Source organism: Miniopterus natalensis, chromosome 3 (assembly GCF_054644295.1).
Source record: "Miniopterus natalensis isolate mMinNat1 chromosome 3, mMinNat1.hap1, whole genome shotgun sequence".
Classification (NCBI taxonomy): domain Eukaryota; kingdom Metazoa; phylum Chordata; class Mammalia; order Chiroptera; family Miniopteridae; genus Miniopterus; species Miniopterus natalensis.
Window position 1 is genome coordinate 63,031,250 of NC_142083.1, and position 72,089 is coordinate 63,103,338.

Sequence of the window (72,089 nt, forward strand, 5' to 3'; positions counted from 1 at the left end):
GCATCAGGTTAAGTCCATTAGTCCACTGTGTGTGGGGTCCACATGGCTGTGTGCAATGTGGGCAAGGGCAGGGGAGTGGGCCCCTTGCAACGAGAGAGCCCAAGAGCGCCAAGAGAGCCAAGAGAAAAGGGCAGAAACTCCCCTTGTTCAGGGCTTATGTTTCTCAGATTTCGCACCCTTGCAGTGGCCACTCCTATTCTGGCCAATGCCCTGTTCCCAGGCATGACTGACAATCACCTTTTCTACATCAGCTAGACTTTACTGGGCATGCCTATAATATTGGTCCTTCCCTTTGTTCCTTTCCTGTTAATAACCAGGTTATTAAATGGTATCAATGCTAGCCACATGCAGCTCTGTGCTGCAGAGCTGTTTCTCACATGGGGATTAATTTATTAATTCCATTATTCAACAAATAGTATTTGTTGTGAAAAGTTCTGCGCAGTACACTTACTGGTAGAGCCAGAGTGTAACTACGGAAGGACAGAGGTTACAGTTAACTTGCAATCTCCACCTCCTCTCTAAAGCCAGAGCTCTCTCTAAAGTAAAAGCACAGTAAAGAGTCAAATCACCTTCAAGGCAAGTCCGCTAGGCCTCTCCTTCCCACTCTCTAAGCTCCTCCTACATAGAAATTCTGGATTTGCCACTGAATGTAAACTTCCTTCCATAGAACAGCTCGTTATGTATTTGAATATAAATATGGCCCATTTCTCTATGACCCCTCAGAAAGCCTGATCTTACTTCTGCCCTTACACCCACTGTGGTCCCTGACAGTACAAAGAACTATGGTGTCATCACCTCCTTCATTTTAGCTGCTCTACCTCTACTAAACAAACTTTGAAAAATTCTGATGTGCATTTTGCTTTTGCATTTCCTCTTCCACCAGAGGCACTTATTTACCTTCAGAGGTTTAGCAAGGAGAGAGGGAAACACAGCTTTAGAGTCTGCAGCAAAAAGAATCATAAAGCCAGGCTTTGTCACTCGACAAAGGCATTTTCTAAGTTTCTTAAACTCCAATTAACATGTCAAGGCAGTGGTAGAGAGAACTCAGGAAATGAAGACAGGAAAGTTCCTGCCACAAACAAAGGCTGGACATCTTATTACTCCCAGCCCTGGGAGAGTGTGGAGGATGAGAGTTGGGAATAGGAAAGGTGTATGGGTGGCCTAGTAGTGAAGTCCAGACAGGCATGAAGAAACCTAAGAGCACAGGGGCTGGTGGCCTGCCAACACTACCCTTAGATCTGGGCAAGAGGGGCCCTTGTACTCTAGAGGACGCCACTCTGGTGCTCCCCATAAGATGAGGAATTGGTGGGGGCCCTCTAGAGCATGCCCACGTACCAATGATCCTGCCATTCTCACCTGAGCCCACTTCCAGGGCCTGCATCGGGTTCTCTTCTGGCTCCTTTTTGGGCTGTGCTGCCAGGGTGTGAACCCCTAGGTCCAAGGTGTGATGATCAGCTGTTTGCGGGACTTGGAGGTGCCATGGAGCTTGTCACAAGCATGAGGGAGTTCCTTAAACGGTGGGAGAGTGCCTAGGGTGGGAAAAAGAGGACTGGCCTTGGGCTGGGAACCCTAAGAGGCCGAGATTTCTAAATTTGAAACTGGCCTTTAAACCTCAGGTTCTTTTGAGGTGCTTGAGTGATGCTGGTGGGACAGGAGGCTGGGCATGTGTTGAGAGCAAAGATCACCTGACCCAGATTGACTGTGTGGAATAAAGAGAAACCTTGTGATCAGATGGAGGGGGTGCAGATGGGCAAAGAGAGATCAAATGGGGATGAAAGAACCACCCCCTTCCCTCCCTCCAGGAAGAGAAAGGGGATGTTTATTCTGTGGATATTCCCAATGATTGCAGGGAGCCAAGGCTGGCAAGCCAGCAAGAAATCCTTTCCCTTTGTCCACTTTGCTCCTGCCCAGCAGCTGTCACTGCCAAATCATGGTCCGGGATGAAAAATTAACTTAATTATGGGTTGGTGCTATTCACAATTATTTGGTATGACCTGCTATTTTTCAAATCTGTCATTATATTTGCCAACTATGATGATAAAACTAATTTTCTAGTTTGATTTGTAACTCCCAAATATGTAGAGTTGTGATGAGGCGGCCCTGTGACCTGCTTAGTCCTGGGAGAGTGCTAGCTTGTCTACTACATTCAGGGTGGCTCGATAGCATCAAAGTGGAGGGGAGGTACCTAGATATATGAAATGGGGGACAGTGCTACAGGCATCACTATCTAGGAGTTTCTGCATATGCCAAAGGGGGGTGTGTGTGTGTAGGGCGTTGAAGGGTATAGATATGGAGTCCCTAAGATCAGGTAGATTGGTGGAGGCCTGACATCAGGGCAAAGAGGCCATAGTGCTGGGACTGTGCAATCAAGAGGCCAACGGCAGACAACTCACCTGGAAAGGCCCCCTAGACCAGCGGCAGACACCTCCGCAGGCACCAATCCGGGAAACAAACTAGAGCAGCAACCTGCAACAGAGGCCTCCACCAGAACCCAGAAAGCAAGGAGCAGGAGGAAAAAACAAAACAAAACGCTGATACTAAGAGAATGAAGTTGTTAGGTGACCAATGTAAACAGCCCCACTCCCAGCTTTCCCTACACCTTGATAGCCAAACAACTGGCAAATGAGGACTGGGTTCATCTGAGAAAATAAATGTAATATTCTCTTTGCATATGTATTTATTACATTTTCAACCCTACCACCACAGACTAACATAATATTTGCTATTTTGGGTAGGAGTCAAGATCACGTTGTTGAATCATACTGAGCTTAATGTTAACTAAAATCTCCCTTTTAAATTTATGGGGTTCTCTCATTTCTCCTGCCCAGGCTGCTTTTTCTAAATCAGTGATTGGACCTCAAATTTGACTGTGCTCCAGAGCCACTTGGAGGGCCTGTTAAAGCAGATAGCTGGTTCCACCTCCAGAGTTTCTGATTCAGTAGGTCTAAGGTGAGACCTGAGAACTTGCATTTCTAAGTTACCAGGTGATGCCACTCCTCCTGTCTGCAGATCACACTTTGAAAACTATTGTTGTAAGTCGTACGATAATAAAAGGACATTATTTTGATTTCACTATCACAGACATAAACCGACCAGCATTCATTCATACAACACATATAAAGAATAAACTTCCCCTAAAGCTTAGGCTTGTTTTCTACATGTGTTATCAACAAGGGAATACTATTCTTCTTTTTATGCAGAATGGAACAATTTTAAGATTGGTAATATCCAGTGTTGCAAAGGATATGAGGAAGCAGGTGCTCTAACACCCCGCTGATGAGTTTATGAAAGGCTATACTGGTTTTGGATGGCAATTTAACAGTTATTTCCAATATTTTTAAAGTATACAGTATTTAATGCAGAAATTTCCTTCGAGGAAAGCCACAGAAAAATACCTGATGTTCACAGCAAATTTGTGAGTTGGAAATAACCTTAAGATGAGAAATAAGTATCAGTTATAAAAGAAAAAAGGTATTGCCTGAACAATTATTCTTACGTGCATCTCTCTATAATTTCAACCACTAATTTTCTACTGCACACCCTACAGCAGAAAAGACATTCTGAAGCACAGTATTCCAGCATTGTACTCAATCGCTGAAATTCAAATGGCAAGGTGAAAATCCATTATAATTCTAGAGCAAGCTACTTATGCACTTCGTCAAATTGATTCTTTTCCTTCACTCCTTAGAGACTTCATAAAGCTCTGCCAAGCTCCCTGACTTGCTCCTCTAGAATTAAATGAGGGAAACTGGCTTTCAGCCTAAGCTCATAGTTCATCCAGTGAATTATGGGACTACCTTCTGATCACATTTGAAATTTGTGTCAAGGTAGTATGCACCAGCACCACCTTAGAAAGCAGAATTTATAATGTGTGTATTGTTTGCCTCAGCAACTCCACATCTATAAATTTAGCTTAAAGAATTACGTAAGTAGGCAACAATACATTTTCAAAGATCTTATAGCAGTATTTTTGTAATTGTGTAAAATAAGGCACCGATTGGTACTTTTATGCAATGCGATACTATGCAACTGTTTAAAGCAAAGTATGGATAAAGGCATTCATAATATATTGTTGAATGGAAAAAAGTTATAGTAAAGAATAGTGTATCTCATATTCATATGTATATTTGTGTGTATTTGTGTTATGTATGTATGTAGTATTGGGAGGATTTAGGAGTATGTTTTAATGTCAGGTAGGGCTAGTTGCCTTTCACTATTCCTTTTTTTTTTCAGTTTTCATAGTTATTCTTTTATGTTCTCTCAAATAAAAACAAACATAATTTTTATTGGGATAGCATTAAATTTATAAATTAACCTAAGGAAAAAAAATGTTTTGATGTTGAGTCTCATCTAAGGATATGGTATAATCTCTTCATTTATTCAAGACTTTGTCTTTCAAGAGTTTTCTTTTTTAAGCTTTCACCCAGCTGGGTGTGGCTCAGTGGATGAGCATTGACCTAGGATCCAGGAGATCGCGGTTCGACTCCCGGTCAGGGCACATGCCCAGGTTGTGGGCTTGATCCCCAGTCGGGGGCATGCAGGAGGGAGCCGATCAATGACGACTCTCTCACCATTGATGTTTCCATCTCTCTCGCCTTTCCTCTCTCTGAAATCAATAAAAAAAGATATATTTTAAGCTTTCCTTAGAGATTCTGGACAAGTTTACATGTTCCTTTTTTTTAAATCATAAAAGGGATATTCTCTTCAAGTATATCAAGTATATTTTCTAACTAGTTTAGGTCTGTGTATCTATCAAGTCTTTTATTTTTATTAGTAAATATTTTTATTGAACTTGATGATACATACAGAAAAGTGCATAAATCATAAGTGTATACAGCTTCATATTAAGTGATTGCACCTAGGAACCAGCACCTGGATCATAAAACAGAACATTACCAGCACCACAGATACTGCCTTGTACTCTTCCAATCCTTGTTGAACTTAAAAGGACAGTTGAAAAGAAAAAGTATACGTTATGACTCCATTTATATAAAGTCCAAGACCAGACAAAACTAACTGATGGTGGTTACGTCACAATAGTACTTACCTTTGGGGAGGGAGGTAGTGACTAAAAGGGGGACTGACTTCTGACAGCACAGATAGGTTTTTCCTATTTTGAACTTCATTTAAATGGAATCAGACTATGCACTCTCTGGTGAAGGCTATTGATATTTCTATGTTAATAAATTGCTACTTTACTAAGTTCTCAGACTTTTTCAACAAATTCCTTGGGTTTCCCAGATATAAAATCATATCTGCAAATAGTTTTACCTTTTCCTTCCCAAACTTCATTAGCTAAAACCCCAACACAATGTTAAGTAGTAGAAGAGACAGTGGGCTTTGTTCCTGACTTTAGTTGGAAAGCCTCTTTTGTTTTGACATTAAGATGCTGGTTTTTCAGCAGAGGTACAATGCCAATGAATTACCATCAATTTCTACTTAAGTATATTTAACATGAATGAGTGCTCGATTCTGTCAAAAATCTTTCCTGCAAAGATGGAGATAATCATATGATTACTCTCCTTAACTTTTGATATGATGAATATTAATAGATTGTCTAATATTGAATTTTCCTTGCATTCCTATAATAAGCTCAACTTAGTCATGATTTATTACTTTTTGAAAGTGTTATTGGATTTTTTGCTAATATGCTGCTAAAATTTTTGCAATGATATTTCTAAGTGAGAGTAGTATATAATTTTCTCTTTGGTACAATCTGTCAGGTTTTGGAGACAATGTTATATTCATTTTATAAAATGAATTTGGAAGTTTTTCTCATTTTGTTTTTTGGCACTTTGCGGTTCAAGATTATTTTTCTAGTGTCTGGAATTCTTTAAACATTGAGATTATTTAATCTTACAGGTTTGGTAGAACTCTCCTTTAAACAATCTGGACCTGATGTTTTTTGGTAAGGAGTCCTTTATTTGCTTCTTCTATGGTAATGGTTTGTTTTGAATTTTTATATCTAGTAGGGTAAATTTTGGCAATTTGCATTTTTCTAAAAAAGTTATTTTTCTAATTATATAAAATTACTTAGTCTTTTATAATTTTGAAAATTTTCCTGTTTTATGGTTATTTCTCCCATGTCATTTAAATTTTTGTTTCCTTCATTTTTGAGGTTAGCTGGTGGTCTGTCTATCCTATCCTCTCTCCTTTCTTCCCCACTTTTTACTAATTCCTTCCTTCTGCTTTCTTTTGGTTTGCTCTTTCCTCCAGTTTTTAAGACTTGGTAGTTTAATTTTCAGCTTTTCCCATTTTTATTGATATAGTTCTAAATACTATAGATTTCCTATCATACTGCTTAAAAAAATTCGTTTGCCCCAGCTGGTGTGGCTCAGTTGGAGCGGCATCCCGTACACCAAAAGGCTGCAGGTTTGATTCCGGGTCAGGGCACACACCTAGGTTTGGGGTTTGATCCCCGGTTGGGGCCCGTACAGGAAGAAAACAATCGTTTTTCTTTTACATCGATGTTTCTCTCTCCTTTCCGGTCTCTCTAAAAAAATTTTAAAAATCAATAAAAACATATCTTTGGGTGAGGATTAAAAAACTTAAAAGCTTAAAAAAAAACCACTAAATAAAAGAAATATTAGGTTTTTATCAGTCCTGTGATGTCTTTCTAGTGTGCTTTCATTGCCTATGGCGATATTGGTCTGCTCAGTCTTATTTCTTATAACTTTGAATGGAAGCTGACAGTAATCCTTTTCAGTTGTTTCTTTTTAAAAACTGAGTTTTCCTGTACTTTTAGGAGGGAGGGTGCTGACTTTTGTTAGGTCCATGGCTTTAACACTCCCTTTTCATTTTTACAAAGTATTCAAAAGATTATCTATGTCTATATTGGCCTTCCTTCCCAATATTTACCCGGACTTCCTCTTCCCTTTGTCCTAAGGTCCTTGTTCTGTCCAGTTTGGATTCTAAGTCTAGCAGTTTTTGCTCAGTGCGCGGCTTCGTCTCATTCCTTTTCAGAGGGGCACAGGCCAGGGCCGGGCTGCTCTGACACATCGTCCCACCTTATTGCACTGCTGTGACGCCACCCGAGAATGGGACTGCAGAACCCCTCCCACTGTCAGCTTCGGTTCTGACTGAGAAGGCGGGCGTCGGTACCGTCCTGCTCTCAAGGCGTCAGGAACCAGCTGCCTGCCTCCCACTCCCCTCCACACAGATGCTGAAACGATGTCGGGCAGTGACCTGTCCTCACTTACTTGGACATTCACATTTATGGGGAAACCCCGTCATTTAGTTTCTATGTAGAATAGGGCCTGTGGCTATCCTACTTACAGTGTATTCTTATGGGGAGATTCAAAAACTATATCGCTGCCATCATTTTCCCTGAGTTTAAACTCTGTGAGATCTCTACTGTAGAAAAGAGGTTTTAATAACAATAATTCTATGACAGAATTATAATTGGGAATTTATTGTATTTCAGGTACTATGCTAAGTGCTTTCTATGTATTATCTCATTTAATTGTCAAACAACCATGCGAGTTGGGACCTCCCCTACCCCCCGCCTTTTTTAATCAGTAGGAAAGTTAGGGTCCAAGATCACACTGCTGCACTGGCAGATCTGGGATTTAAGTCCACCTGACTCCAGAGGACCACTTTACTAAACTGACTCTTAAATATTATCAGCTCCAACAGTTTTCAAACTATGTACCACTGTCAGCAGAACTTTTATTTGAATTTAAATGTTTATAAATAACTAAACATCTAATAAAAATGTACGCATATTACAGGTCAAATCTAAAAACACTGTAGATGATAAATAGGTTGAACTGTGTTATAGAATCTGATTAACCTTGTTTTTATGAAGATGCTCAAAACAAAGCTTCTACTATCTTCTAAAAAATACCATATTAGGGGTGGAGGTACAGCATAGGGAATAGAGTTGAGATTTTAGAGTTCATATTTCCCTTCTCATTACATCACCACTGCTAAAAAAACAAAGTATATATGTAAAATATTACTTACAATTTACCTTATTAATAAACACCTTTTTTATAAATAACTATTTAGAAAAATTTAGAAATAGTTTCTCCACAATTCACACTAGCGTGGTATTTTTTTGGTCAATATGCTGCTGTGGAATGTGACAATCACTGGTTCATAAAGTTTTGTGTTAATAGATAACTGTTTTTCAAAAATGTTTGATTGATTTTAGAAAGAAAAGGAAGGGGGAGAGGGGGAGAGAGGGAGGGAGGGAGAGAGAGAGAGAGAGAGAGAGAGGGAGAGGGAAACATCCATGTATCAACATCAACTGGCTTCCTCCTCCATGCCCCCTGCTGGGGACCGAGCCTGCAACGGGAGCATGTGCCCTGACTGGGAATCAAATCAGTGACCTCTTGGTGCATTGGTGGACGCTTAACCACTGAGCCACATTGGTCGGGCCATAACGTCTTACAAGAAGGCCTCTCACGAGTATATCAATTAGAATTATATTATAATTTTTAATCTTATGCTATTAAATTATACAAGGAATCAAAAAATACTTAATAGTTTTATGAAATACTTTTTACCTTGGAATTCTTTTTCTTTTATGAATACAGTTACTGTTACTAACTTTCCCACCTTCCAACCACTAATGGTGATTCAGGAAAAACAGTCTGGGTTTTGCATATAGTTCAAAAGCCATACATATATGATATTTTAACTCCCGATGGCTAAAAGATGACATAGTTTGAGATGTGGATGTTTTAATTTGCCTGAATTTAAACAGAAGCAACTCATGGTAGGATGACATATGTTGTTAAACTTATTCCTATCATTAGAAAATTGATTTTACTTCTAATTAAAAAAAATTTACTCTGGCAAACTGAAGTTTAAAACTATCCATATCAATAATACATAATCATTTCTCTAAGTATATACTAGCTTTCCCTTTGTTTGGGAAGAAGCATCATTTGAGGTTATTTTTTTTCCAATTTAGGAAAGAAATTAAAGTAAAATATTAAATATGACTATACCTAAACAGTGATGCTAATAATTTAGTTTTTGTACTGATACGTGGAGAACAAATACTTCAACATTTATTATCACCATGATTGTAACTTAAATCCAGCTCCTTTGGTGAAATGTTTTCCATTTCCATTTCAGTACTAGTTTCATATCTTTGAACGTCACTGACCGATAGTCACTGATGTGATTTACCAATAAACTGATTAGTGACCGGATGAGTTTTTACATTACCTCCTTTACAATTAGCAAGTTCATAGAATAAATAAAAGAACAAAAGCAAAACCCCAGTCTTTAACACTTAAATAGTACATTTCCCTCTGACTTACCTGAAAATATAAAAATATAAATGCCCATGTACGGAGCTAAACCATTAAATTTACTTGAGTGGTCCTGCTTTTTCATTAAATTTATACTTATTAAATTTGAAAAAATTAGAAAATTATCAGTTTGAAATTAGAAGAGCTAAAACATGGGACAACAAACTAAAAAAAAAAAAATCCAAGTGGCTAAAAATAACTCAGTTATAAAAGTACAAGTATAATTTATAATATCACATATCTCAGAAAAATAAACGAAACCACTAACTATCTTTTCCTCCAGATAATACTGTTTTCTCCCCATAAAGGAAAAAAAAGGAACTAGTAATTTGAGATTAAAATCAAACATAACTGTTATTCATCCGAGCAACATCTAAATAAATGATCTGCATAGCACAAAACTTTTCCATTCACTATCACATACAGTTAAATTACTTTTCCCTCAGGTACATAATAGTTTTCTTAAAACAATCTCCCTTTAAAAAAGTACTGTATTAGTTAAACCCATTCATTCTTGCTATGAGGTTAATTTCATTTATATAGGCCACACAAGTTTAATTGGCACACACTTATGAATGAGACAAAATAAGTCATTTTTCTTTTTAAAAATTATGGGATCAATTGTTTTCAAGAATAATCCCAGATACTTAATTCAATTTTCTACCATCAGCAATCAAGCTTTTTAAATGATCACTAAGTGTTCACCCAAAGATTATCAATGCTATGTGAACTGTAAACTTGTTTTGAAGATTTCTGTCTATTTTATAATATGATACATTTGTACTAAGGGGTTTTAAAAAAGATAACCTACATACACACAGTTAATTTTCCTCAAAGAACTTCTTAGAAATACAGTATAAACATTTAAGAACCACAACAGAGTCCACTGTGGTTCAAACTTCAAAGATTTTCTTGAAACCCACTACAAATACTGGCTCAAGACCATATCCCAAAGTGACACCAGCACAAGATTTGATTGTAAGACTATACCTCTTAAAAAAAGAGCACACTTGGTTATACATGGCTTTTAACCTTGAGCTACAGTTATGCTACAAATCCCCCCACCCTCCCAATCTAAAGTCGGTCATGTGGAGATGTGTACATTCTCTGAGCACTGGTTAGAGTCCTTGGTTTTCCAGCTCTGATGGAGATCTCGAAGACGTTCAGAAGTCCGTGTGCTTACATTCAGGGCGGGATGAACTTTACAAATTCCACTTTCCTCCATTAGTGACAGGCCACAAATCCCAAAGTATGCATGCAAAGCATCTGAAAATGAGGCATTTTGTCACAATAGGCACTCTGATTTGTACATTACAAAATACTTTAGCTACATATCTACGAGCCCATCACTACATTAAAAATAAGTTTAGAAAAATTCTAAATATAGTTTTAAAAATATTGGCTTTCATAAAGTCTCAAAGATCAATTTTTTTAAAAACCAGATGATCAAAATCAGATATTTTATTCAAGATAATAATATTCACAAAGGAAAACAGTTCCTGTTGAAGAAGTGACATTTCCAACATCCTCAGTGATTAAAGAACAAAAAGGAAGAGTAGCAGTAATATAAAAAAAGACTTTTCACTATAGTGGATTTCTCCTTTCACTTACTACAAAAATATGGAAACAAGGGGCTTTAACTTATCATAACAGGAAAATATTTTCTTAAAAAGTACAATGAACAAACCTCTGAATCTAGGGAGCAGTACCCTTCCCCTCCAAGTTTTACTTCCGACAGTACCTAAACCATAGATTATCCTAACACTGTGTTGAAAGAAAAGGCACTTAAGCAAAATAATGCATTCTGGAATGCTGTACCATATTTAATTTTCCAATTTAGGGTACTGTCAGTCATTCTAAAAATATCTGACCTGAAAATAAAAACAAGCTTACATTCTACTTGGCTATAATCATGTGAGTGTTCATACCATAACAATTCTTCTACACTGTCCTCACTAGTTTCCCATCTTTCAGGGGTCAGCAACCCTCTTCCACTAAAGTGGCCACTGAAATCACAAGGCTGCTGCCTGCCCGAGAGCCTTATATGGACTTCCAAAAAGCTCAGACTTCTGCAGTTACGGGAACACTACAAAAAAGATTTTGTAGCAGTAAAAATTTTTTTCTATTTTTGATTTGGCCATCATTTATGACCTCAAGAGTTATTAAAGTCCAAAACATCTTACCAAGTAAAACTTTGTCAAAAGAATTAAAGAAAAAGTTTTACTTACACGAGTATCATTTACTTTTCATAACAGAATGACAAATAGTTGTGCGTACTCAATGTTACTTGTGAAAAAGTTACTTCACTAATGGAGGCCCATGTTAATCCCCTTTTGTCTTTTCAGAGAATGCTTGGGTTTCTTCTGGCTCATTTTCCTCTAATTTTCAAACCACAAAAATTTTTGATTTTCCCTGTACTATTATATGTTCCTTGCAGTTACTCTAAAATTATAAAAGACACAGAGCAACATTAAATTTTATTATCTAAAAACAAGAAAACTTTTCCAGAAAAATATGGAATAGAAAGAGAAATAAAATACACCCAGAATAACATAAAATAGGGCCTTACACTTTCCAGTTAATGTAAAAATAAACTTATTTTTTTCTCAAAAGGATTTTTGTAAAATCCAGTGAACCAGTTAATTGTTTCAAACCTCAAATAGTTAAAAAAACAACAACACTTCTTATCTGTAAGTGGTAATGTATTCAAGCACTTTAGATGCTGAATACATATAAAACCATTCTTTTCTCAAGTACCCCCTACTAATGTATATAAAATCTCTTTGTGCCAAATCTGCTACTAGATTTATTCGAACCAAGAATAAGATAATTTTAAAGACTTGTTTAAATGACTTTTATAAAGGCTCTAGGAACAGGTTTCAGGTCTATCCACATAAGTTCAACTTATCATACAAAGACTTTCTATGATCTGTAGTGTACAGGCTCTGAAGACATTGTAACATATCTGTAAAAAGTATTACATCCAAGTATTCACACAAATGTTGAAGTTAGAAACTGATCTCGCAAGAAAAAAGCTTCAAGAATTTTCGTTTTAAAAAGCTATTGTAAATACTCAAAATGTATTTCAAGTATACAAGAAATGCTTTCTAAGAGACTGTCATTATTTGTTAAAATAGCACCATGCACTGACTGAAAAAAATGACATCAAGACCAAAATAATTTTCTTGAGTCCCTTTTCTAACATATCTCTGGCTATGTGTTATAGAAACCAAAACTTTTAAAATATTATTTTGCTTTAGAATTAAGAACATTGTACATTTTTTTTCTAAAGAAGAATATTTTGCATGAAAATACAAGTATGGATGTGAAGAAATATTCCTGTTCATTTCAGGTACAAAATATGATTTCATGAGACCCTTATTTATTTAATTCAAGTACATATTCTGACCATAGCAGTTCAATGATAGGATATGAACTGAAGAGGTTCTAGGCTAATAATAAAAACTATGATTCTATAGTAATGCTGCAAAAACAATCATTCTTTGAATCTAGTTTCATATTATTTATAGCTAATAATTTGTCAACTTGCTTATCAAAAGTGTCAGTGTTCTGAGTTCTTTTTAAAGAACTATCAAAGTGAGTTTTTGGAAGTTATAAATAGATTCATTTTGCTGGAGTTAAAAACATAATGCGGAGGGGCCAGTAGCATGAAGAATGATGCTAGAGGTGGGAGAGGAGCCAAATCCCAGGAGGGCCTTGTGTGCCATGCCAAAGAAATGACTATGAGTGCTGAGAAAGTCTTTGAATTTTTAAAATAGATTTAATAGAAGAGTTTAGATTCGAGGTTCTCAACCTTTTTTTACATCAGAGATCCCTTTGAGAGTCTGAAAAAAGCTTTGGTCCCCTCTCCATGTGTGTACATACACACATGCAAAGTGTCAATGAGGGGGACTAGGCTAGAGGCAGGATGACTAATGATAAGATTTCTGCAGAATCCTAGGCATGAACTTGGGTCTAGCGCCACTAAAGTTTTGGGGTCAGATGGAGCATAGAGATAATGAGTTCAGCTGGCAGAAGTCTGAAGGGCCTGTAGATGGCATCCGTGTAGTTACTGAGCAAACAGTTTTATATTAAAAGTATAAAGCTTGTAATAAGGTTTGGAAAATATCAGAAATATACACATATTTTGAAGAAATGCCATTATTAGCATAGATTTTTCAATATTTTGGAAAAAAACATTTAAAAGTGCTTATGAAACACAAGAATCCTTTGCCCTTCACATCTATACCCATTCCTGAGTTTGGAAAGCATGGAATATCATATTGTTTGAATTTATTTGGTTCCTAGTTTTAGATAGTGAATGGTGCGAGTTCACATAGTAATGTATTCAGCTAAAAGAATAACCAGAATCTGCCAAAATTCAGAGAACAAAAGTCTAAACAGTGAGGGACACACCTGTATTCAAGACTTGAGATTTCTGATATAATAATTTCTGAAAAGAGCAAAAACGGGTTCCTCCTTTTGGATTAAGAGCAATTTTTTCTATGTAGCTCAAGTGATAGCTAACAATCCTGAAGATTTTGGATGGATCAAATGATTCTCTAATTTGGACAGGGCTTATTTAGACTATCTGATGCCTTATTGCCTCAAATGAAATAAAACATTGCTAAGTAAAATATTTAGAAAATGCAAACAATACCAATACATCTTAATAATCAAACCCTTCCTTTATAACCCCAGCACCCTAAGTCTACCCTAAACTTAAACAATTTACCTTTTAAAAAACATTATTTTTAAGTTTACAACTACAGTTAAATTTTCTATATGCCCTTTCTGACAAAGATGCTTGAAGGTTTAGTCAAGAAATAAAAAGAAGAGTTTTGGATTCATACAAAAAATAAATTACCTGGATGACTATCTGGCCACTTGGCAAATCCCCCTACAAGGCGATCTTGCGTTGACAAGATGTAATTTCTATTTTTCTCAAAGTTAGTGTACTGGAAAATTTTCAAAAGCTGAAATGACATGACAAATATAAATTTACTGACATAAAACTTTCATATCAACCATGGGCTCAATTTTCAGATATATATCATTTAAATATGCTTTTCTCTAGCTAAGACTCTCAGAGCAAACCTCTGGGGAGTTGAGCACTTAAAAGCAGTCAACCACATGATCTTGTTTATTATTGTATCAAATCTACTCTCCTGATTTCTTGGCCCACTCACTGTATCCTTCTTTTGAACCATGCCCACAACCCCTTTTCATCACAACTTCCCCAATCTGTTCAACTTCTTCAGTCACTGAAAAAACTACAATTTTGTCTACCTATATTTTAACTCTTATGATAAGCTTTCGAGCTATTTAAGTTACAAACTGGTAGTAGCTAGAACTAAAAATATTTCATAAAAGAGCAACAAAAATTATTAACCAGATGCTAGAGACAGCTTTGTTTGAGAATAGTAAAAAAAATTATAGCTCTTTAATTAGGAAAGATAAAAGATGAGACAAATATGATTTTAGCATAAAAGTTATATAGCTTAAAGACTGAGGACATGTACTATTTGTTCTCTCTTAAGATCCCATTAAATAGAAAAAAATAAAGAATAAATCAAAGTGTAAAGAGAAGGGGTGGTAAGCAGTACGCAAGAGAGTTCAAGAAATTTCTGTAAGACACAAAGCATTTGAAAGTGTGTTAATGACTCAGAGAGGCACAGAAGATATCAGTGATTAACGAAAAAGCACTATTTCTCAAAAATAAAAACAAAACCAATAAAAAAATGTTATGATACAAATAAAAAACAAACATATTCATTTTGATTTAATTAATAGAATACAAGGAGAGAATCTTTAGAGTTTTGATGCTGGAAACATTTTCTATCAAGTGGCACATAGATCATTACATAAAAAGAAATTATAATCTTAACACTATACTTGGTTCAGCAAAAAACAATATTTATGTAATCATAATAAGTGATTATTGGTTTTTAAATTTTAGAATCAACCTACAGGTGAAGCATAAAGTATTTTATTGTTTCTGTACAAAATGTGAATGTTATCAAATTTGACATTATAAAAGTAAAGGTAAATTGGCCAAATCAGAAGATAGAAGAGGAGAAAAGGTTCAGAACTAAAAAAGAAAAACAAATACACATACATACAAAACTAGTAACAACTTGCTGAAAAAAAGGAGGCTAAATTTTCATTTTTCATAACTGGGAATTAAAGACAATGTGTAATGGTGATGAGTCAAGAAATCAGCATATTATTTAAAGTTATCCACAAGAATTAAAGTTTTAAAAACTGAAAGTGGTTGAGTTTAGAAAGCTGTCGAAGACTACCAAGGTCATAACAGAACAACCCCAAAGTCAACTTGAAGGGCCTTTACTGGCTAAATATGGGACAATTTGAACATTAAAAAGAACAATGTAATGGATTAAAACATACAAAATATGTTAAAGTTTATGAGTGAACGATGATACTGAAAAGGAAAAAAAGCCTAAAACCTAATTATTTTATTGGGAAACTTTAGGGGATGCTAAGGAACCAAACTCACTGTACTGAATGAATATTATTAAAATTACGAGAAAGAATTAAGTATTTACCTGCCTTTTTCTGCACCAACTATACTTTAGGGTAAATTAATTCGTCTTTATAAAATAATCCTAGTTAATAAATTTAAAAGAAATCATAGAATATTACCATTTTGCAACTCCCAATGACAATGGATTTAAGCAATGATTTTCAATGACTGCTAAAACCTTTCTTTAAAAAGTGATAAGGTTTATACACACCAGCAACAAATAATCCAAAAGAAAATTAAGAAAGCAATTCCATTTACAATGGCATCTAAAAGAATTAAAAATTTAGAACAAAGATGTCCCATGCTCATGGACAGAAAGACAGCAATGTTAAGAAGTCAATACTATACAAAGCAAAGTATAGATTTGAAGCAATCTCTATCAAAATTTCAACAGCCACTGTGGCTCAGTTGGTTGGAGCCTGGTCTTGTGCATCAAAAAGTTTGCTGATTCGATCCCTGATGGGGGTGCATATGGGAGGCAAATCTGTATTTCTCTCATACATTGATGTTTCTCTCCCCACCCCCCCATCTCTCTCTGAAATCTGTAAAACATATCCTCTAGTGAGGATTAAAAAAAAAAGTCAACAGCCTTTTTTATAAGAAATGGGAAAGCCAAGCCTCAAATTCATATGATATTGCAAGGAGCCCCAAATAATCAAAACAGTCTTAAAAAAAATAAAGTTAGAAGACTCATATTTCCTCACTTGAAACTTACTACAATTAAAACAGTATGGTACTGGCATAGGGACAATACACATGGACCAATGGAATAGAACAGAGAGCCTAAAAACAAACCCTCACATATACGGTTAGCTGATTTTCAACAATGGTATCAAGATCATTTAATGGGAGGAAAACAGTCTTTTCAACAAATGGCACTGAGAAAGCTGAATATCCACATGCGAAAGAATGAAGGTGGATCCTTACTTTATATCATATACAAAAATTTACCCCAAATAGACCTAAAGCTTAAACCCAAGAGCTAAAACTATAACTGTATTGTACTGTAGGGACTTTAACATTCTACTGACTTTACTGGATGAATCTTCCAGACAAAAAGTCAACCAGGAAATAGTGACTCTAAATGACATGCTAGATCAGATGGATTTAATTGATATTTATAGAACATTTCACCCCAAAGATGCAGAATATACATTCTTTTCAAGTGCACATGGGACACTCTCAAAGACAGACCATGTGTTAGGACACAAAATAAGTCTCTACAAGTTCAAGAAGACTGAAATCATATCAAGCATCTTCTCGGACATTTACACCATGGAATACTATGCAGCTGTAAAAAAAAAAGAATCCTTTACCCTTTGAGACAGCATGGTGGGACCTGGAGAGTATTATGCTAAGTGAAATAAACCAGTCAGAGAAAGACAAGTATCACATGATCTTATTCATATGAGGAATCTAATGAACAAAATAAACTGACAAACAAAATAGATCCAAAGACAAAGAAGCATGCAACAGACTGACAAATCTCAGAGGGGAGGCAGGGGTAGATGGGGAGAGATTAACCTAAGAAATTATATGCATATATGCATGACCCATGGACACAGACAATAGTGTGGTGAAGGCTGGGGTGAATACAGGGTGGAGGGGATCAACGGGGGGAAAAGGGAGACATCTGTAATACTTTCAACAATAAAGATAAATTAAAACATAAAAAAAGGAGCTAAAACTATAAAACTGTTAGAAGAAAATTTGGGGATTAAGCTGCATGACATTGTATTTGGCAATGATTTCATGGATATGACAACCAAAAGCACAGATAAGACCAAAAAAAAAAAGGTAAATTGGACTTCATCAAATTAAAAAACTTTTACGTAGCCAAGGACATTATCAACAGAGTGAAAAGGCAACCAGGAAATGGGAGAAAATATTTGCAAGTCATTTATCATGATAAGGGATCAATATCTACAATACATGAAGAATTTGTACAACCCAACAGCAAGAAAACAAACAACCTGATTTAAAAATGTGCAAAAGACTTGAGTAGATATTTCTCCAAAGAAGATACACAGATGGCCAACAAACACATCAAAAGATGCTCGACATCACTATTCATTAGGGAAATGCAAATCAAAACCACAAGATAACACTTCACACCCATTAGGATGGCTATTATTAAAAAAACAACGACGACAGAAAAAACAAGTGTTCATGAGATTGTAAAGAAACTGGTACCCTCATACATTGCTAGTGAGAATGTCAAATGGTGCAGCTGCTATGGAAAAGTCTGGTGGCTCCTCAAAAAGCTAAACATAAAACTACCATATGATCTAGCAATTCCACTCCTAGGTAAATATCCAGAAGAAATGAAAGCAGGAACTTGAACAGACATTTGTATCTAAATGTACCTTTTTTAAAAAATTTAGTTTTGATATAAATGTTGTTCCAGATGTACAACATAGTGATTAGGCATTTATATACCTTACAAAATGATCACACTTGTAAGTCTAGTATCCATCTAACACCATCCACAGTTATTACAATATTATTGACTATATAGCCACCTTAACAATAGCTAAAATGTACAAATGACCCAAATATCTATCAACAGACAGATGGGTACACAAAATACGGTATTTACATAAAATAAATATTTATTACTCAGCCATAAAAAGGAATGAAATTTTGACATATGATACAACATGGATGCACTCTGAGAACATTATACTAAGTGAAATAAGCCAGACACAGAAAAACACAAGTCATTTCACTTATAAGACACATCTAGAATAGGCAAATTCATAGAGACAGAAAGTACAACTGAGGTTGGAGGGAGGAAAGAATGGTGATGTAATGAGAGTTATCATTTGATTAGTACAGAGTTTACGTTGAGGATGATGAAAAATTTTTGGGCATAGACAGTGGTAATGGGTTACACAACATTATGAATGTAATTAACGCCAATGAATTGTACACTTACAAATAGTTAAACTGATAAGTATTACATTATGTAGATTTGACCATCATACAAAAAAGAAAAAAAAGCTAATGGGGAACTTTATAATGGATAAATCAGGTCTGACAACTCTGGAGACCTTTGCATAAAAGGAGAGACCACCAGAGATGATGCGCCTCCTTCAAGTGATCCACTAGGAAACATATACCATCAATGACTGGCTATTAAAAGAAATTATGGTTGATTTGTAGATGTGATAATAATACTACAGTTCTGTTTTTCAGAAACGATATTTTTGTTTAACAAGTACACTGAAAAATTTTCAAATAATTTAAAACTGGTATCTGGGATTTACCTTAAAATAAGGGGAAAAGTAGTGGGTAGTAAGTAGTATGGATAAAGAAAAGCTGGCTTTGGGATGAAAATTGCTGAGACTGCCTGATGGACGTAGAGGGATTCATTATATACTATTCCCTCTACTTTTGAGCATGTTGAAATTTTCCATAATTAAAAAAATTAAAAATGGTGTGGGAGAGAGGGAGGCGGCTCTTGCCTTCATTTTAAATCATTCTGTTTTCCGAATTCATTTCAACCTTAGGTATGAATTTTTGTCTAAGAGGAAAAATTAGGAAATTACATAGAAGATGAACATAGACTTTTGCTAGATTCCAGAATATCACAACTAAGTGATACTTTTTAAAGGTGAAAGGCAATTTTAAAAACGAGAAAACCTGTAGGTATTTAGTGGCTAATAACCTTATGGAATTAGATATATCAAAATGTAGTAGAGATGGGGAAAATGTATGAACATACCAACCAATACATTTCTGAAAGTTTACATAAATAAATAAACAATAGAAAACCTTAAATGATTTTTAAAGAAAATGACTTATGGTTTGTCTTTTAAGATTAGTGTCTTCCCATGAAATCTTTACTGGTATGCTTAGACAGATCCCTGCTCTAGGTGGACTACTGGTCAGTTTCAGTAGCAAGTTTTTTTTATATCTACTTTCTTACCTGGGCCACTTGGATTTTATAAGAATGGAAATTTTCAAGTAGTACAACAGATAACTGAATTCTATCAAAAAACCATATAGACACTAGCTTTGCCAGAGCAACAGGAAAAACTTAGTAGCTTAAACTTAATAATATTCAATGAATAGTCATAGACCAAACCCTTTAAACACAGCTGGTATTAACAGAAAGTATACATTTCTCATTTTTATTATTTCTCTTACCTTTAGAGTTGCTCCCACCCAAAAAGAATAACAGGTGTCTACAGGCTTATTTGGTCTTCCATGATAGCCATTTTGTTGCCTCATTATACACCATCTCTTTATCCTGTTCAATTCTTTTTCTGAAAAAACTTCTTCTAGTTTACCCATGAGACACAGCGATGCAATGCCACAAAAAGTTGATCCTCCTGTTAATCAAAACCACACAATTTGTTACACTTCAAAATAGATGAGTAGGAAAATAATATAAAATGGTTGGGGGAAAAAGGGGTTAAATAATTCTAGACAATAGTAAAATAAAAGTAGCTTAAATTTAAAAAACAATAATTTTAAATAACCACTGAACACTAAAGTCTTCAATACTAATCTGATGAAACAGAAAATAATTTAATATAATTTAAAGCTATAAAAAACATTTTACTTATGAAAACAAGTAAGGCTTAGGGAGACTAAAGAACTTGTTCAAAGTTATATGGTTAATGGCAGAGCTGAAACTAAAACGTAGGACAAACTACTATTCCCTTTCCAGGGCTCTACCACCTAAGTCTGATTTTAATTCCCTTAAAGACAGTGTATTACTTATGAATTGAGGTTCCACCTGCCTGAAGCTACAGGCTAATTTTCACATATAACATAAACAAGCTAGAAGATGGTATGCAGATGTGATTCCTAGATGGTTTTTGAAATTTAAGAAAGGAAAGTTTGAGCGAGGATAAGAACGTGTGGGCAGGGGAGAAGAAAACTGTAGCTGGAAGTAGATACACAGTGAGTATCCACACTCACCCTGGTAGGCTGAATGATGCCCCCCAATGATATTCAGGTCCTAATCCCTAGAACGTGTGCATGTTACCTTACATGGCAAAAAGGTCTTTGCAAATGTGATTATGTTCAGGATCTTGAAATGGGGAGATTATCCTGGATCACCTGGGTGGGCCCTAAATATAGCCACAAGTGTCCTCATAAGAGGGGAGCAGAGGGAGATTAAACTACAGAAAGAGGAACCAATGTGACTATAGAAACAGACTGGAGTGATGTGGCAATAAGTCAAAGAATGCTGGTAGCCACCAGAAGCTGCAAGAGGCAAAGGAACAGATTCTTCCCTGGAGCCTCCAGAAGTAACCAGCCCCCTGACATCTTGATTTTAGCCCTGTAAAATGCAGTTCAGACTTCTGGCCTCCAGAACTGTAAGAGAATACATTTGTGTTGTTTTACATCCCCAAGTTTGCAGTAAAATGTTATAGCAGCAATAGGAAACCAATATGCTTACAAAGGTAAGTACTTTCCTCAGGAAATGAAAACTCAGTACTTTTTCATAAAGAAAAGAAACAACACTTTTCACTGGGACTATTTGTTGTCAACTCCAAACAATTTTAAAACACTTGCATTTCTAATTTATTACAACTTCACTTAGTAATTTTTATTTCAGCTATTTAAATAGATGACAGTTCCTAATATTCCTTATCCTGTAACTTTCCTTTTGGTGACAAATCTTGAATGCATTCTCTGGAAAACTGAACATTTCCTGCAGAACATTTAAGGCAGCTATAACATCAAATGGATTACTGTAAGTAAAAACTATTTAATCTTTAGAATTTTTCCCAGTTAGCTAGGAGATCTATGTTAGTCATGAGTAAATTAAAACAGAAAAGTAAAAAAATTATCATAACCTTTTCGAGTAATTTATAGTAAGCAACTATCAATCTTATTTCCTCTTCAATAACCTGCTAGTTTCAATTTTTCTTTCATGAAAATCTGGCCATGACTTCAGGTATTATATCATTAAACTTAAAGCTTCTAATAGTAATGAAACATTTAATTGCTACTATCTAAATTACTTGTTAGGATTCTTTAAAGCAAACCAGCACAATTCAAAGTAAAAATACTTTTTACTTTGCCCAAATCACCAAATTTTGAAAATATTAATTCCTGAAATTTGGGCTCTGAGTAGTCAAAAACAGTAATTACAAAGTCTATACTTTAAATTAAAATTCATTTACCAAAATTTACTCCTAAAAGGTTCTTGTTTCACATAAAATTCTAAAAAAAAATTAATTAGTTTCAAAAACCTGGATTAAAAGCAGTATGTTAGACATAAAAACAGCAAGAAACACAGTAACATCTTAACAATAAGTAAATTAAGAAATATTATAAAATAGCAGGCATAAGAACTCAAATAGAATATCCTCTGGGGGGGCTAAATAGGATTAGATCAACAATTCCTACAAGTTTCAAAAAACTTCAAGAATATTACATTATTATATTCAAGTATAATACAAGAACTGCTTCTCATAGTGATGATCTGAATTTATCAAGAAAAGGTTAAACTGTGTTCATTATGCCTAGGTTGTAGATGAAAATAACCTTCCTTATCAGAGGTATATAAAAGGAAAACTATTAACGCACATACAAATAAGAGAAAGATTTCCACCTGAAATTGCTAAAAGTTTGCCACCTAAAGTGATATGCTTCAGTTATATGAATAATTAATGGAGCACAATATCTCAGTAATAAAATATCACAGGAAGGGACCATAGAGGTTCTCTTTTAACAGCCTTCTTCAGTTCTTCCAGGTGCACGCTAATGGTGTTCCTGACTCGAGTTTTTCATGCTATAATTTATTTATATTTTAAAAGTGTAACACAGTTGTAAGTTAACTTATTGTTCCCATAAGGTTTTACAGCTCAATCCTAAGCATTCTCTTAGTATTTATTTGTATATATCAAATTATCTGAAAGAATCCATGTGCTCTGAAATGTGTAATTTAAGATGGTCAACTAAGACATAGCTAGAGGTAAAGTAGAAAGCTAACTACTTTCGTTACATAAATAAGTACACCATTTTACATTTCAATATCACACAAAAAGGGTTAAGTGAGGTAAATTCAAAGAAGTTGAATGCTTAGATGAAATTAGGCCAAAGAGAGTTTATTACTTTTCTTTTCAATTAAAACTAGGTATTTTAAAAGAATCATAGAATCAAGTTATCTAACTTTTACGTTTATATTATGCATCCTGAGAAAAAATAGTTTTAATCCTAGCAAAGCAGGTAAATCCAATTCTTCCCAAACACATGAACTGTACTATCATAAGAGAATCACTAGGATAAATCGAATCATCACATGATCATGGCCTAGAATGATATAACGTGCCTGTTTAGCTTTCGTGATAAGTGGGCTCCATGCTAAGCAGCAGTTTGAGAAGATCAGATGAATTAACAAAACAAAACAAAACAAAAAACAATGTATTAAATAACATTTAGACTGCAGAATTAGGAAGAAAAGCACATTAAGAAACTTGATTATTACCAAACTGTAGCAGAAGTACATTATCACAAATTCAGCCTTTTCAGCTTTGAAATGCAGAGTGCAATGCAGGATAACCAATTCATTAAATATTTACTGAACAACTACAACATACAAGGGCATATGGATAAGACATGAACAAGACACAAGTTACAACTTAGCAGAGAAGATCAAGTAAACCAAGCTAAGTACCATAAAAATGGTATGAACCAAGTATTACAGAAATATAGAAAAAGGAGATACTGCTCAGGGCTTGGGAAGTGGGGGCGGGGGAAACAACAGATGATGAAAGATTTTCAGAAAACATGACGCTGGAACCCGGCACAGAAAGATGGGTAAAACTCTGAAGGTTAAGAAAAGGGAAACAAAAGGCAGGTGGAGGGGAAGCATCTCAGGCAAAAAAAAAAAAAAAGAGTACTAGCAAAATCCAGAGGTGAAGAGGCATGGAGGAACATTGGAGAACATATTCTCTCTACAGTCTATAATAAATTCTCGGCGTAAAATGGCAATAATTATTGCAGTGGTTTTGTACTGTAATAACTTGGCTATGCTAGAACTTCCAGTATGGCCTGAAGTTGGAGAAATCTATAAAATTGTAAGGTGGAAGTAAAGCAGCAGCCAACGCCCTGGCTATTTTCAGGGGCAATAAGAGACACAGGCAGAGGTGCTGGCAGATCCTGTTAATCTCCTTCCACATAGTTGGAATCCAAGTTTTTCTTACTTCTTGCCCTTGTGACACCAGGCCCATAAATGGATGTAGAGCAATAGCCCTCCACAGACTCCTCCACCACAGTCACACTCTGGCAGCTGCATGTGTCTGGCTTTCCAGATTCCCCTGCAAGGTCTCACCTGTTCACCTGTGCCAGTGCTTCAGGAGAGCTTTTCAGTGACTTTCCCCCGATCGACCAACTACTCCTTTCAGACCCTGACTCCTCCTCCATCTTCTCCAATGCTGTAAAATCTTATTCCTGTACTAAATCCTTATTCTTTAATATTCACAGTGGTTTTGCTTCTCTGATTGAATCTAATACAAAGATGACCACTCTCAGAGGGCTGGTGTGAGGATTAAATGAGACTAAACGGTAGCTGGCACAGAGCAGCAGTTAATAAAAAAAATTCTCTTCCTTTTCGTCTGTAGATCAATCACCAAAACTGGTGACTTATGGGGGACAACTGGTGTGACTAGCAAATTTTTAAAAAAAGACAGAACAAGGGATTAAACACCCAAAATTCTGCATTTCTGGCTTCTCTGGTAGTAGTTCCACATTCCTGAATAACAAGGATAGGCACGGGAGGAAGACGAGGAGAGGAATGGTTTAAACACGAGCAGCTTGGGATGCTAAAGAGATAGCAAGGAGGAAAAGCCTGGCAGGCAGAGAGAAAGGGCTATGCAGCCCGGAAACAATAGCACATGTTTGGAAACATAGTTTGGATGCCATCAACACAGGGATGATTGATAAAGAACCATCTGTTGGTTCATTTGTCTGTGCGCCACATGTGTTACAGGGGTGGGGATACGACAGTGAATAGGACAGGCCCAAATCTCTGTTCTCATGAGTCTTACATTACATGAAGAGACAGTGAACAAACAGCTAAAATATAAGTGATATGGAGAAAAATAAAGCCAGAAAGGGGGACAGGGAACAGGGTTTGCATATGTGGTTGGTTTGCGATTCTAAATAGGGGGTATGTGGGTGGTTTGCAATTTTAAGTAGGGGGCTTATCCAAAAATATCACATGAACCAAGACCTAAAGGATGTGAAATAAAGCCAGGTGTATGCTAGGGTCGGGGGTGGAGGAGTCTATACAAAAAACAGCAAGTACAAGGGCCTCGAGATGTAGAAAGGTACACTGCCCAAAGATAAGAAGAAAGTGGAGCTGAGGTAAAGAGGTCAGAGGAAGAAACGAAAATGGTGAAGGAGCCAGAAACAACTGGTCAGGAAGCAGGACAAGAGGAATGTAGTATTTCAAAAAAGGAGAGGTTAATAGCTTCAAATGCTTCAGTAAAGAGAAGATAAGAAATGAGAAAGAGATGCTGGATTTGAAACAAATATCACTCAGAACTGTAAGAGAGAAACTTCCTAAGTCGCTGAAGGCTCATACAGAAAATTAAAGAATGAGCCATTTTTGTGGAAGGGCAAATGGTATATTTGGACCACTATTCTGAAGAGATTAACAAGAGAAACTCGCCCTCTAAGGAATAGGCCCATGCCTTTCTGTTCCCCTCTTTGTTCCCCCGGGAGTTACCTTTGCCTTTCTCTCTCCTAAGCTCCAGGGGCATGTCTTCTACCTCTATAAACTGTTTCCTGAGCCTTCGCTGCCCAGCTGTCTCACTTTTACTACACCTCTGTAACTTTTTTTTTTTTAATATATCTTTATTGATTTCAGAGAGAGGAAAGGAGAGGGAGAGAGAGACAGAAACATCAATGATGAGAGAGTCATTGATCAAGCCCACAACCCAGGCATGTGCCCTGACCGGGAATCGAACCCTGATCGCCTGGACCCTAGGTCGACGCTCAACCGCTGAGCCACACCCGGCCGGGCACCTCTGTAACTTTCTAAGTAAACCTTCTCTTATAATTTGAAAGAAAAAAAAAAAGAACAATAGAAAGAAGAGAAGGGAATGTACAATGACTTCACAGGTGACCAAACTGCAGGACTACTATTTAGGAGGAGGTTTTACTTACCAGTAGAGGGACAAAATGAGACAGGGGAGGAAGGCTATACCAAAGTCCTCCAGAACAGTTCTTCTCAGCCTATCTAACCTCAGAGCACAAAAAGAACAAGAGTATCTGATATTCGTAGGACATACTGAGCTGTACTGAGGAGGGTGCTCTTGGCCAGAGGCCACCTTACCAGGGGCTCCAGACACCCAGGTCCTGCTTGGCTGCCCCAATGGCTGACAGAGCAAGAGCTTGGCACACCTAGAAACCATTTGTGGTAAATCAATGTACTGCAGCACTCTGATTAGGAAGCCCTCCTCTAGGGCTTTAGGCCTCAAACCTACCATGTCAAATTTAGAGATATAAGAAGGACGTAAGCTTTTTGGCATGAATCACAGTCCATCACTGATGATCTTGATGGGTACAATCCTAGGCAAGTCATACTGACTCAAAATTACTACTTGTGTGACATAACAAGATTTTTTTTCCTGACAGGACCCCTCTCTGTTTCACATCCCATCCTACAGAAGGTAATCTCAATTTCTTGGGAACAACAGTGTCTGTCCCATAGGTCTCCTATACTGGTAAGGTGCCTCCTCAGCCAGAGTGCCCATTAACACCCTTTACAACAGTGAGCACCAGACCCTGTCTCAGAAATTCTTATAGATGCCAGATTTCCTCTTTGTGCAACTACAAGTATATCCTTCCTTACCAAGCAGTGATGACAAGTGACATAATTGCTATTGCCAGCTTGCCCCACTGCCAATCTCATATAAACTTAGGCACACACAAGAATTATGGTGTCCTAATTACCATATGGCCTTGGAGGAAAATCCAAGACAGTCTTCTATACAGTCCTTAGTGCTACACACTACAAAAACCTACATCGAAAGAGGGAGTAAAGATGTGAGAGAGTGAAAAGATACCTAATAGGACAAGGTTCCAGGGGAGATATAAGGATATGGGATCGAAGAATATATGTTAAATATATCTTTTTATATATGTTTTATAGTTTACAATCCACTTTACCTCGTATCTCTTATAATCCTAATAACAACCTTAAAATAAAAAGATACAATTATTTCTACTCTGTTGATGAGGAAGTCCTTAGAGGTACTAATTGAGGAGCCAAGATCACACAACTAGTGTCAGGGATGAGACTTGAAAACTGACTCTTTCTACTGTATCACACTGGCAGGGGGATGGACACAACAGGTGAGCACAAAAAAACCCTGCTGTGATGAAGAGGAAATAAGGAGTTCACTCAGAGAGACTGCTTGATTTGGCCTCTTTTTTTTTTTTTTAAAAAAAGAAGCATGGAAGCTTATTCACTTGTGTGTGGAAATATTCAATTCAGGCTATTGATGTGCTGACAAACTAAGTTGACTATTATCTCTCTATTCTGGGTCTGCCAAAAGTGGGGGGAAATGTGAAGGAGAGATTTTATCAATGTATATACTGAACATACACTGAGGCAAAATGTTTTATGACTATGACTTAGGATAATTAGACTGATGAAGGTAAATAAAAAAATCTTTCCTTTCTTCACAAATTCACTGAATCATGTTTAACATTCGTGTTTAACATTCTAGCCTTTCAGCATTATGCCAAAGAAGAAAACTTGCTATTTTCTAACAATATCTTAAGAAATCATACTAAAATATTTTCATGCAGCTAACATTTGAGAAGATTACTAGAAAATATTGCATGAAAATTCTGGTCTGAATAATTTATAAATGATTACTGACCTAGAAGAGGTTCAAACTGGCACAACAGTGTCAAAAGAGAGAAGTAGGAAAGAAGATGGTCAGGCTGCACCAAGGGCTGAGACAAACTTCTGAGGTCCTCCAGGTTGAAGATACCATGATGTTATTTGAAGAAACAAAAGAAACTACAGGTTCATTTATTTTAAGATGCCTTACCATGAGATTCAAGTCCAGCTCCCTGTGCCAACCCATTGTCATAGGACTGAAAAAGAAAAATATTGTTTGGTTTAACAGGGAAATAATAATAAATAAGCTGTCATTATACTAATTTTTGCCTTTTGATCTAATTTTATTTCTCCTTTATATCTTCCAAAATATGCGTTCTTTTCCACAAAGAAGTAGATGCAGGCATTTTTTAGTACCTGCTCTTGTCTTATTCACCACACCAAATGACTAAATGCATACATTATGCACATTCTGAAAATACACTGTTCAAAGATGGCACCTCCATATTCAATTTCTACCCAATAAAAAGACCCAACTCTTACCCTCTCCCACTTGCAAGAACATATGAGTTTAAGATTTTATAGTCAAAAAACATTATAAACACAAAACAAATCTATTCTGAGGCTTTTAGGTAGCTAGGATAATGGTGCCTGCCTAAAATTTAATCTCCCCATATCCTACAAAATCAAAACAATACAACTATATAAAAAGAAACCCTTAGCAAAGCTGGAAGACATGCTCAAGCTTCAAATTACCTGTCTATAGAAAAGAAACATCAAATCTCAGCAAGTCCTCTCTCACACTCCTGACACTTTTGCAGAGAGCAAGGGCAATCTGAAAAATTGTTAGGAAGTGAGTGGAGGGGAGCTAGTGGCAGGTCTGAGATTGATCTAAACTCACTACCTGAAAGAGACAGTCCACCCTAAGTGTGAAACATAGGCAATCCTTGCTTTGCACAGTTCCAATATGTACAAACTTAAGGTGTCATGGCTTAAATAACATAATATGACTCAAATTTCAGTAACCACAGTGCATTAACTATGAGCAATTGCATAAAATACAAACTTGCTGCTAGCCCCTCAGTCCACAAATCACTACATAAATAACAGACATGCATCATGACAAGTGACTGATCACATCAACCTTTTCAAAATCTGTTAGTAATTTGTTACTGCATGTTATTCAGTTCATGCAGAGGCAGCAAGTGTGTGGTTTTCTCTTTCTTAGTGATAAAACTACATGACAATTTACAAAAAGGCATAATAGCCAAAAGATGTTATGACAGTGGCCACCGAAAATGAAACTGCAGTAAAGCAAAGCATTAACACTGGAAGTGAAACTGAGATCAAACATAGTTATAGAAAAAATAGCTGATCGTGGGAATGCTGACAGGGCTACAGTCAGAAGAACTAAGTAAAGGCAAAATATCTACATGTGTGAAGAAAGTGGTCATGTTGAAAAGAATGAAGATATTCAAGAAAAGTGGTGCTGGCAAAAAACTTCACATAAAAGGAGCTCTCAGAGATATACAACAATGAAAATGCAAAGGATAAAATGTTGGAAACTGATACAAACTTATAAAGAAAAATGGTCATTTACCAAGACAGAAAAGATGCTTGCTTCATATTGGAATTTATATGAGAAGAAGCAAAGCACTGTCCAAACTCCTCTTGATAAATTTTTTTTTTTTTTTACAAAGAAAACACTTTAATTCTCAATCTTGCTAATATTTTAAATTATAGTGTACTAAATAAATACTGGTTTATACATTTATAACTGACAGTAAAAGTTTTTACATTTAAAAAAAACCTGTTAAAGTCATAGAACAATTTTAATTTTTCCTACTGATGAGTAAGATCACTTTGTATCACCTCAGTTTGCATGATCATTATAGTCTGACACTCTTACGCAAAGCAAGAACTGCCTGAACAGAAAGTTCTGGTAAAACTGGGCACTGGCTTCAGGGAAAGGAGTTAAGAGTATGCCAGTCGAGGTGGCAGTGTGCAAAGGAAAACTCAAAAGAGCAAAACTTAGAGGCCTGGGAAACAAGAAAACCTCTCTCCTACCAGAAAATCATAGAACTCACAACCCTTTCCCTATCACCAAAAAAATAAAAGCAGCAAGCTAGGCACTTCTTAAATACAGTATTTTGAATATATACCCTCAGGCTCTAAACAAAAAGCATCATTCTGGATAATGAAGCTCTGTTTGTCAGTGCCAGAGAAGGAAGTTACAAATGAAAAGAGGAAAATTAAAATGACCCTTGTGATACTGGATTGAAATCTGAGGTATTAGGATGGAATCCTGGTTTCTAATATATAGATAGATACAGAAATAGATATAGATGCATGTAAGGGGGTATCTGTGTATAGATGCATACATTTCTTAGCTCTGCCTTCTGAGAAAGGGGCTAGAAGTAATGATATCCCAACACCAATTAGTAAGCACATGCAGTGCCCCAATCCTGGTTTCTAAACATCACCCTCCAATAAGAAGAACCATGGCTTCTTGAAGAAATGACTCAGTCCAGAGCTGAGGCTGGAAGTGTAAAAGATGAACCTGGAAATGTCTTGTGACAGAAAGCAAGGAGATGCTCAAAGGATGAAGGGGCTATGTCAAAAGGAAAAGAGCCTGCTGAAGGCGTTCTCACTGGCCAAATCTGGGACAACCTGAGCATCAAAAGACATGATGAAAACAGATAATAACCTTGAATAAAACAAGAATCTAGAGTCCACAGTGAAATACAGATAGATAAATAGAGGCAAAGGAAAAGCTTTCGCTAACAGAATTTCAACTGATAATTACAGAATGAATGACAGAGCTAGAAAATCCTCAAATGCATACTAACACTAGTGGATAAAAGTTCGATGATGGACAGAGTAGTTACAGTCTCCAAATATCTCATAACTAGATACTGAATGATTACAAAGGGAAAAATACTAACATTACAGAGAAAAATTTGTCATACACTAACTTAACCAAGCACTCAAAATTAACATCACCAGTAAATAAGCAAATCAACATCTGTACCTCCAAATCCAATGCACCAAGAACAACACACTATTTTTCTGTAGTATTCATGCCAAAATGCATATCACCCATCCTTTTATATAACATAAATCTCTTTTCCTTTTAAAACTCCTTTATAGGTTTGTTTTTCCTGCCTTCGCAGGCTTTTTAAAATTTGTGCTATTGCACCTTCTATAAACTGATTCACATGCACACATTAAGTTAAAAATAATTTCATTTCTTTAAGAACTTACATTTTCACTTTGAAATACTAATAAAAGTTGAATTAACAGTCTAAAATATTCCTATAAAATTAAAAATTTCATATTTGGAAAGTAATAAACCTGGGAAACAGCACTTCTATTTCTCCAGTTTTACATAGAGACTAAAAAGTAGAGCAAAAGATAATTCTAGCTGAGACTAAGATTTCCTTACTGCTGTCGATAAAAAAAATTAAGTTGTGTTGTGTGAAAGAATAACATATCTACTTGATATTCTCATTAAAATAAACCTTAGATTAAAAAAAAATTACTAGGAAAACAAAAGTGACTAAAAGAATCTATTGTCAGCCCCGTTAATCTTGTTACACTTGGGTCTTGCAAGTCAAAATGGTTTAAGGAACTCACACCTCATGTGTAATATAGGAATAATCTCACCAAGGATGCCATAATTTTCCATTATGCTTGGCCAAAGGTTCCCCACTGGTCCCTGCTCAGATAGACTATCAATACTTGTCTTTGAGATTTTACTGTTTTTTCTGCTTCTAAGGCAGACCAATCTCTTTCTGAAAAAGACATTGTGTCTTTAGGTACAATCAGATCAGATGCTGGAAGTGATGAGGAATGCATTAAACTGAAGCTCCAATATACCAACAATAATAACATTTAAAAAAATCAATTTAGTCCTGGCCGGTGTGGTTCAGTTGGTTGAGTGTCATTCCATGCCCACATTTGATTCCAGGTCAGGGCACATGCCTGGGTAGTGGGCTGGATTCCCAGTAGGGGGTGTGCAAGAGGCAGCCAAGAGAGGTTTCCTCCTATCTTCCATCTCTCTCTAAAATCAATAAAAAAGTATATATTTTTTAAAAATGTCAATTTAGCAACATAACTCACCATACTTCTCCTAATATAGTTGATGGCTTTTTTCATATCCATGCCAGACCAGTTGTTGAGCATATAGCAAATACAGGAAGCACAGTATACAAATCGCATGTCATTTTCACTGCCTTCGGGTACTGCACAAAAACTGAAAATAGCAGCAATATGATTTACTGTTAACACTGTACTATAATTTTTTAATTTTTTTGCAGAGGGGCTAGAAACACCTACTTCATGTCTTTACTCACAGAAAAATCTCACAAATATGGATTTAAAAATCTAAGACTGGATTTAAAAACCATATACTACTTGCATTGTTCAATAAAGAAAAGGTCTCTTAACTTGAATAATACAAAACTATCTCTAAATTATTACTCCAAAGTTCTCATTTCTGGGTAGTTTTACATACTACCACAGTTACTCCTCCCAGATGCCACCATTCAGAGTAAATTTGCTCTAAGCCAGAAACAGCTATGGCATATTGCCTTGAGAATTAATGGCAAAAAAAGTAGCAGGTAAAACCTGGGACCTACTGGGTAGTAAGAAATTCCCAAACCCAAGTTTTGTTATGCGGAGCTTCTTCTAACTAACTCTGTGTGTGTGTGTGTGTGTGTATACATACATATATATATATAAAACAATTAGTTGGTCATAGTGTTTTAACTTAATTTTTTACTTATTTAATTAGTTTTAGAGAGGTAATCGTCTGTGTCTCTTATCTATTCCTTTGTTTATAAATAAGGATGAGATAGCAGTAAACAAAGACTATGCTGAAGTATTAAGAAATTAGTCACATGTACCTGCTGAGGTAAATATTTAGTACTATAGTATTTCCAATTAATGTCGATTTATATGTCGACATTAATTTTCACCTCATCAAGAGCAGTATTTTTAAAATACTGACAGAAAAATAGAGATAATAGTGGATGGGACACAGAAATAACAACATAGCAGGATTTGCTGGCAAAGTCTTTTCTTTGGACAGTATCACTACTGCTTTATCACCTGCTGGGCTTTAAAAAGTTTCATCTTAGCCATAGCTGGTTTGGCTCAGTGGTTAGAACGTTGGCCTGCAGATCGAAGGGTCCCCGGTTAGGTTCCAGCCAAGGGCATGTACCTCAGTTGCAGGCTCAATCCCCGGCCCCAACAGGGGCTCCTGTGGGAGACAAGCAATCTATATGTCTCTGTCACAACGATGCTTCTCTCTCTCTGTCTCTGCCCCACTCCCCGCCCCTCTGAAAAGCAATGGAAAAAATATCCTCGGGTGAGGATTAAACAAAAAAAGTTTCACCTTAAAACTGTAGGAAAATTTTCTTTAGTTAGACACACCACATGAACCATCAAATATTAATGAACTATTTAACTTCTTTTTATATCCTTTAAAAATATCACGAAAACTACCCACACTAGAATGTAATACTCAATGCTCATCCCTTTCTCCTCCTATCACTATGTCTTTAGATATAAAAGTTTGGACTAATAATTTATGATAGCCTTGGCCAGGGTGGCTCAGTTGGTTGGAACATCATCTCATGCACCAAAAGGTCATTGGTTCCATTCCTGCTCAGGGTACATACCCAGGTTTCAGGTTCGATGCCGGGTCAGGCACGTGCGGAGACAACCAATTGATATTTCTCTCTCTCTCTCCCTTCCTCTCTAAGATAAATTTAAAAAAAAAGAACTTCGATAAACTCTGAAGTTCTAGTATAGTAGTATATTCATTTCTTTAGTTTCAAAAGACTTTTCTTAAAAAAATTTAAAAAGAAGAAGAAAGGATGACCCATACCTTCCATCTTCCAGCTGAAGGGCTCTCAAGCCTGCTAAGCAAGCTTCTTTATTTACTCGGCTTAGGTCGTCTCCAAGAATAACTAAACATGAAAGGCCCGTGTAGGTCATTGCTATGTGGCCACTGTCATAAGGATGAGCTGTTCCAGGATTCTGAATTCAAAATTAATATAATGTTAATTAGTAAAATGAAATAAAACGTTATTTCATTGAAAATTTTTAGTAAATAGGTAAAATTAAAACATTGTCTATACTAATTTGTATAGATATCTGATTGAGAAAAACAAACATCAACTTTATATACATTCATATATTGCGAATTTTTTCTTAGATTCCCTGCTAAAAGCAATGGGCACACATGGTTGAAGACACCTTGGCAAATTCATGACTGTGACATAAGCAAGGTGGTCTATAGCTTAAGGCAGAGGAAAAAAGTTAAAGCAGTGCCTCTACCAAATCACGACACCTTCTCCAAAATCACTGGTATTTATTCCAAAATTTTGAAGCAGATTATAGCAAAACTGGCAGCATGCCATTTACCTTCAAATTGCAACTGAATATAAACCTTGACCTTACTCAATGTAGCCAGATAGTAGCTTGTAACCATTACATAAGCAAACTGACTTCATCAAGGAAATAGTTTCTATTTTGTGAAACCTCTTTTGACAAAATGATGAAGCTTTTCCATGCTTTCTACTGTAGAAAAATATTGGTATTCTTTGCACAGATGAAACATCTATAAAAGCTTGTTCTGGGTCTGCTTTGAAGAAAAAAGCTCCTCACTGTGTTAGGCCTCACTGCTTTCTACACCTGCATATGCTGATACCAAAGCCTCTGGTTATAACCCTAAAGGTATTCTGCCTATTGCCACAAAGGCCAACAAATTTGTCACTACTTAGGTCTTTAATTACTGCCCTAGCAAGAGTTCTTTTATTACTAAGAAATGAGAACCAAATGTAAAGTCCTTCTCTAACACACACAAGTTTATGGGCTTCTTGAAAAACAAGTATCAAGCACTTGACTGCTTTATTTTCATTTTCTCCAAGAAATCACCAATAATTTACACACACACACAGGACAGTAAGAGAGACATAGTTTTTTGTGACAACAGGAATTTCTGTGTATATGTATTGTGCATTCTTCCAGGAATTAAGGTGGGTATAGCTTTCCCTTAAAGAGTTCAGTTCATAATATGCATTACTAGACACTATTTAGCTATACTGAAACCTGGAAGCTTGGTTCTTTCTTAGTATCCTTTCTTAGTATCCTTTCTCATGAAAATGTCCCCACCTCCCTTCTCCTTCCTCCTGACCCAAACAGAACTGACCTTTGATGGATTGAATGGAATACCCAGGTATGAAGAGCCTCGGAAACCACAGCGATTTAGATTTGATCCTACGAAATAAAAACATGGACTTAAAAGTATCCCTTCCTTTTGCACAGGTGCTAAAGAAGTTCAATTACACAATCTTTCAGAGACAGTATTTTAGTACCAAAGCTTTGTCACTATCTCCAATTTTCATACAAGCTAATGTCGAATGCTTACTATGTGCCAGGTCTCTCCTAAGATGCTTTATGGAAATTTTCTCATTTAATTTCTAAACCAGTCAGAACAAAAAATAATGATTTTCTACCAAGTGCCTTTAGTTTACAACCCACCTCATTATGTACAAAATGCTTTCATACTTTTCCTATCTGACCATTTTTCATGTAATCAACATATTTCAATCCCTCATTCTACAGAACTGAAAGCAAAAACCCAGAAGTTAAGTGACACGTTCAAAGTAATTGTTGTTAGTAACATAAAAGGATCTAGAATCCTAACTTCCCATCCAGTGTCTTTTTCCTTTAACCCACTGTTTCTTTACAGGGGAGGAAGCTAAAGGTATAAACTGATCTATAGTCAAAGAAAATATACGTACTTTGTATTTTAGTATTATAGAAAGACCTCATTCTGAGTCCAATAACCCACTTTGCTTTGAGGTATATAGAACACTATAGGTCAGCACTTAGTTTCTACTCATTCAAAATGCTTACTCACATAAACTTTTTTTCTATCTAATATTTTTCATTTTTCAGGAAGTCAATGGACTATAACTGGGAACTTAAGAATATAGTTACATTCATGAAAAGGGAACTCTTGTGCACTGTTCGTGGGAATGTTAAGTGGTACAGCTACTATGGAAAACAGTATGGAGGTTCCTAAAAAATTTAAAAATAGAACTATCACATGATTCAGTAATCCCACTTCTGGATATATACCCAAAGAAAATGACATCACTACCTCAAAAGAGATATCTGTACTCTCATTTTCCCAGCAGCATTATTCACAATAACCAGGACAGGGAAACAACCTAAATACCCACCAACAGATGAATGGATAAAGAAAATGTGTCACACACACACACACACACACACACACACACACACACACACACGCACGCACGCACGCGAATATTATTCAGCCATCAAAAAGGAAATCCTGCCTTTTATGACAATATGGTTGGGCCCTGAGGGCATTATGCTAAGTGAAATAAGTCAGAGTAAGACAAATATTGTTCTTTCTTATATGTGAAATATAAAAAAGATGAAATTGCCCTAGCTGGTTTGGCTCAGTGGTTAGAGCATCTGCCTGTGGATTAAAGGGTCCCAGGGTTGATTCCAGCCAAGGGCATGTACCTCAGTTGCTGGCTTGATCCCTAGCCCCGGTTGGGGCAACTGCAGGAGACAACCAATCAATGTCTCTCTCTGTCATCGATGTTTCTCTCTCTCTCTCCCTTCCACTCTCTCTGAAAAGCAATGAAAAAAATACTGAGTGAGGATTAGAAGGAAAAAAAAAAGCTGAAATCATAGAAATAGTTGATAGTGGTTTTCAGGGACCGGGGGGGGGGAGAAGTGGGGAGATGTTGACCAAAGCATACACACTTATAAGACAAATTCTGGGAATCTAATGTACAGCATGGCAACTATAGTTAACAATACTGTACTGTATACTTGAAAGTTGTTAAAAGAGTAGGTCTTAAATGTTATTACCACACAGACACAAAAAGAGGTAATTATGTGAGGGGATAGAGGTGTTAACTAACCTTATGTGGTAATCATATTGTAACATATACATGTATCAAATCACCAGTTGTACTCCTTAAACTTACATGTTATATGTCAGTGATATCTCAATAAAGCTGGAATAAAGTAAATTTTTAAAAATAAAAAATAAAAAATGGTCACACCATGGTAAGAAAATAATTATGGTTTTGAGCATAATGGCTTGGGTTGCTGTGCTACATTTACACAATGGAATACTATGCAGCTGTAAAAAAGAAGGGACTCTTACCCCTTGAGACAGCATGGAGGGACGGGACCTTGAGAATATTATGCTAAGCGAAATAAGCCAGAGAAAGGAAAATATCACATGATCTCACTTATCTGTGGAATCTAATGAATGAAATAAATTGAAGAACAAAATAGGTCCAGAGACATGGAAGCATAGAACAGGCTGATGAATCTCAGAGGGAAAGGGGGAGGTGGGGCAGGAAAAGATTAACCAAAGAATTTATACGCATATATGCATAACCCATGGACCCAGACAATAGTGTGGTGAAGGCCTGCGGTGGGGAGGGAGCTGGGTGGAGAGGGGTAATGGGGGGAAAATGAGGGGCATCTGTAATACTCTCAATAAAAAAGATAATTTTTTAAAAAAATTATGGTTTTGATAGCTATTAGAAAATGAGCATGATAGATGTATTAGGTAGGAATGTAGTATGAACAAGCTAGACATGAGTAGCTAATAAAAAATGAAGTCGATTTAAAAATAGGCTCTGATCTGAGGAACTAGCTTCATATCTCTTACGACTGGTACATTACTAATTCATAATAACTGGTTTTTACTCTTCTATTCTTTAAATCAGGTACTGCTCTCTATTCAGCTTTATATTCCCTGAAATACATAGAATAGTAGCTTATATATTATTTTTTTGAACAATTTAGGAAACCTTAGCCACAAATTTAAAACTCTCCACCAAGCATCTTCCCCATTAACAAAAATTTTTAAAAAAATATTATCTCATGGTGACAATTGTGATGAAATGGTTCTCTTACCCTTGCTAACGACTTTTAAATTGGTAAGCATTCAAGACTTGCCAATATATAAGGACCCATAAAAATGCTCATAGCCTTTAACCCAGTAACAATACATCTGTGGATCTACTCTAGTAACCTGAAATATGAGAAAGGCCAAGTGCACAGAAAGACTCGCTGCAGTATTATAATGGTGAAAATTTAGAATATATCTTTTAAAACTCTCATTGAAGTTTTACATTTTACTGCTTTATAACTTTTTGATTTTTCAAAGACTCTAAATGTATTGTTTTTACAATGTTTGATATATAGTTGGCATTTATTATGAGTTTAAAACTTTAAGTGAGACAATGACCCAATCATCAGGCAGGAGTTGCTCTGTCTTTCATGTGCAGGCACACAAATAAACGGATTGCCTTTCCTTAGAGTTGATAGCTAGACACATTATATTCTCTAATAACACATCCCTTTACATACACATAAACACACACATACACATTACACCCACGTACATATTCCCATTTTCGCTGCTGCTTCTTCCCATCTACCCAATTTCATTTTCTGAAGTAATCTGGATTTTTATGATATATTGCTATCTGATCTACCTCTATGTAACAAAATAAATTATACTGACTTTATGGTTCTACCAAGGTGGAGGATGTGATCACCAAATCAGTGGCTCTCGATTCTTACTGTATATTACACAGGAATTGTTGGACAGGTTAAATATAACATACTGTATCTACTCAAAGGGACATTATACTGCTATTAAAATAATAAAGGGAAGCTATGCAGCAACATGGAGAAATGTATACAGTAAAGAGAAAAAGATACAAAAATATGGGCATTATGTTTATAATTAAGCAAAGAATACTTATCATCAAAGCCCAGAAGAGAATAAACAAAACAGACACTGGATAGCAAGTGAGGATTCCAGGTCTTTTTTTGTTACTAACCAACTATTAAATATAAACTTGTCATTCATTCCAAATTTACAACTGGATTCATACTCAGAGTATAGTTTAAAGTTCTTTGGAGATTAGATGGCACCACCTAGTGTTCCTATTTAGTAGTAGCAAAACAAACTGAAAGAGGTCTGGCTGCCTAACAGACTCAATTGTATAGTCTGAAAAAAATACAGATGCTTCCTGGGTGCTAACCCAGGCCCACATCAAAGCCCTGAGAGTTGGACCTGGACATTCATATATAAAAAGAGAAAACAATATCTGTGTGATACACAGTAAGAATCCAGAGCCACTGATATGGTGATCGCATCTTCCACCATGGTAGAGCCATAAAGTCAATATAATTTGTTTCACAGAAGTAGATCAGATAGCAATATATCATAAAAATCCAGATTACTTCAGAAAATGAAATTGGGTAGATGGGAAGAAGCAGCAGCGAAAATGGGAATATGTACGTGGGTGTAATATGTATATGTATGTTTATGTGAGTATGTAGAAGGATGTGTTATTAGAGAATATAATGTGTCTAGCTATCAACTATAAGGAAAGACAATGCCTTATTCGTGTGCCTGCACATGAAACACAATTATTAAGCTACAAAGCTAACCCTGCTTGATGACTGGGTCACACTGCACTTTAAAACTTAAAGATTTACTATTAACCACATAATAAACACCAACTATATGTCAAGCATTGTAAAGATAGTGCATTTAGATTCTTTAAAAAACAACAACAAAAACAAAGTTATAAACCTTTAGAAATAAAACTTCAATGAGAGTTTTAAAAGATTTATATTAATCAATGGAGTTGCTTTTCATAAGTGTATTTTCCCTTTTAAGAGAAAAATGGTATTGTGAACGGTAAAATAAAAAATACATTAAAAGTTATATTAAGGGGCTTCTAATAAAAAAGAACTCTTGCCCTGGCTGGTCTGGCTCAGCTGACTGGGCTTTATCCTGTGCACCAAAAGGATGTGATTGACTTCTGGTCAGGGCACATGCTCAGGTTGCAGGCTGGATCCCCAGTCAAGGGCATGCAGGAGGCAGCCTATCAACCAATGTCTAGCTCTCACATCAATGTTTCTCTCTCTCTCCTTCTCCCTTCTTCTCTCTCTCTAAAAAAAAAAGAAATCAATAAACAAACACACACACACACACACAAAACTAACTATTCTAGGCTAAAATATCACCACCATACTATTAATGGTGGTCATACTGCTTAAATGTAATTCAAAACTTGATTTGGTCTTGTTATTAACTTTCTAATCCCAGTTTTAAAAGTTAGGTTTGTGCACAAAGCAAACAGAATTCAAGTGAAGAATGTGGTAATTTTTATGTAATATTTGACATTTACATTTTATGACTACAGAAATAATTCTTCATAGATCTCAAGAAACTTTACAAGGTTTCTTTATACAACCTTGTAAGACACAGACAAGGTAAATGAAAAATTCTATAGCTTAAAAATGTTTTGTTTTTTTTTAAGATCTATTTTCTAAATGTCACAGATTAGTTTTGGACCTAAACCAATTAAAGAAAAGGCACGTGGAAGACTTTCTTTCATAGAGATGAGAGATTTAACAGTGGTTCATCCAACAAAATAGTAAACTGAGAATTTAGAATTACAGTTGGACTGTGAAAAGATTTGTGGTGTGGCCCATCAGACACATAACTAGTGACAGTGGGAACATAAACCAACCACTGTGGGATCTTTGTAAAAAATTCTTGATCACGATGCTTCCAAAAAAGGTAGTCTACAATTTTTTAAACTTGCAACATGCTCAATTTAGCCACAGGAAACTATACTTATATTTTAAGCATATTTTTAAAAGGCAGCAAGCAATCTGATGGGAAAATCTACTAAAAAATAAAATCATTAAACAACCTTCCTTTTAATATTAAACCACCTTATCTACATTCCCAAACACTCCTAATTTTTTATGAGATCTATTAAGGAACAGATACCAGTAATGAAAATAACAAAAGACTAGAAAACAGAAAACTGTATTCTAATTTTCCCTCTAGCCTTAACTAGCTATATTATTGTGGACAAATGATTAATCTCTCTGGACCTTAATATCCTCATTTGTGAAATAATCGACTATATTCCTTGCTCTATTCTAGCTCTAAAATTCTCTAGTTGTGCCCTTGATCAGAGGGAAAAAAGCACATAATTCCCAGCCTGATGCCTTGTGCTTCTTAAATACTTGTGGAGGTTGATGAGAAGGGTCCCACTAGGATTTTTACAACTCTGGAGTTAAATGGAAGGTCAGGGTTAACTTTGACTAATTATTCACAGTATACTTAAGTGCCGCACATGAAAGTTTCCACTAGGGACCTATATACTTCAACAGTAAAGCAGCATTGGGACTTTGAGTCAGAAGCCTGGGATTTCAGTCTGGCTCTCTTAACATGTGTATGGCCTTGGGGCAGGTCTCTAAATCACTCTGCCCCTCATTTTCCTCTTTTTGGGAAAGGCAAATCAGGGGAAGAACAAATTTAATAAAAGATCTGACAATGCTTCTGAAAACTATAAAATATTAAATAATGTACAGCATTATTTCTGCCATGAGCAAAATATCAATATTTATGTATAACCATATAACTTTAAGTTTAGTTTTTAAATATTCATTTTCACTGTTTTGAAAAGAAATTAGCTGAGACTTGAATTTTTAAATACAGAAACATATTTATTATAAACATTCAAACAATGCAGATATACAGAATAAAATTAAAGTATCTTATCCTGGATCCCCCACCTCTGATCCCATTTACTTCTCCCTCCACAAAGATATATATATCTTTATTGATTTCAGAGAAAGGAAGGGAGAGGGGGAGAGATAGAAATATCAATGATGAGAGTTAGTGATTGGCTCCCCCCCCCCCCCCCCCCCCCGCACACTGGGGATCAAGCCTACAACCTGGGCATGTGCCCTGACTGGGAATCGAATCTCAGTCTCCCAAATCACAGGTTGATGCTGAACCGCCGAGCCACGCCAGATGGGCTCCTATACATTTATATTCACAAATTATTAAAACAAAATGCCTCTGTACATGTTGGTATCTATCATTTAACCATGTATGATGAACAATTTTATGTCAGTGCACATACAGACCTACCTCAGTCACTTTACTACTGCATAGTATTCTTTACTAGTTTAACTGTTTGACTTCTGGTGAATATTTATTTTGTTTCTAATTTGTTACTCTAATAAACAATTCCAAAACATTCTTCTACATAGATTTCTGTGTACATGTATTAGCTTCCTAAGGCTAGGAACAAATTATCATAAATCTAGAGGCTTGTAAACAACAGAAATTTCTTCTTTTGTACTTCTGGAACCCAGAACTCTAAAATCAAGGTGCTGGCAGGGTTGGTTCTTTATAGAACTCTGAGGGAGAATCCGTTTCATGCTTCTCTCTTAGCTTCTGGTGTCTGTGGGCAATCCAGGTATTCTTCTATGTGTTAACCCATTACTTTACTCTCTGCCTCTCTATTCACATGGCCTTCCCTCTGTATTTCAAATCTCCCTCTCCTTTCTCTTATAAGGACATCAGTCATTGATCTCGAGATCGTTACCTTAACTACATATGCAAAGACCCTTATTCCAAATAAAGTCATATTTTGAATTTCTGGGTGAACATGTCTTTTTGGAGCCATTATTCAACCCACATGAGAATATGTCAGATAGAGTAAAAAATTATAAATACTGCTAAAATGCCCTTCAAAAGGTTATAATAATTTTCACTTCTACCAAACACATATAAAAGTGCTCTTTCCCCCAAATTCTTTTTTTTTAATCCTCACCTGAGAATATGTTTTTATTGATTTTAGAGAGAGGGGAAGGGTGGGAGGGAGAGGAGGGAGAAGGAGAGAAGAAGAAAAGGAGAGAGGGAGGGGGGAGGGAGGAAGGGAGGGAAAGAGGTTGAAAGAGAAACAGCGATGTGAAAGAGAAACATTGATTGGTTGCCTCCTGTTCATGCCCCAGCCAGAAATCAAACACTCAACCTAGACCAGGAATCGAATCTGCAACCTTTTGGTATACAGGACAACACTCCAACCAAGTCACTGGCCAGGGCTCCCCCACATTCTTGCCAACTTTTAAAAACTTTTGGACATGTTAGGTAACAAATAATGTAACATTATTGTTTCTATTACATCTCCCTGATTTCTAGTAAGGTTACCTCTTTTCACATATTTATTGACTATCTGTACTCTTTTGTGAATTACCTATTCATACATTCTGTCATTTTCTAAACAATGATGTGTCATTTTCTTCTCAATCTTTAAAATTCTTCAGTCTAGCCCAGCTGGGCGTGGCTCAGCAGCTGAGTGTCAAACTAGAATCCAGGCAATTGGGGTTAGATTCCTGGTCAGGGCAAGTGCCTGGGTTGCAAGCTAGGCAGCCAATCAATGACTCTCTCATCATTGATGTTTCTTGCTCTCTCTCTCCCTCTCCTTTCCTCTCTCTGAAATCAATAAAGATTTATTTAAAAAATAAAATTCTTCAGTCTACACAGACTTGTGGCAATATATATACTAATATTAATATTTTGTCTATTACGTATTACCACTATTTCCTCCAAGTCTGCCACTTACCTAATTTTGTTATCTTTCACTACATAACATTAAAAATAATTATTTAGTCAAATCTATCATATTTTTCCTTTATGGTCTCTGGGTTTTGTTTAACATTTTTAGATTTTTATATTCCCTAAGATTTTATATGCTGTCAAACAGTAGGACAGATATAGACCTATGAGTACAGAAAGACTATTCTACTCAGTCTGCAAATGCCTTATGAATGAGAATTGGAAGTGCCAGAGGATGCTCTAGGCTAAATGTGAAAATACAGAAAGGAGGAACAGTAAAGTTGGAGAAGGTACAAGTGATTTAACAGTCCAACAACAGCTGAAATATGCTTTAGGCACTGAGAGGGAAAAGAAATGTAAGACAGACACATTCTCTGTCCTCCAGAAGTTTACAATTAGGATGATAGCAAAAACATTTTAAGCAATAGTTAAGCAGCAATAATTACAAAAAATTAGCAATGGGCTTCAAATCAATGGAGTCTGTGGAGACAACAATACAATGTCAAAGAGAATTCTGATGGTCTCAAAAGAGATGGTAAGTACCAACCCTAATTTAAAAAACTTTTAGAACTTTCATCAAAGTATAATAAACATCAGAAAAGCATATCTATGATAATTAAACAGCTCAAAATAAACTTTGATAATAAACTTCTGCAAAGTAAACTCACCTGCAAAACCAGTACTCAGCTAAAGAAAAAGTACATAACAGCATTAAGAAGCCCCCTATGTCCTTCTGGCTACTCCTCAAATGCTGAGATTGGTTTTGCCTATTTTTGTATTTTATATCAGTGGACTAATAGACTATGTACTTCTATGCATTTTATGAAAGTTCCAGTTGTGCTACATTCTCATCAACACTTGTTTTATTCCACCTTTTCCATTTTAGACATTCTAGTGAGTATGTAGCAAATATAAGTATTATGGATAATATAGAAGTTCAAATTGTCAGCAAATCTCTCATAACAAAAGATCAAATAATGAGAAAAGGAAGCAGTCATTAAAAAGAATATGTGTATTAGAGTGCTGTCAAAAACTCATTTCACTAATACAATGGTAGAGGAAAGTAAACACATACTGGAGAGGAGACAAAAACACAGCTCAATCATAAAGCCAGCAAGCAGTCCTTACGGGGGGGGGCATAAGAAAAGACAAAAGTAGGAAGCACAGTAAATAAGTTACCAATGTTCTGGTAACTGTAACCTCAATAGTATGAATTCTCTCACTAAAATATAGTCCATACTTTTCTATAGACACAATGGTTATTTTATTTCAGAGAAATGAATATCAATAAACTTTTTCTAAATATAATACAAAATATATTTCAGCAAAAACTTACAGAATAGCTTTTCTACATAACAGTGTATAATTTCCTATCTGTACTATGCAAGATATACTCATTTACAAAAATACAGTGTATACTTTGATTAAGACATACATTTTTAGTAAAAAAACAAGAGACAGAATCTGTAATACTACCTTACATCTGTCTAATATCCAACTTACAAAAAAAAAAAAAAAATCCTAGACTTCACTTAAGCTAGTAAAAAAAATATGTAAAATCCTGGTATAAAGGGAAAATACAAATTACTTTCATTTGCAGGTGACTAGAACCGTGACCTCATGTCAGCACAAGTTCCTAGAGCAGTGATTTTCAACCTTTTTCATCTCATGGCACACATAAACTAATTACTAAAATTCTGTGGCACACCAAAAAATATATTTATTTTTTTTGCTGATCTGACAAAAAAATAGGTATAAATTTGATTCATTCACACTGGATGGCTATTGTGATGGCCGTTGTCACTTTATTTGACACTCTAAGGGAAAAGACGTCAGTGCCCCTGACTAAATAGTCAGGTATTGCATGTCTTAAAAATTCTTGCAGCACACCAGTTGAAAATCACTGTCCTAGACAATGAGGACCATATCTTATAATTTATCAAAGTCCTTCTCCCCGGGTTTAGCAGAGTACTCTTAACACAATATTTAATAAATCCTAACTCACCAACATGTTAGACTCTATTACTAACCATTATATCACATATGCTGTTTCCTGCAGCTGATGAAAAGTGTTATGTATTATGTTCTGATAGACCTAGTTCAAAATGCACCATCATTTTTAACAAGAATTCATCAATAGGCACAAGTTTTTAAAAAATATATTTTTCAATTGATTTTAAAGAAAGAGAGAAAGGGAGAGAAACATTGATAAGACAGAAACATCGAGCAGCTGCCTCCTGCACGTTCCCTACTGGAGATCCAGCTGTCATCTGGGCATGTGCCCTGACCTGGAATTGAACTAGTGACCTCTCAGTGCAAGGGACTGTGCTCAACCAGCTGAGTAACATGGGACAGGGCAACAGGCACAGATTTTAAAAGTTATATAAAAACAAACACTGAAGACTTCCAACAGTATCTGCTAATAGATCAAACCTCTTTCTTTCTAAATAAAGCTTTAGTTTACTTACCCAAAGTTCATCTAGGTGAGATTTATACATGATTACTCCAACCAATGAACAACACTGTTAATGCATAAATGATGACTCTACTGGTATGGCTCAGTTAGTTCAGCGTCATTCAGTGTACTGAAAGGTCTCTGGTTCAATTCCCAGTCACAGCACATGCCCAGGTTGCAGGCTGGATCCCTGGTGGTTGGGATGCATGCAGGAGGCAACCGACTGATGTTTCTCTTTCTCCCTCTCCCTTCCTCTGTCTCTAAAATCAATTAAAAAAACATTAGGAAAAAAAAAAAGACAGATGTGGTGACCACTGATAAAAATTTTGTGATTTTCTGGGAGCTTATTTGCTTGATCTTTTCCAGGTTATAATTTCTAACATTTATAAGTTAAATTGATGTTAGGTATTTTACACTTAATAGAGTGAGTTTATAAATGGTGTTTATAAAATCTGTGTGTATTTAGCTGATCAGGTAATCTCTGAATTTTGAGAATTTAATTAATCAAAATTTGTAAAGTTTTAAGAAGTATAAAAATGACTGAAGTGTAAGAGCTCTAAGAAACCATTAAAGAAATGCGAATGAAACAGTAGAGGGAAGATGATCAGGAGATTGATATGAAACTTTCTGATGGCAAATAGTTTTTCACTGAAGAGATAAAAAAATAAAAGGAGTAAAGGCACAAAACGAGTCAAACAAATATCAAATACAAATAATCAACAAGCAGTCATCAATGTGGAAGTGCCCGACACAGGATGGTGCTACAGCTGTGAATCTTTTAATCCCAGACAACTCTAAACTGTTCTCCCCAAAGATTAAAGATTAGATTTAAGTGTTGTATTTGAATGGAATGGGAGTGTTGCATTACAAGAAAAACATAGATGAATAAAATATATTAATAGTTTATGAATAAATACAAAGATATGCTAATCCAATATATCACACTAACAATAAAATGCTAAAAACTCACTCACTGTCTTCTGTGGGAAGGACCTGCAGGGAGTAAATCCACTCTATTATATCATCTTTGTTCACCACATCTAAGGAATCCAACATATCCAGGCCAGAGAGTGCAAAAAATGCAATTGTCAACCTGAAAGAAAAAAACATAAGATTCCATCTTTACTATCAAACCACTGAAGTCTTTCTGATTCAGAAAAATAATAAACTAATTCTAACTTTCCAATAATTTAAACTCCTATCTTGCAAAAGCAAAAAAAAAAAAACCCAAAACGTTCCCACCCTAATATATTCTCACAACTTAGAAATATCAATCAAACCTTTGTTTCAATTTTTTAAAAAGAGATATTTTGGGTTAAGAAACCAATCCAACTCATCTCAATTTCCTGAAGCCAGTTTATCAGTAGCCTGAAGACTAAAAGTACACTTAAAAAAGAGAATTTTCCACACTTGTTCAATGCAAATAAAGTCAAAAACCTGTAAAAATATAAAAAAATCTCAATTTTCATTACTTTGCCAAAAGGAATTATGCTTATAGCTGCTGCTTAATTCTTAAGGAATGTTAGAATAAATCTATTTTTATTTAAATTTATTTACAAATAATATAGCCTCTGAGAAAAAACTTGTAATGAATTTTAAAAAGTAAAAACACTTTAAAAAATACAAATGTGCCCTAGCTGGTTTGGCTCAGTGGTTAGAGCGTCGAACCTCAGACTGAAGGGTCCTGGGTTCGATCTCTCGCTGGGACGCGGTCGGGAGGCAAATGATCAATATTTCTTTCTCACATCCATGTTTCCCTCCCTCCTTCTGCCCCTTCCTTTCTTCCTTCCTCTCTCTCTCCCCCCACCTCTTCCCCCTCTCTAAAAATCAATGAATGTGTCCTCAGGTGAGGATTAAAAAATAGATAAATAAATAAAAAGTATCTCGTCGAAAATGTCAATGGTGCTGAGGTTGAGAAAACCTCCTTTAAAGTCATACTGTTATCTGTTTATAAGTGTTATCAGAACGATCTGTTTTCATTTTACTTGCTCCTGGATATGGAGGCAAGTATCAGAAGTCATCTGGTGGTATGCCATTTTAAAATCTTGCATACTTAATTATTAAAGGGTTCTAAAAGTCCAGCATTTTCAATTCACAGCAGGTGAAACTAAGGTTTATAGAATTAACACAGCTATGGAACAACACTTATGTTTACAAAGTGAAGCACTCAGCAGCAGTGGCTGGCAGACAGATCCAAGAAGTCCTTTGGGGCCTCCCCCTAAGATAAGTTAGGAAAATATTCCTTCTCTGATCATGCCAGAGTTCGCAAGTCTTAAAACTCTGAGAGGAAGAAAATTAAACAGGCCACAGGAACTACAAAGGAATTTTGGGCTGTGGGCATCTGAGAGAAATAACGTAGGATTTTATGGTGCCCAGATGACTGTTAGGGTATAGATTAGTGTGCAACCTGCCTTGGTGCAGGTATAGATGGGTAATCTTGTCATGTGTGTACCTAAGATCAGGCCAGTGAGGTTTTTACTTTATTATTTCTCTGGAGAACATGCCTGTTCTCTTTTCTTCTTTCCCCTAGAATTGAACTCTAAGTATGTAGTCTGAAAAACTGAAGCGAGCCAAATTTTCATGCCTTTTCTACTCTGAATAATACATATAAGAAGTATATCCTACATGGAGAAAAAGTAACATTTTTCATCCCTGCATCAAGTTGCTTCACCAGTGGATCATAAATAATGTCTCCAAAAGATCTCAAAATTTTCAGGCTTCAGAACAAATTGTTGGGGGAGGGGGGAGCACAAACAGAAACAAAAAAAAATTTTTTTTTTTTAAAGGAAAAAGTCTGGGCAGTGAAAGAAAGAATTTAGTCACACTAACATGATTTTCCTATGCCACTAAATGAGTAGTATACTGTCAGGCTAAAGCAGGTGAGTGACCATTTGGGAGTATGTTGGAAACACTGACGTTATGGGAGTTGACTAGATTCCCAAATTTTGGATCATTTGCTCTGCCCCTTTCCAGTACAATCTCTTTAATGGCATCTCCAAGTGTCTTTAACAGTGGCCTGCATGCCTGCCTAGACCTCAGGTGGGGCTATAGCTAAATCATATTGCGCAGAGTTCTACAATTATAAACAAGCAGCTACATTAAAAAATAGGAACAGCCCAGCCGGGCGTGGCTCAGCGGTTGAGCACCAACCTAGGATCCAGGCGATCGGGGTTCAATTCCTGGTCAGGGCACATGCCTGGGTTGCGGGCTGCAGCCAATCAATGACTCATCACTGATGTTTCTATCTCTCTCTCTCCTTCTCCTTTCCTCTCTCTGAAATTAATAAAAATATATTTAAAAAAAAGTGAAAACAGGAACAGCCCTGGCCGATGTGACTGAGTTAGATGGGCGTCATCCCTGTGCACCAAAAGGTTGCAAACCGGTTTTGATTCCCGGTTAGGGCACATACCATGGTTTCAGCTCAATCCCTGGTAGGGGGCATTTAGGAGGCAGTACATTGAAGTTTTGCTCTTACATTGATGTTTCTCTCTCCCTCTCTCTAAAAAAAAAATCAATAAAAAACAAGAAGGAACAAAGATGCTCAATAAAATTGACAGTGTTTGAAGGGCCTTAAAGGACAACATTAGAATTAATCATGAAGTTAAAATATATAGCACAAAGAGGCCCTAATAAATACTCTGAAATGACTGATGAATGACTGAATGAATGCTAGAATTTCAAGCCTTTTTTTAAAAAATCCTTACCGGAGGACATGGTTATTAATTTTTAGAGAGAGTGGGAGGGAGGGAGGGAAGGAAGGAGAAAAAGAGAGAGAAAGAGAGAAACATCGGTGGGTTGCCTCTTGCAACCTAGGTATGTGCCCTGACTGGGAATCGAACTCGCAAGCTTTCAGTGCACAGGAGCATGCTCCAACTGAGCCACATTGGCCAGGGCTTCATCTGTAGTATTTTTAAATAGCTGACTCATCAGGTATTGTATATATTTTTAAGCACAGTCTTTTTTAAAAATTATTCAACATGCAAAATAATTTTTAAAAAATTTATATTTATTGTTGAAAGTTTTACAGATGTCCCCCTTCCTTCTCCACCCTCCTCCAGCCCCCTCCCCAGGCTTTCAAAATAATTTTTCAATAAAAAACATTTACTGAACATCTACTAGACTAGATTTTGTGACAAAAAATGAGTAAAATAAGCCTCCTAACCTTAAGCAGGTTTAATTATGGGGGGAAAATAAGTAGCTATATGATAAATAGCTATAAGCTATTATAGACGTCTTCTTCCTTTCTAAACCTGTTCCTTTTGCCTCTTTTGTTTTTAATGCTTCTGTTTTTTAAAAAATATGTTTTTATTGATTTTAGAGAGACAGGAAGGGAGAGGGAGAGAGAAACATCGATGTGAGAGAGAAGCATTGATCCTTTGCCTCCCGCGTGCACCCTGGCTGGGGATCGAACCGGTCAACCAACTGAGTCACACAGGCCAGGGCTCCTTTTGCCTCTTATTCTCGAGACCAGATGGCGGTTCAAATCCTTGAACCCTGGGACTTCTCCTTCTTCCTTCATCCCTGTTTTATATCCCAACTTCCACTGCCACAGGACCTGGCTTCCGGACTACTGCAATTGGTCTCCTGGTTCTTATCTTGCCCCATTTAAAACAACCACTACTATAAAATCCAATGTTTACTTTGAAATGCATATCAAACCAGGAATATCCAGTGATTGGGGACTTCCCATCACTTATATGACAATAAATTCAAGTTTCTTGACATGGCACACAAAGCCCTCAGTGATCTGGCCCTGCCTCTCCAGACTAAATTCCTACCACAGTTGCCTTACATTTTGAACCCCTATTAAAGAACTGATAAAAGTTTCTCTGCTCAACACTCACTTACCTGCCTTTATTGTCTTTATTTATTGTCCACTTGCCTATAATCCACCCACATACACACACAAAAAACTGAACACGTTCTTTAATATTTAGCTCCAGGGTTACTTTTTCTAAGAAGCCTTCTCTAAGCCCTGTCTCTCTTCAGGTTGAGCTACTTAGGGGCTTCTAGAATGCCCCATGAATACAGTTATTGTGCAAACCAGCTCAAAAGTGTGGTCAGTGGATCAGCAGCATCAGTATTATTGAGGAGCCTGTTAGAACTGCAGTATCTCAGACCTCACTATGCAATCAGAGCCTGCATTTTCAGAAGACTCCAGGTGATTCATATGCACATTAGAGTTGGGAAGCACTGCTGTAATCTGTTTGTATATTTGTTTCTCCTATCAGGCAAACAATCTCAGTCTTTAGTGAGCATCAGAACCACCTGGGATGCTTGATATAATGCAGACTCCAAGGTCCACACAAAGCCCAATGCAGATCTGGAGACGGGCCCTGGAAGGTGCGTTTTTGTAAGCACACCGATGTCCCTTATTAAGAGCCACCCACCATCACCATCATACTTTGAGGGATACATTGCTAGACTGTGATACACTTCAGAAAAGGACAGGATTATCAGAATGGTTGGCAGCTATGGTTGCAACACAGGATACACAGGGGAATATGGAAGAAAACAGAAAGACTGGATAGACTGTGAACATCTTATAAAATAAAATCTAAACACTTTTAGAACAGTTGAATCTATAAAACTAACATGTAACAGAAAATGGGGAATATTTTGCTCCTCATTAAAAAAAAACCCTACTCTAATTCCCCTTACCTAAATACAAATGGCAACAATAACACAACCAAAAACACTTCTCTAAACCTCTCATAAGAAACCTGTTAATTGGCAAAGCTCACAATCCAAGGTTTAATATTCACTTAAGTTGCCTAATAACTACTACTTTTCAGAAGCTAATATAAAAGAAAAACCTCAGGTGAAGCAACAAACAATAGACATTTGAATTTTCATAAAGCCATTGTTATTAGAAAAGTAAAAATTATTTATTCCTATTTGTCAGACTAAAGGAAACAGGGAAATGAAATAATTTTGCCAAAATGGTGGATCAGAAAATAAGTACCTAAATGTCTAGGTCCAATATTAGCCTTCTTAAGAGTCAAACTGTTTCATATCTATCAATAAAAAGGAATGAACACAGGAACACCTGAATCATTGGTTTAACACCATATTCCCATATCCAGGCACACAGGAGACACTAAACAAAAGCCTGTGGAATTGAACTGCAGTATTGGATAAGAATTATGTCTTCGTCAACACACTGTCTTATCTTAAAACTCTAGCATTAGTAGAAATTTTGTGACCAATCACCGTTGCTTAAAATACTTCTTCACAAGTATCTTAAAGTCAATTATGAATCACATACACCACAAAAGGACTTAATGCTAAACTAAGCAAAGTAAAGACTGTAAATTAGGAAACAGAAACTGAAAAAATTTTTAAATCACTACAAAAACTGATTATGTACAGGTTATCTTAAATGTGTTATTAATTGAGCCATAAGAAATAAAAAATGGTTTTTTTAAAATTCCACTCAAGTGACACAGGCATAAAAAAGATATAATTAATATCTCTTAACTAATATAATGCACCATGATACTATATATCTATAATCTAATATGTAATGCCTGGTATAGATCCTAATATTACACTAATGTTATTAAATCAATTATTAAATTAGTTGTTTAATCAAACAATTTTTGCTGTTTTACTTATGCTGTGACCAGGATTACACAGTTTACTGCCAATATGCATTAGTCTATATGGTTTTGTCCATGCTGAAATTTTAAATAGACCAATCAAAAACACCTGCATTTTGAAAATGCAACCACAGACCTATAATAATAGCTACAAGCAAAGTTCAACAATCATAATAGGATGGAAGATTTTTTTTTAAGTCCAAATGCTATGAATTCACATAAAATTAATCCCAATAAAATATAAATGTGATTTATCAAAATATTTCTTGCCATCCTATATCATACAATTTTGGAACTCTTTATTTTAAATTAAATTTATTGATTAATGACATTATATAAGTGGAAATTTTAAGTCTAGGTATGAGCTCTGCTAGTAAATCAGTATCTGTGGGTAGAGAAAGGCATATAAATAATGCTTCACTCTTTTTTAAACAGAATCTATTAATCTTTGAGGGCTCAGCTTACATTATTCAACAAATATTTACTTAATGCTTTTTATTTGCAAAAAACGGTACAATGTCCCAGTATAACGCTTTCCAGTAAGACTTTCAGAAATGAGGGAAATACTGAAATAGAAACAAAAGGCATTGGCCAATGTGGTGACTGAGCAGTTGAACTGTGGTGACTACTGCAAATAAAACTGAATTTTTAATTTGACTTTATTTTAATTAACTCAAATTTAAATGGCCAAATGTGGCTAATGGCTACCATATTGGACAGGGCAACCCTAGTGTTAGATAAACAAGAGAAAGGCCCTGTCTTCATGAAGTTTACAATCCAACATGAAAAAAAAAATTAAACAAATAAGCCAATAAATATATAATTTTGGGTGGTGGCTGGAAGTGGTGTCTTTTGAAAAAGGTGGCTAGGGAAGGCCTTTCTAAAGAAATCTGGATTAGGTACCTGCCCTTCCTACACGCTCCCATAAACCTCACACTAACATAGCATGGAACTCTATAGAAACTGCTTGCTTGTCTTGGTCAGCTGTACTCCAGCACCTAACATAAATATTTCCTGAACGAGTATGCAGAAGTAATCTATAAAACTTCCAAAACTGACCCAGTCAGGCGGTGTTCAAAATACACTAGAGACTGAAGAGTTCAGAAAATGTGGAGAGATATCAGAGCAAAAACAATCTGCTCTCTCTTCCCATCTAGTCTCATGCAGCTTTGGAGCCTCACTTCAGAACACAGCAATGCAGAGCAAAGACCGCCTCTTCCTTTCGTTCTTCTCTTCCCCAGAGTTTTACTCTGAATGACTAATTCATAGTTTCTTAGCCTCTGCCAGATCACACTCCTCAGCCAACTCCAACTTACAAGGCTCCTGCAAATATACTTTACCAGGCTACTTCAAGCACACTGCACCTCCTTCGCCAATCTATCATTAGATTTACAGTTCCTGTAGCGTTAATTTCTATTTAAACCGTAGAGGATCTCTGCTGCTCCTCTACATCAAACACAATACAGTCGTTCCGTTAAGACTTAATGAGTCCAATATACGGTAACGAAAGGAAACACTTTTAGTGATGGGCAGGCAATAGCATACACAGATACCGAATTATGTTGTACGCCTGAAATTTGCATAACGTTAACCAATGTTACCGCAATTAAAAAAAGAAGTCAATGAATTAGGAAAGGGAAACACAGGAGAGGGAGTTTCTCTAAAATACGATGACAAACGCTTTGCCTTTTTCCTTTTGTATTCGAAACTAAAGAGGCCGGGGGCGAGAAAGACGGAGTAAAAAGGAAGCTCAGAGTTGACAGGAGAAATGGCTGGGAAGTGAAAAAAAGGCAGAAACTGGAGATTTCAAAAGCCCTAGACTTGCGGCTTCCCGAAACACTCTCGCCGCGGTCCAAAAGAGAGCGACCACTGGCCCAGCGGAGCAGGGAGGCGCCGGGCGGCGCCAGGTGGGCGGCGGCGCAGCCCCCTGCGGGCGCCGAGTTTAGCCGTCAGGCTCCGCGGAGCCTTCCTGTTGGGGCCCAGACCCCGAGCCGGCCCTGTGGACTATGGCCACCAGTTACCTGCTGGTCTCTAGCGAAGAATAGCGCTCCGGCAAAACCTGGAGGCAGCGCTGGAAGAACCGCACGTGCCGGTCCCGCAGGAAATCCAGCCGCTCTCCTTCACAGTCCCCCACCAGCCGCTCGTCCTCGGCGGCCGCCATGCTGCTACGGAAGAGACGTCCGCCGTGACCCGGAAGCAATTGGCGAGCGGCGAGCCGCCCCGCGGCCGGCGGCACGGTGAACGCGGCCGGCGGCGAGCCTCACACGGCGCTTCACCGCCCAGGTTTCTTCCTGGGGAGAGCGCGACCCAGCTTTCTGGACTCTCAGCCCCAAAGCTTTGGAAACACCTCGCAAGCCTAGTCAAGTTCGGCCCACAGACCTCTCTAGTACTTTAATCCTCTTTCGATATTTGGGAGGAAGGACAATGTCAAGAGTTTCAAGTTCGCTTCGAGAAAACCAGGGCCCTAAAGAACGTGAGGATGGTACATACGAAAGCAGGAATGGCTCAGGATAAATTTCCCAACACCCACTGTATGGGAGGTGACAGTTTGCAGCTGAATGGGTACGGAAATTAAATCTACAAATCAAACTGTGGAGACAGACAAATGTTTATTAAGTAATTACTGACACTACAGAAGTCGTTCCCAGTCCTCTAGAATGCCAGAAATCACTTTAAATTACATCTAAATGCAACATACATACATATGTTGGCAAGTGTGACTACGTGCATCGTTTTTCTTCTGCAAGTCTTAAGATTTTACTCTTTGCTTGAATCAATGTTTTGACTCCAGCATCAGTTTTGTCAATTTGCAAAAGCAAGTAAGCTCCCCATGTTCTCCAACTACCCATATACTAAAAAATGAAATAACATGCTTCTAGCTTTTTTTTTTCTTCAAAAAGAGGGATTTAAGTTGCTTCAGCCATGTTCCCTTTAAAACTTCATAAGGAAATCTTGAGAGGGAAAGAAAATCCACCCAAGATCTGGCCTGAACCAGATCTTGTTTTTGTTTTTTGTAATCAATTGAGCTAATAGTAGTTTGGGTATAATTTTAATTAATAGCTTTGTTAGAAAATTTATTTCTTAAAAAATGTATCATGTGGGCTGGAGTTATCTCATTCTTATTCAACAATCCAAAGTGCCTGGCATAATTTTAGATACTACTTATTCACAAGTTTTCCTGCATGTCCTTAACAAATACAGGATTCAAATGCCGGGGTGCAAGCAGAGCGCTGTCCTTGCTGCTTCTGTACAACTGTGGAGGCCAGAATCCTGTCCTTCAGATATGCCCAATCTAGAGGAGTTTTCTCTACATTATTACAACTAAGATCACACACACGGTCAAATGACTGAAGATGTTCGAAATGGAGTCATATTACATACATTTAACTTATTAGAATCAACTAGGCACACTATGTGCTTGGAAGGACAATCCTATTCAGCCCGGCCCTTCAAGGGACGCCAAATATTTCATCTGATTCTCAGCTCAAGAGCCAGCAATCTGATCCAAATCTGGAGGAAACACTTCTATGATGGGCTCATTGAGAAATAATATAATATACTCCTAGGTAAATAAAAGGCTTTTCATGGGTGATTTTGATCATACAAGGTTTCTGATTGATATCTATACGACAAAATCTAACCCCTACATAAAATGCCACTGTACATTATTAACTAAGAAGTGTAATAGCTCAAGTCTTCAAAGTATGAAAATAGAGCATCCATATAATTGAATCTTATTTAGCCATTAAGTGATATTTGAATTACATAGAAAGATAGGAAAATATGTATAATGTAAAGTGCTTACAGTATAGTAACTAAAATTTATTCAATGACTGTAGCTATTTAAATATATGTAGGTATCCCAGCTGGGCGTGGCTCAGTGGTTGAGCATCGACCTATGATCCAGGATGACTGCGGTTGGATTCCCAGTCAGGGCACATGCTGGGGTTGTGGGCTTGATCCCCAGTAGGGAATGTGCAGGGGGCAGCCAATCAATGACTTTCTCATTATTGATGTTTCTCTCTCTTTCTCTCCCCCTCTCCCTTCCTCTCTCTGAAATCAATAAAGATATATTAAAATATATATACACACACACACACATATATGTAGGTATACTTTCAGAAGAAGTTATCTTAGGTGGTAGAATTATAGGTGCTTTATGACATTTTTCTTTTAGTGTTTTTTCTAAATTTCTTTTTAATATACTTTTTAAACCAGTTTAAGAAACATCTGACATCTCTTCTATGAGCTTGCAACTGAATAATGTTGTTTATTCTACATAGTCTATACAAAGGGTCCATATAACAAATTCCTCACTCATCTTAGATTCAGTTAGAAGGGCTGGTTTGTTCAAAGAAACTTACATACCTTCTTTTATTAAAAAACAAAATAAAAATAAACAAAAAAACCCCCATGAGAATCACATTGCCCAATATGCTTACCTTAGATGCAGGAAATTGAAAGCTGCATTTGTGTGCAAAAAAAGAGCAACATGTTAGTAAGCAGTACATAAAAATCTTTACTTTTCTATAACTTCTAGCTGTTCAATTTTTTTTTTTAATTCCTTTGTCGTGTTCTAGATTTTATTTCTAAACTGTCTCTAATCATTTAAAAAAGTCACGGAAAACGAGTATTACAAATAAAATGGGCAATCCTGAGTAAGGGTGTTTTATGTTAATTCTATTTTGCACCAATAACTATAATTAGAATTCAGTTTCCTTTGGAAGTTATACCTACTTTGAATAGTAACTGTGAAATAAAAGGTTTTGACTACCACCCATAGTAAATTTCTGAGTAATCTGACCTAAATGTATTAAGCTACGAATAAAGATACTCTAAGATAAAAGTCATAAGAAGTAAGTTTCCTATGTTTATTATGTATATGGTAACTTTCCTATGAGATGAGAACTAATTAAAGCTAGGAACTAAGATTTTATATGAAAAGTTGAGTTGAACTGTTACATTGTGTTTTCATGTACAAAAGTTTGGAAATTTAAAAATTAACTCTTTTGAACAAATGTTTTGAGGCAAACAGAAGCAGAAAACTGAATCAGCCAGGAAGATGTGAAAGACACAAAGATTTTATAAAAATGTGTGAAGTCCAGAAAGGCTGAAGGGAAATTTGGAAAAGCTGAAGAAAATCAAAAGTTTTAACAATAGTACAAATAATAGAGTATATATGAGGTGTGAAGTGTAAGGCATATTTTTAATATAAATATTCTTTATATAAAACAAAGCATGCTTCAAACAAATCCAAATATTTATTACACAAAAATTTAGTAACTGACAAACTACCAATTGGTTAAACTTAGAAAAAGTATTAACTTATTTCATAATTCAAACAAAAAACAAAAAAAACTTTACATTTTTGTTACTCAAGCTAACTTACCTCCAAAATATAAATGTTACAAAATTTTGGTTTGAAAAATGTCACTCTGTGATTGTCTCAATTTATTTCGCTGTGCCATGACAAAAACAAAATATCTTTAAAATTCTGAGTATTTAAATGAAATACCGTCTGTAACATAAACTTATTCAAAAAACTTTTACATCAATAATAGGCCAACATACGCATTTAATATCCTCTTAGTATAAACAGGAAATACTAATGACAATACCACTTAGAACCTAATACCTGCCAATTCACATACAACACAATAATCAGTCTGTCTAGGCTAGTGATATTTTTAAAAAAACATGCGGTTTAGTCACTGTCCTTTTAAAGCTGAATATGCTAACATTCCCTTCAACTGAATGCCAATTTCATTATCTCATATTCTTTTCTAAACTCCTTGTCTCCAGGTTGGAATAGCCCTAAGGAGAAGAAGAAAAGAGCAATTATAAATACATGGGAAATTTTTATAGAAATTCTAACTGATTAAATGTTAACTTCTATTGTTTTTATTTTAACTTTTTTTATAAAGAACTTTTATTCAGGTAGAGAAAAAGAAAAGGTCAGGGTGCGGGCGCCACCATGAAAAAGGCAAAAAGTACACATCCAAGTGGATGTGGGCCAATTCGAGAGTTGCAGAGATTAAATGTAAAAAATATATACACATATATATATAAAAACTTTCATATATATATGTAGATTTGTTTTATCAACATTTTACTGTAAAATATAATATACATACAAAAGTTCCATAAAATACAAACATGCACTTATTAAATTATTATTAAGTCAACACCCATTCTTACTCCTTTTTACCTATGTGGGATATGTAGAAGCGGCCCAGAGCCTGTTGGTCCTATCTTTTTGGTCCGTTCTTCCCAACCTTTGGTAGGTTTGTAAAGCCTAGAGGGATCTCTGCTAACACTGTTTTCAACCTGTAATTAGAAGTAAAATGAGTGCCAGTTAATTTATGTGAAATATTAAGTTTGTACCTGTAAGATCCTTAGTAACTAGGATCTTAACTAAGAGAGCAGTTTTAAGAAAAATACTTGATATTAACTACATAGTAAAACTGTTAATAACCTCTTCAGTAAACTCATTGTGCTTATACAGCTAAATTAAAATTTGGACCTCAATCTATTAATAAACTGTTATTTTAGTTTATTTTTTCTAGTTCAATTATTTTATTCTATTTCTATTAGGAGGGAAATATAATGCAGCAAAGTGTGATAGTGATATAGCCAGACAATAAATTTAGGATAAATAACCACCAGTAAGCTCTTTGTTTTATCCATGAGAGTCTCCTATATCATTAAGCTCTGAGTATCACCGAGATTAAGCAATGCTCATAGCTGCCATAGGTCTAAAATAAAGGCTCACATAAAAACAATGAAGAAAAGAAGAGAGAATTTAGAACAAAAGAAAATTAGGCATTTATAATGCAAGTTGGTAGAATTCAAACAATAGTTGTTTAAATTGTACTAAGCTATGCTAAATAAGTACAAATTTTAAAGATGAGGGTATAGAAGTCAAGCTGGATATAAAGAAAATGGATGTTTGTATCCTTACAATTTAAGGAATTAGGATAATAACAGTAAAAATAAATTAATCTCAGTACAGAATACCTTTTCTTTTAATTTTGCCAGTCGTCTTTGTTTCTCTGCCTTTTCATCTTCCTTTGACTGTCTATCAAGAATTTTCAATTCAAGTTTACGTAAATCCTAAAAAACAGATAATGAAAAAATGGGACGTTAAGAAAGTAAAATTAACTAGAATTTGTTTAGTTGGTTGGAAGTAAAATTAAATCACCTTAAATATCAATATTCCCTCAATACTGACCTTTTCCAACAAGAGTAAAGGTTTATTTCCTTTTGAATATAAATGCAATACATGCACATCCTTTTGGAATCACTTTCTTTTTGGTATCTCTTATTTTATGGTTCAATCTAAAACTCCTTTTCTTTTAATAGATAAGTTAAGCCCACTTTTGCTTATCAATACACGTATGCCTGATTTTAGGTCTCTCATACTTGGGGAATTTTGTTTTAGGGAGATTTCTTTATAGAGTCTAAAAGAAATTCCACTAATAATGTGCTTCTGTCTATTTTTTGTACTTCCCTTGTTTTTTGCTTTATGAATATTATTGCTATGTATTTTGATGCATATAACATTTCATAACAGTTATATTCATAACAGTTAAGAATTTTTCATTTTATTTTTTTTTAATATGTTTTTATTGATTTCAGAGAGAGGAAGGGAGAGGGAGAGAGAGATAGAAACATCAATCAAGAATTTTTCATTTTAAAGTACACTTCCTTGTCTTTTTAAACTCTTTGGACTGAATTCCACTTTGTCTGATAAGATTATAATCTCTTTGATTAGCATTTTTCTTGTATATATTTGTTTAATATCACTTATAATCCTACCTCTCAGCAATAACCTTGATTCCTTTAAGTATGCATTGGGTATCTACAATGTACAGGGGACAGGAATGAACAAAAGGATAAAACCTCTGCCCTCGTGGAGCTTCTACTATGGTGGGAGATGGACAGTGAACAAGTAAGGAAATCACCTATGGGGAAAAAACCAGTCAGTTTGGCAAAGAAAAGGGAGCCTGGCCTGTGGCTACCTTTCCAGCCTTGTCTCCTGCTGGTTCCCGCCTTCCACTAGATGCCCTTAGCATACTAAAGCATTTATGGCTTCCCCACAAACCACTGTTACACTCCTCCAGGCTGTCATTCATTGCTATTCCCTCTGCTAGGGAAGATCTCCCCTTTCTTCTCCTTCAAGACTCAACTCAAGTATCACTTCTCTCTGATACTAATAGCTATGGTAAGCTTCCCTCCCTGCATATCCGCCTCCTAAAATTCTATGTGCACACCTTAATCACCACACTATTTACCACATTATACAGAAACCTACTTGCACATCTATCTTCCCCCACTAGACTATAATCTACTAGAAATGAGGGAGCGTGGCTTACTCATTTGGTAGGCACAAGCCTAGTATATCAAAAGCACTCACTTTTTCCTGAACTGAATCTAGACGTAATACCTCTATGTGAAGCACTGAAAATTATTTAGGAAACATATTTACTCACTCTTTCTTGAAATCTGGAAATTTCATCAGCAGCAGTTTTCCTTTTTTCTGCCTTTTCTATCTTTTCCCTTATCTCCTTTTCAAGTCTTAAAAATTCTTCCTGTTCTTTCTTCTGCTGGGTGTAGTTTTCTAGTAGTAATTTTAGTTTAAACTGGCGTTGGCGCTCTTTCTGCTGCCTTTTCTCTTTCTCTTCCTCTTCTTTTAACCGGGAAGCATATTTCATTGACATTTCTATACTTTTTTGTTTTTTCCAAACTTCCACTGCCAATTTCTGCTTCTTCCTTTGTTCTTCTTTTTGCTGTTGATTATCTTCTTGTTTACTATGAAAAAGCAGAGGTATATTCTCTGCCCTTTCCTTTAACTTGAACATTTCCTCTTTTTTTTGCTGCTTTTTAGTTTTCCAATTCTGAATAGACTAAGAAAACATAGCAAGAGAAAAATCATCTTAATAACCAAAAGCACTTTAAAATACAACCTCAAGTTCCTCTTTCTAGAAGGAATATTGACTGCAGGATGCTGGCTACTTAGGTTTCCAAGTGGTTTTGTTTGTGTTTGTTTTTTAACCAGTGGAATTTTTTCTAGTGATTCTAGTTCAATCACTACATCCAGTCCATGGACCAAGTTCAAGTAGCACTGTTCTAGGTAAGATATATGCATAAATACTAGAATATATTCTAGTGTATATATCTAGAATATATTATGATGTGCTATAGCACACCATAAAAGAAGTATAAACAAAGTGTTAGTAGGAAATTCTGAGAGGGACTACTTATGTTTGAGTGGGCAAGAAGGAAGCAGCATCTTATCAGGGCAGATTTTGATAGCTGGGAGTTGAGGGGGAACGAAAGAATGGAGGTTCCAGAAAGTGAGAATAAGATAAGCTAGGGTACTCAGGCCAGAAAGTTCAGGGCATGACTGAAAATAAGTATATTTAGGCAAATGGAGATAGAAATAGTAAATCTCCTACTCAGCATCTTAAACTGACTAGATTTAAAACTACAGTTTGATGCTTTCCCCTAAATTTCCTTCTCCCCTGCATCCTACTTCAGTATATGGAACCTCCATTTTCATAGCCCCTCCTACCTTACCCCTGCATTCAATGAATCATCAAATATCAAGAAACAGTGGTTGGGAACAAGAAGAGTAAGCTAGAATCAAGGTGCTTTACCTTTATTACATGAGGCACTACGTCTGTTCTTTTCCCCTAGAGAGGTGGTTCTTACACGTTAGCTTATAATAGAATAACCTAGGGGACTTGTTAAAGCATAGATTCCTGGGCCCTATCCCCAGAGCTTGGATTAGGTATGCGGTTGGGGCCTGGTAAGTTCTACCAAGTTCCCAGGTGATGCTGACTTTGCTGGTCCAGGGACCCCATGTTTTCATTATCCAGGGAAAAAAACCAAATAATTCCTAATAGCTTGTTATTTTGAATTTTCAAAAAGGACTTATGTTTCAAAAATTTTTCTTAAAGTCCCAAATTTCAATCTTCCTATATTTAACTTACTTAGGAGAGAAAAAGCAATAAACTGCAGCTATTTCCTCTAAAAATTTAGACTGAACATGGGATCATTTCTTTAATGCTCTTTAGTTATGTCATCTGTTAAATAGTCATACTTTTGTTGTTACATCAAGCGAGTTGAAGTTCATAATAGCTGAAGTCTACAAAAAATGTGACTCAAACTTAGAGTATCTAAACCCATAGATCTCGACTAGAGGCAATTTTTGCCTTCTAGGGGACATCTGGCAGTCTGGAGACATTTTTTTATAACTAGCATCTAGTGGGTAGAAGCCAAGAATGTTGCGAATCACCCTACAAGGCACATGACAGTAGTTACAGCAAAGAATTACCTAACTAAACCAAAGCCAGATTAGTATTTTTGTGAAAATGGAACTTTTAAAATATTTACTACATTTACGAGTTACTCTTTCCTCTGGGGTAGTCAAAATTTTGAGTCTTTTCAAATAAGCAATGGGGCTGAAGTTCCAAACTTCAATGAAACTCTGAAGAGTCAAAGAATTTTTTCTACTGCCTTTTTATTTTTAATTGAAAACCATGTGGCCTTTGCTGGTAAGATGCTGGATCTCCCACATTTCTGGTGGACACAGAGGGTTTTGCCCACAATCAGAATTTTTCTGGCCCACTGTATTATTTCTTGGGGTAGAAATGTTTGGCCTTGAGAACGTCCAACTGTAGTTCCTTTAGTTAAGTTACTTAACCTCTCAATGCCTGTTTCACCTTCTATAAGATGGGGGAAAACTGCAATATACCTTGTGGAGTTGCTGTAAAGTTAATAAATGTTACAGAATTTAGCAAAGTGTCTGGAACACAGAAATATACAACAAATAATGGCTATTATAATTATTATTACCTCTTTTTTCCTTTCTTCTAGGGCCAGAAGTTTTTGATACCATTTTTCATGCTGTTCAACTTCATCCTGTGTTCTTCCAGGAAGGTGTTCTAGAACTTCTCCCATAAAAGTTGGCTTCCCTTTATGTTTGTTCCTCACCTTCACAAAGTTTTGGTGATCATAATCATCCCAGCCCCCTTGGCGCCCTCCTGTTTGCTGGAGGAATTTTTCAAAATCTACCACTTCTTCTGGAAGAGTTCTTGGTGTTCTTTTGTCTATAGGAGCTTTGCTTGGCACTGTTCTGAAAGCCTTCTCCGTTTCTGAACTACCCAAAGCCCATGTGTCAATTTTTCTTGATATGGCGCTCAACTCATTATTAGTTGTTTTCTCTTCTTTAATAAGTTCTTCATATCTAAAATTTCAAAAATAAAGTTTGAATAACAAGATACAAACCAATCCATACTAATCCTTTATTATTTTATTATTTAAATTATTGCTCTTTTCATGTCATCTTCTCCACTAACATTATTAACATTTATAAATCTAAGTCTTGAAAGAGCTTCCTCAGAGAATAAAACAATCTTTCAAATTCTTATCTGAGATTTTATAGTGTCCAGAAATAAATGAATATTCACTTTAAACATGAAAAGCAGTCTAAAACCTAAAACCTAACACAAAAGAAAAAAGGTTATGTAACAATAAAGTGGTTTATATATAACAACCTATTGAAGAGTTATTGGAAATATATATAAATCAATAATTTCATATTAAAGTGTGTTTAAAACATACATCAATCTCTGCTCTTCCTTAAAAGTGTTAATTGCATTTTCGATTTCTTCCATCATTTCTCTGAGCTTTTCGACAACTGTAAAAAAAAAAAAAATTATGTTACATCATTTCAGTATGACTAAGAATTAAATATTATGTAAAAAATTGACTGTTCCCTTAATTTAAAAACATTTCTTAGCCAAAAGGATAAGGAAAATGTGCTTATAAAAAGCTAATTTTCATGATTATAATTTTATTACAAATTTTTTCCTATGTGTACATGTCATTAAATATTATTGCTTACAAAAAATGTTTCATACTACACATACTGTTTTGTAACTTGCAGTTTTTATTTAACAAAATATTGTAGTTAACTGACATCTTATTTTATTATCTCAGTCTACCTCAAATCATTAAGTAATTCTCCAACTGATCAACCTTTAAGTAATTCTCCAACTAATCAACACTGTAATATCTTTGCATGTATTTTTTTGCATGCTCAAATAAGTATTTTTAGAGGATAATTGATAAAACTTGAAATGCTAAATGAAAAGGATACTTATTTTCCAGTATGCTAGATACCATCACATTGTCCTTCAAAGAAGCTCTGCCAACTTACAGTTCCTGACAGTGCTTCTTCCCAGGTACTTTTAATCATTTCCAAAATGAAAGGCAAACACTTATCACCACTGACTTAATGGACATTTTTTGTGATCGTTAAGAAGCCTAAGCACTTTTTTCTTATATGTTTTGTATTTGTTTCACTATAAAATGGACCTTATAATTTTTGTCCATTTTCTATTAGGTTATTTACCTTTGTTGCTCTAACTTGTAGAAACTCTATATATGATGTATATGTTTTTTAAGTCACATATATTGCTAATATTTTTCTAACTTGTCTTTCAACTTTCCTTATGCATTTGTGTTGTTTTTTTTTAAGTAGTCAATTTTGCCCACTATTTTCTTTATGGTTTCTGACCTTTGTCATTCTTATAAACTATAATACAATGATACAAATATTAACCTATGTTCTCCTCTAGTATTTTTATGGTTTTATATATTAACTTAACAAACTATAATATTCATATCTGCCAATTTTTACTGCTTCCTATGTTATAAGCACTGCACAAGTGCTTTATGTGCACTGTCTCAGTTCATCCCCTCAACAACCCCAACAACCCTATGAGTTAGGTTCTCTGGTTATTTCCATTTTAGAGCTGAGGAAATGAAAGTTCAGAAAAACCAAGTAACTTGCCTAAAATCACGTAACTGATAGATCAAGAATTTGACTCAACATCTGTCTAATTCTTAAGTCCATTCATCTTGAGCCCTTTATCGCTTCGATCCTTCAGGAATGAATGCTGATGTAAGTAGAGAGGTAAGGAAACAATTTTGTTTTTTACAAATGACTAGTATTTACCCCAGTAGTATTTAACCATTTCTTTACATATTCAAAATGTCTCTAAAAGGTAATTATTTCAAGAAGCAAATAATGGGAAAAGCACTAGGCTAAATCAAGAAATCAGTCTTTTTCCCTCTTCATTGGCTGAATCTGAATCTTTCCATGCCACAGATCCACTAGCCTATAAATGACCCTAATACCTGTGCTGCCCACTTCGTAATTTGTAATGATTTATAGCATTCGCGAAAAAAAATCCTCACCTGAGGATATGTTTCTACTGATTTTGTGAGAGAGAGAGAGAGAGAGAGAGAAATACTGATGTGAAAGAGAAACATAGATCAGTTACCTCCCAACTGGGGATTGAACCCACAACCCAGGTATGTGCCCTGACTGGAAATCGAACCTGCAACCTTTTGGTGTATGGACGATGCTCCAACTAACTGAGCCACCCAGCCAGGGGTGGATTTATAGCATTTCAAAGCTAAAAAACTACATAAAATTAGATAGACAGTTCTCCGATGTGTCCATATCAGTCCCTAACGAGTAAAGTAGGGCTTAGTTCCATTAATGCCAAATAGGAAAATTCTTATTAGAAAAGTATAAATTTTTCTAATGAGCAATAGAAAATACTAATATATAAGAAAGAATATAAAATCTAAAGGTACTTACAATCAGGTGTAGGCTTCACATCTTTTAACTGATGCTGAAGTTTCTTTACATTGTTGTGTATTTTGGCCAATTGTTGCTGGATTTTTGCTCCTATAACGAAGAAGTATGTACTTTAAAATAATCCTATGACAAATATGGTAACAATTTAGGATTCTACACCTGAGACAGATCATCTTCACTTAGTGAAACATAACCAAGAGCAACTAAATAATGAAAAGATGGTTACTTAAGTGTGAAAACAGCCTGAACATTTTAATAAGTACCCTTTCTCTAAATAAAGCATTTCTCAATTTCCTCCAGTATTTAAAATCACAGTGGGTTAAATCTTACTATAACCTGTGCCAAGGAAATGTCCTTTTTTTCCTCTGTGGAGACTGAGTTATTGGATGTTGTTTTAAATACATGGATCAGTAGCTGAGGCTTAGTCATGTTTTGTTTTTCCACAGATTCTTTCTTTTTAATTTGTTATAATTTATGGAAACATAATTTGAAATAGATCCCAATTCTATTTTTGGAATATTAAAACTGTCTAAAGAATATTAATTCTATGAATACTGACAAACTTCCTAATGAGAATTAATTTTATCTAACCACACCTTCTGAGTGGGCAACTAGTGATACCCATTAGTGTCACTGTCACAGCCTTGACGAAGTGCCTCAGGTGCCATTCAGTGGTACCTATCTACACTATAAGTTGCCAAGCTCATCCAAAGGACCACCCTGAAAATGTTGGGCCCACAATAAAGCCTGAAAAACAGAGGAGGGTCTCAAAGACATTTTCAGATGTTCTGTATCAGGGGCAGAAAGACTGAATTCCTCTTTCATATTTTCTTTCTGAAGTAATAATCTTATTTTAGTACTTATTTAAGTTATTAGGCCAAAATGACATATTTACATCCATACATCTATATTTATATAATATATATATATAATAGTAATGTTATTTTGTCACTTGTGGGTACTTTATTTATGCCCCTCCATGTTTTTTTAATGTTTTCACAAATGAGCACAAAGCACCAAAAGCTCAGTTCAAAAGTCCTTAAAAGCAATTTAAAAAAAAAAAAAAAAAGTTTACCTATAGGCCTGGAGCCAATACTAATATCCAAAACAAACCTATGTGTATATGACTTTGGTTTTTTTAAAATTAAAATTCAAGTGTTCCCAGAAAAGCAGAAACTTTATCCCATATATTTTTATAAGGTCTTATTCACTGTTGGAACTTTAAGTCAAGAAACTTCCCTAGTAAAGTTAAGTAGTTAGGACAGTGTTTTTGTGGTTTTGTTTTTGCCACAGTTTGATCAGCTACAGTGACACTACTATAGGGCAAGTGATCTTTTATTTATTCATTTGCAACTGCCACTCTATATGGCCAAGCCATTTAAGTACAATGTTACATAAATGCAGACTATACTCGAGTTAAGGAAACAGTATTTACTACTTCTGGGCTGTAATACGAGGAGGGAAAACATCTATATCCTTATACTAAGTGCACTCTTTCCCTTCCTAGATAAGATAAACAGAAAGTGTGAATAAAGAGAGGCAAAAGTGTAGCAGAAAAAGAAATAGGAAGATAAAAATAAAGTTGCCTTAAAAAGAGAAAATGAAGTGACTTAAAATACAGAGAATGGAGACACTATCTAGTGGCATGATTGAGAGACAGAAAGAGCAACCTCTCAGGTGTCTACAAAAGAACTGAAGGAACTGAAGAAATATTAAATAGAGATGTTTAGATTTCTCTATGAATCAAAGAGGAGAACTGAAAATTTGGGTTTTATATTAGGTTCTGTTGTCATTCAAACAGAAGAGGGAGACTGATTCTTGCCACTACCTGACAAAAGATGACTTTTTAAAATAATCCAATCTTATAGTCTGAAAGAAAAAACTTACTGAGAACTTCTTTTAATGGGGATTAACCATAAGCAGTACAATCTCTATATAAGTCAATATTTTATAAAGCTTAGTTAGTTGATAACCATTATTTTTCCTTTAAACAATGCTAAGCAGTTTTTTATTATGACCTAAGAATTTTTCAACATATAAAAGCTACAATGAAAGAAGGTATTCTTGTAGAATTATTTTTTAAGGCCAACAGTTAGTATACTATCAACGATTGATATTCATAGCAAACAATAAAACATTTCTGTACAATCTATAAGGCACTTTCTCATATATTATCTCATGGGATACATAGGACAGCTCCGAGGTAGAAATGGTAGACGTTATATCACAGACAAGAAAACTCGAGTTTTCGGGATTATGTGATCTGATCACTTCATACTATTATTGAAGTATGGGTTCTAACTCTGTCGCTGTATTCTTAGCCCAGATCTCAGTCAACAATACCAGAGTGAGGAGCTAAGACCAGGTAGCCCAGAAATTAATATCTGTTTAAGAAACTTTAATAACATTAACTAGTTTGTTAACCAAAAAACAAAACCCTCTTTTTCCTATTAAATTGGAAGAAATACACACAGAAAACAATCCAGCTAGAATCACTAAATAGTAACCTGTCAAAATAAACACATATCCCTAAAAGACAAACTCATGCCCTGGCGAGTGTGGCTCAGTTGGCTGGGCAGAGTCCTGTGCACTGAAAGGTTGCTGGTTTGATACCCCGTCAGGGCACACGCCTGGGTTGCAGGCTCGATCCCCAGTAGGGAGTGTGCAGGAGGCAGCAGATTGATGTTTCTCTCTCACATCGATGTTTCTCTCTCTCTCCCTTCCTTCTCTCGAAAAAATAAATAAAAAATCTTTAAAAAGTATTTTTTAAAAAAGACAAACATTACTAACTAGAAAGTATCTTGATAGAAAATATAACAGTCAATGCACAAATACAAAGCACAGGGCAAAACTACAACTTTATCTGAACAGTTTTTGTTCATCATGAACTCAACTTACTTTCTGTTTTCCTGCTGTTAATCAATTTATTTTCCAATTCTTCCAGCATACTATGCTCAATTCTGAAGTCACCTTTTTGGTTGTAGAAATGACTGTGTTTATCTTTTTCTATGTTAATAACTCTTTAGGAAAAGAAACAAATGGTATAAATATGACTTAAATATATTTTAATTGTTTAAAATATGAAGACACAGTAATCAGAACTTTATATTTGGATTCATTTATCTAAGGAGTCAAAATATAATCACTTGAATAATAAGGCTAAGAAGTCAAAATAGTAGTTAGAAAGAGTTAAGTTCAACTAAAATCACAAATAATTTGAATATTTAAATTATAAAATGTTAATTTAAGAAAATACATTCACAGACTTGCTTTGAAAATACATAAGCCTTTAACTATTGATTCCAACTCAGTCTCACTATGGCCTGAAAGTGGCTGCCACTGGTGATGGCTGCTTTAAATAGAAGATACTGTTAACTTTGTAACCTACACCGAGTCATTTACCCTTTCCTGGTATGAATCTCCTCATCACTAAAATGGGAATAACAACAGCTCTCCACTACCCAACAGGGCTGTGATTAACATTATATGAGATAATATATACAAAGGATCTTTATACAGTAAAAATGTACTATGGAAATGCAAGGTACTAATATTATTAATACAACTAAAACTTTAAGAGGCAAACAATCTATAAAGACAGAAATTTTAGTATATTTAAGAGATACTGTCTATATTTACTTCAAAGCTTCTTAGATTTAGTCCGTCTACCAGTAAAAAGGTCTATGTTAGTTTGAATCCTGGGGTAAAACAGAACGAACACTGTACTATCAAGAAACTTTTTTGGTTGGACAAAAGAAATCTATTTTTTCAACACCTGTTCTCTTTCTCCCAGAAGGTACAAATTAATATGAATACTTCTCCACTAATCCTGGATTTAAGGAGTAGTGGAGTATCTCTGGTCATTGACTTAATTTCATTCAACTTGAGGAGCAACTAACTAAGGCAGAGTTGCCAATCCTTATCACTTTGGCACATATAGGGAAAAATTTGATATTTTAAGGCATACTGGGACAAACAGATGAGACTGCTCCAGGCCCTACCTGGCTGCCCCAAAGACTGAGGGGATCATAACTTAGCACTTGTGTTTCAGAGAGAAAGCAATGGGTAGAACAGAGATGTCAATTAGATTTCAGCCCGCAGGTCAACTCTAATAGATTGAGGGTGGCTACTGGAGTCCTGTGCTGAGGACTCAGAAGCCCATGTAGGCTCTGGGTGGGGGTAGGGGAAATTACTATAATCAAATAGAAATTCCTAGCATTGACAAAGGAAATGCAATGACGGTAAGTAAATTATGTTTTGCCATTCCTGGATTACAAATATTAACCTATAAAGACATTCAAAAGATAATAATGTAGACAAATTGCCAAATACATGAAAAAATGCTCAACCTCATTCACAACAGAAGAAAATTAAAACTATACCATGGTAACACAGTACTGGCAAAAAAATCACAAGTTTAAATAATACAATCTAATGATAAAACTGTGGGAAAATAGGTCCTCTCATACATTGTTGGTGAAATCGTAAATCGTAAGTGGAGGACAATTTGGCATATACCAGTGCATATTTGTATGACTTTGACCCAGAATTTCTACTTCCAGGAATATTTCTACTTCCAGAATTTCTACTTCCAAGAAATCTTAAAGATACACTCACACATATGCAAAATGATGTGGACCTATGTGAATACTGCACTTAATTGCAGCATTGTTGGTTATTATAGAAGACTGAATATAACCTAAATGTCCATCACTAAGGAGCAGGTTAAATAAATTATGTCACAATCATACACTGGAATACAATGAAGTGGTACTGTGTTCCATATACTGATAAGGAACAGATCTCCAAGACACACACTTTTTATAACAGAGTTCATATGAAAATGTTAGTCATACCCAAAAGTAGAAAATAGTAAACTGACTCCCCTTGTATATCCTCAAAAGATATAATACTCCTATCACTCTGAGTCAACAATTTTATCTCTTTTTCCTCTCTTGGGGCTCATCTATCTTTCTTTTCTTTTTACTATTTGATTAAATATTAAATTAAACCCACTATATTCTGTAACTTCACCCCAACATACTGCAATGTGCATCTCTGGAGATTATAGATATTTGACTTACATCACTGTCATGCCATTATCATGCCTGACAAGGTCAACAATTCCTTGGTATCTAAGATATATTCTTAAGTTAAAAAGAAAAAAAAAAGCAAGATCCAGAACAGATGTTACCATTTATATAAAAAAGACAAAATATGAATATGTATTTTTATTTCCTTATAAGCACATATTAGAAAATGTCTGTGGTACGATACACAAGAAACTAAAAATAGTGGTTGTGTAAGGGGAGGGGAAGTGGGTGTCTGAGGTCATGGGTGAAACAGACCTTACACTGTGTACCCTTTGACATGTATGGATTTTTAAACCATGTGAATATATTACTATACTGAAAATAAAACTGAATTATATTACAAATTGTGTTTTTTTCTTTGCATGCAACGGGAATCGCTGGATAGAAATATTCTTCCCATGGATTTTTTTAATATTCTTCCAATGAGTTTTTCAAAACTTTGTGACACGAAAACAGCTGAATGAGAGCTGTAAAACCAATACGTACTGGTAGACAAGTTATCAATACCGGTACAATCTACTGGTTTGCTATATTTATGGACATTAACCACTTGGTAGATTACCTATGTAGAGAGAAACATAAACCAGAAACCCTAACCTAGAGTCCAATTCTACATATGGTTATACATTTTGGAAATCAAAGAAATAAAGCTGTATTTTCTCAAAATCTGAGTACTAGAAGTACTACATAAGTATTATATGAATGCAATTGAGAATTCAATCTCCCAAAGCTATAGTATAACTTTCCAAATTTCAAACAGTATTTTTTAATGGTAGAATTTCTAAGCAGACAACTGCCACTAATTCTGGTCCAGAGACCATTTTTTACAAGTCTCCTTTTCTGCATAACTTCAAAGCAGTTTTAATTCTAATTCTTTTATCACTCCTCATGATACATATCATATCACTGTGCTGCTGGCAACACTGAACATTCAATACGTATCACTAATTATCTAAAGAAAAAATACATATACACTACAAATTAAAAGTTCTCAATTAGCCTAATCATAATGTGCAGGATGGATCTGAAAGGAGCAGAGACCATGGGAGGGAGGCCAAATAAAAGGGCATTTCAAAAAAATAACTTGAGGGTACAGACTTT

The 72,089-nt window shown here is 35.7% G+C and overlaps 2 protein-coding genes across 2 annotated transcripts in view; both read right to left on the reverse strand.

The window, feature by feature from the left end:
• Positions 1-10,004: 10,004 nt before the first annotated feature.
• On the reverse strand, positions 10,005-54,473 carry PGGT1B (protein geranylgeranyltransferase type I subunit beta). The gene is made up of 9 exons (XM_016224922.2): positions 54,239-54,473; positions 46,590-46,708; positions 34,854-34,921; positions 33,528-33,679; positions 31,757-31,889; positions 27,846-27,891; positions 19,963-20,147; positions 14,134-14,242; positions 10,005-10,532 (listed from the first exon to the last, which is right to left on the reverse strand). Exons 1-9 carry the CDS (start codon positions 54,376-54,378, stop codon positions 10,351-10,353), a joined length of 1,134 nt encoding a protein of 377 aa, XP_016080408.1. The 5' UTR covers positions 54,379-54,473; the 3' UTR covers positions 10,005-10,350.
• Positions 54,474-57,459: 2,986 nt separating this feature from the next.
• CCDC112 (coiled-coil domain containing 112) overlaps positions 57,460-72,089 on the reverse strand; it is a 21,193-nt gene continuing 6,563 nt past the window's right edge. The window contains exons 3-10 of the mRNA XM_087815499.1: positions 68,794-68,915; positions 65,896-65,985; positions 63,846-63,921; positions 63,078-63,468; positions 60,710-61,123; positions 59,235-59,330; positions 58,426-58,544; positions 57,460-58,031 (exon numbers count right to left, since the gene is read on the reverse strand). Of these exons, the coding sequence (XP_087671625.1) occupies positions 58,001-58,031; positions 58,426-58,544; positions 59,235-59,330; positions 60,710-61,123; positions 63,078-63,468; positions 63,846-63,921; positions 65,896-65,985; positions 68,794-68,915 (1,339 nt within the window). The 3' untranslated portion in view covers positions 57,460-58,000. The remainder of the gene's footprint in view (positions 58,032-58,425; positions 58,545-59,234; positions 59,331-60,709; positions 61,124-63,077; positions 63,469-63,845; positions 63,922-65,895; positions 65,986-68,793; positions 68,916-72,089) is intronic.

Excerpts from the sequence above, each read along its gene's own strand:
- PGGT1B (XM_016224922.2), bottom strand. The coding sequence starts at position 54,378 with ATGGCGGCCGCCGAGGACGAGCGGCTGGTGGGGGACTGTGAAGGAGAG. Across the intron at positions 46,709-54,238 it reads TCTTCGCTAGAGACCAGCAG|GTTGACAATTGCATTTTTTG; the intron begins GTAACTGGTGGC and ends TTTTTCTTTCAG. Across the intron at positions 14,243-19,962 it reads GGGTGGGAGCAACTCTAAAG|CTTTTGAAAATTTTCCAGTA; the intron begins GTAAGAGAAATA and ends ATGTCATTTCAG.